Source organism: Porites lutea, chromosome 12, assembly GCF_958299795.1.
Source record: "Porites lutea chromosome 12, jaPorLute2.1, whole genome shotgun sequence".
Taxonomy (NCBI): Eukaryota; Metazoa; Cnidaria; class Anthozoa; order Scleractinia; family Poritidae; genus Porites; species Porites lutea.
The window spans coordinates 21,445,068-21,517,156 of record NC_133212.1 but is presented as its reverse complement, the minus strand read 5'-3'; the positions used below and the strand labels follow the sequence as shown (position 1 = coordinate 21,517,156).

The 72,089-nt window shown below is 37.4% G+C and overlaps 2 protein-coding genes and 1 pseudogene across 2 annotated transcripts in view; 2 read left to right on the top strand and 1 right to left on the bottom strand.

Moving 5' to 3' along the window:
• LOC140921597 (low-density lipoprotein receptor-like) overlaps positions 1–24,376 on the top strand; it is a 24,726-nt gene extending 350 nt beyond the window's left edge. Inside the window, exons 2-19 of the mRNA XM_073371599.1 lie at positions 4,559–4,662; positions 5,122–5,235; positions 6,821–6,943; positions 8,025–8,141; positions 9,868–9,999; positions 10,707–10,952; positions 11,594–11,707; positions 11,932–12,063; positions 13,582–13,707; positions 14,132–14,257; positions 14,838–15,228; positions 15,764–16,170; positions 16,463–16,612; positions 18,150–18,237; positions 18,781–18,902; positions 19,325–19,418; positions 19,764–19,899; positions 20,760–24,376. Of these exons, the coding sequence (XP_073227700.1) occupies positions 4,587–4,662; positions 5,122–5,235; positions 6,821–6,943; positions 8,025–8,141; positions 9,868–9,999; positions 10,707–10,952; positions 11,594–11,707; positions 11,932–12,063; positions 13,582–13,707; positions 14,132–14,257; positions 14,838–15,228; positions 15,764–16,170; positions 16,463–16,612; positions 18,150–18,237; positions 18,781–18,902; positions 19,325–19,418; positions 19,764–19,899; positions 20,760–20,798 (2,733 nt within the window). The 5' untranslated portion in view covers positions 4,559–4,586 and the 3' untranslated portion in view covers positions 20,799–24,376. The remainder of the gene's footprint in view (positions 1–4,558; positions 4,663–5,121; positions 5,236–6,820; positions 6,944–8,024; positions 8,142–9,867; positions 10,000–10,706; positions 10,953–11,593; positions 11,708–11,931; positions 12,064–13,581; positions 13,708–14,131; positions 14,258–14,837; positions 15,229–15,763; positions 16,171–16,462; positions 16,613–18,149; positions 18,238–18,780; positions 18,903–19,324; positions 19,419–19,763; positions 19,900–20,759) is intronic.
• Positions 24,377–26,697: 2,321 nt separating this feature from the next.
• On the top strand, positions 26,698–36,259 carry LOC140953870 (N(6)-adenine-specific methyltransferase METTL4-like). Its single transcript, XM_073403247.1, has 8 exons — positions 26,698–26,876; positions 27,445–27,516; positions 28,851–28,965; positions 30,511–30,672; positions 32,023–32,098; positions 33,313–34,106; positions 34,995–35,086; positions 36,004–36,259. The coding sequence occupies exons 1-8, from the start codon at positions 26,712–26,714 to the stop codon at positions 36,121–36,123; spliced, it is 1,596 nt and encodes a 531-aa protein (XP_073259348.1). The 5' UTR covers positions 26,698–26,711; the 3' UTR covers positions 36,124–36,259.
• Positions 36,260–64,789: 28,530 nt separating this feature from the next.
• On the bottom strand, positions 64,790–71,524 carry LOC140953869 (uncharacterized; annotated as a pseudogene).
• Between the last annotated feature and the right edge of the window lie 565 nt (positions 71,525–72,089).

Genomic DNA, 72,089 nt, shown 5'->3' with positions numbered 1-72,089 from the left:
ATATCTCCCACCTCAAATGTCATTTACGGAATGCTATTCCGGTAAAATGATTGCGTCATACGTAATACCGGCCCGGGGCTGGCGTGTGGAAGAGTTATTGCACACTCAGAAGAACGCCATTACGTTTCAGGTCTTTTAAATAAGTTCAATCGAATCATCTGAAAGAGCCTGATCAAAATTTCGGCAGTAAAACTGCGAATTTGCCATATTTCGGAGGTTGAACCACGACTTGTCAAGCGATAGAGTCGTATTTTATGGTTTACATAGTATTTCGAATATTCCGGTAAAGCACGTGACAGCTCACTGATTAGCCACGTTCCAATTCTAGCAAGCAGACTCATCGCGGTGTCTTGCTGTAAATTTGTTATAAAGGTACGTATCTTGTTCAATTAACACTTACTTAAACCTGGATCATGTATAAAGTTATCTTTGACTTGATCTTTTTTCTATAAATAGCTCCTAGCCGCTTTACTTTTCATTCATCTCGGAATATGTCTTCTGTCATTCAGTTGATTTAGAACCCGCGTGGAATAAAACGCTTAAACCTTAAACATTTCCGTAGAAAATGTTTATGTTTTATTCGGTAAATATCTCTCAAACCAATCCGCCCAAGGCATTTAATTCTACTTTGTTGTAAGGAGTATGAAACAGATGAAAGCTGACTGAAAGTTGATGTCTTCCTGGGACCTATTTAAGCCCTAGATTGGTATTGTACAATTATAAAAAGCATAACCTTAAATGTCAAGACATTGAAATATTTTGAGGTAGGATACTTGAGTAGTCTACGTTAAGTTGTATTTAAATATCTCAAGCTTCTTTAAAACTTTTCTTTCGATTTATGGGGCTCAATTATTAAACAGTTTCAGACAACACAAATTTCATCGCATGTGATCATAATGAACTGCGGAAAATTTCCCAGATCCGATTGGTGTTTTATTACTATTTTGCTATTGACGGTTTAAATCTTCTACAGAAATGTGCCAGAGATTGAACGTTGGAAGTTGAACAAAAAATACCAAAAACTGCCGGACTGATATGAAATGACAGCTTCCTCAGGCTAGGGGTAATTTAATTTCAGCTTTGGCCATGAATCAATGGAATCTGAAAGGGAACATCCTCTTAATCTTGCTTCACTTTTTGTCAACACCGATGTTGATAATGCTTTTTAATTACTACGTGTGCTGTGATGTGATTAGTCTTGCACTGCAGTTCATAAATTATGCTTTGTAAATCTGTTTAATATTTTATTAAGGTCAACTGACGGGTAGCATGATTTACTACCTTGGGCCTTCCACTACAGCAGATTCACCTTGTTATAATTGTGTTCCCAGTTAGCTGCAAAGCTAAAGACATTTACACTAAAAAAAAATTTTTCATTCGTGCTGAGAAAGTTGTCAGCACTGATAGGGTACCACTAAAAATGTTGATGTTTTCAAGTAACTAAAAGAAATGTCAACAAATTGTCCCCGGAGAGGTTTAAGTCAAAGTCGTGTTATGGTAAAATTCCAGCTAGCAGCATGGTCAATTTGAAACAGTGACATAAGATAGGTTAATCAGCGACAAAGATGTGGCAGTGACAAAGATGGTGTAGACATGAGTGATGAATGTCACTGTAAGAGCTAGTGGGCACAAAGTTCCCTTCCCTGGCTCTTACGAGCATGATGCCCTGAGTTACTTTCATAGGAATCAAAACGAAAACAGGATCAGAACAAATTCCTACCTATTCAATTGCCTGCCTACTGATTAACAATTATTCCACGAGTGCTTGTTGGATATGAGATGGTACAAAGCCAATGAGGGGCCTAGTGCCAATTTGGCTTTACTCATCTCATATCCAACATAATTAGAGCGAGTGGAAAAATAATATTATTTCATTTATTGTTTCATTTAAAACGCCCACAAAATATCAAGAACTCTTCCCGACTTCATTTGTAAAAACAACCAATTTTCAGCTTGTTTTAATTTTGAGCAGTCACATGCAGTTACCATTTATGGAGAGCACGGTATAATGGCTCATATACCATGATGGCTAAGCCAATCAGAGCTCTAGAATCGAACTAGCCAATGATTGAGTTTTTAATAATACCCATATACATAACAACCTGAAATTTTAGTGACTGCCCCAGAGTACACTAGTAAAGCACCAACAGGGATACCAGGCCTCTTCCCCTTCAGGGCCCGCGGAGCGGATTTTCAAGTGGGGGGCATGGGGGCGCTAATGCAAATGCGTAAGTGTGAGCAAACTATGGGGGTCAGCGGGCATGCTCTCCTGGGAAAATTTCAAATTTAAGTCTTCTGAACTGGCTATAAATGGATCTAAAACTGCCAATTGTAATATAAATTTGTAAATATTACATCAGATCTTAAAACAACAAGTTACAACCTGGCCCCACGTTAGACCAAAATTTAAATGAATAGACTTTGAAGCTAAATCCAACACATGATATGGATGAGTATCACTTGCACATTTTTAAGTCGGATTCTCTGAAGGTGCCAAAGTTGCCTTTCCAATTTTCATTATATAAGAGCTACAGACTCACTGGTAACAGCTGCAAGACAAAGTTTGTCTGTTCTCTGTTTGTGGATGTTCAGTATTGTCAGATTTCTAAACCTTGTTTGTGTTGTAAGTGACAGATCTGAGTAACCAAAGTAAAAAAAAAAATATTTTGCCATGCGAGAAAGTGGGGAAGCCCCACCCCCTGCACGTACAGTCCCTGCACTATGTGAAACGAAGGGCATTAAAATTCAGACTGAGGGAATATATATTCACCCACTATATAAGTGGCCCTCTTCTCCTTTATCCAGTTGTAAAAAACACATGAACGGCAGTAATTGCATCATGTAGTTGATGTCTTTAGATATAGTGGTCTTTAAGGTTTGTTAGAAACATATTAATGTATAATGCATTTTACCAAAAAATGCCCTTATCTTGACCTTTTTGTGTCAAAACAAGTTCCACCCTCAATTATGCTCCCCCACTTTTTCTGGCTCTTTATTTCACCAGAACCCTTAAGAAAATTGAGGACTTAACCTCTCTTTTATAGATAAAAACTTTCTGCACCCTTTTTGACAGTAGGGGAATCTACTTTGGCATATTTGTTTGCAAAATGGAAAAACTCCAATTTCTGGACCGTAGTGTAGTAACAGATAAATAAATAACAGGCTATGCTTTTGATTGCTTTAAAAGGTTATATGCATGAAATAATATTGACTACGCTTTAGCGTGTCAGTTCAATACCTGTCAACCTTTTGTTTTAAAAAAATTATTTTGGAAAAGTCAAAATGTTCTTGTAGGTCTCCTGAATATTTTAACTTTTTACTACTTATATGTTTTTCTTTCTCAGAGTCTTTATAGAGCAGAACTGACATGATTTCTAATATCAAACAGGATGTTCTCTATGTTACCAAAAATTTCTCACACAATCCATGGATTATATTGTGACGAATGGAAAGTTATTATATTTTTATAACCAAAATACCGTATTTCTGGAAAAATTAGTGGTGATGTAATGACAGAATTTGCAAGAGCTAGGCCAGTCAGTGGGGCAAAATTATAATAAGTTAAGCATGCATGGTTTATCAGAACTTTTCATGATAAACCTTTTTTTACTCTGTTGTAGTTGTTTCTCAAATAATTCCATAAGACTTTAAATCTCCTCTGAGATAAAAATCTTTAATTCCTACGTCACTTAGAACTTCCAGGAGAATGACCTCGGTAATTTTGTCTCGTATGTTTGCACTTCAGCAGTTACTTTGAAAACCAACTTCCTTAGCATAACGTGAATGTGTTTTGAAATGAACTATCACATCAAAGAATGTCGCTGATTCATCGTTTTTTGTAATAGATATGACATCATCTATAAACATGGATGCTGTTGTCGGTCGAGAAAACGCAGCAATTTACTGGTTTAGCTTGCATTTGACCTGGTTTTGTACAATGTTCCATTGTCGATTTACAAGGCCTTTGCATTTTTAAATGGTTCATATTTTTTATTTTGTTTTTCACGATGTAGTTGTTTGTTTTCAAGCACGTGTTTTGCATCAAAACAACTGATAGTGAATGAAATACATTTCTTGGTGCGTTTCAAGAAATTCAATTTTGGTGGCCTAGCTATGACTTGGCTAAAAAAGACAAAAATTGAATAGCATCGTATGTAAAAAGATTTATGGTATGAAATTCAGGAAGCTATAAAAATTGCATGAGCTTCAATCAAGTTCCGCTGGTAGATCTCCAAAGTTTGTTATGCAGCTTACATTTGTTTACATCTTGCACGTTTTCACGCTTTTCACACATTTCGGTCCCCGAGGAATTGACGAAAACATACCGGAAATACCAAACGAAACCGTCATCTTAATATTTCGGTATTTGATTGGTCAGGTTCAGGTCACATGATTAAGATTTCACCTTATTTGGCATTTAGCCATCACGTTTGGCAATTTTCCCGCGCAACCGAGGTCGATCTTGCATAAACAACAAAAATATAGAGTAATTCGTGTATGGTATCTCTGCTACGGAAATAGCAGCTAAATGTGGTTTATCTCTTCTTTTCACTCTTAGAACACGTTTTCCTCAAGAGGTCTTGGATATGGCAAGATTCAGAAGGAGTTTTATTGGGATTTTGCTCTGTTTATCGGCTTCTTTTGGATATTTTAAAACAATAGGTAAGGATGTTTCGCCTACGCGGGGCGCTTGTTTTGTCGAGTTGTGATTTTGTTAGTTGGGCAAAGAAGGGGTTTTAACAATCTCGATTTCTTTTTTTTCCACATATTCACTGCACTTTTCTTTATTTTGTTGACTTTAATTCACTGTTTTGTTGGAGAGGTTTTGAGAACTGGGGAAATAAATTTAAAGGAGAGAGTTTGATATCAAAGCGTACCATATTCAAAACACATTGCCCGGAACACATCCTTAGTAATCTTGTCTTCATAGTATCTCAAAATCGCCCTGATGAACGTCTAAAACTACCAAAGAAACAAAATTAGTTTTCATAGTTCACTGTACCTAGATTTTAGCAAATCAAGAATATTCGTTGCAGTCAATTCACTGGCATGGTGTACAGCTCTTAAATCTTGTTGTTCTAAATATGAAGCTTAAATAATCGACATTACGTTTGATTTCAGGTTTTCAGTGCTACAAAGATCAGTTTCCTTGTGGCAATATTACTTGCATCCCCGCAAATTGGCGTTGTGACGGTGATGCTGATTGCGCGGATGGTTCGGACGAACAAAACTGTCGTAAGTAGTATTTCCATTCCTTACTACTATGATGCGCGTACTGGTAACCCGTTTGTTTTGTGGTGCAACACATTGCGTTAAGCGTTCGTGTTTTATTTAATATTTCTTCTTCCCATTAACTGCGTGCCCTTTATTATTCGAAGTACCACTCGTATGTTCAGCATATATGTACAACACAGTAAATTTTATGACTTTTCGAAGCAAGCAAAAGAACGCAATTTATGTTGTACGGGACCATTCGCGAAACGACCGTCGTGTTCGTGAATAGCCCCGTCGTGGAAAAACCTAAATGACTGAAAATCGCTCTAAACAAATCTTTATTGGCAAAGAATATGGATCTAAGTGTTTTGGGATGGACCAAGGAAATAAAATTTAGACTTTGAGCTTTCGTGCTCACACAGAACGAGATAAAACTCGAACAGTACGGATTTTCAAACAACATCAATGTCGGGTCTGTGATTTTGTTTGCCGTGGAATTCATAGGATTTTTTATTATGATCTCACTCGAAGTTTTCTGATTATTTTTAAAGAATTTGTGATGAATCTCGGATAGTGAAATTCGCCTGTAATTAAAGTAGGGAATTTTAAGTAATTTTTAGTTTTCTAAAACTAGCTTGTTTTTGTTCGTCATATTCGCCTGGTTATTTGCATACGAGACGTAAGCTTTAGGCGGAACATCACGCATTTCTTGCTGTTCATTGGCTGGGAGACTAAAAACACTGGTAATACTACGGCTATTTGTTTATTTTGGCTTCATCCAATGGGATCTATTTTCTCACGCGTAGTGTGGTTTTGTGCAAAACCCGGGACAAAAGCTTCACCGTCGTAGTCGCCTAGCTTCCCGACTCAAATTTGCTTTGCGCGACGCATGTTTTCGCTTGATAATAGTTGTCAGGGAGACTAAAAGCGGTTGGAAATTGTTATAATAATAATGGAAAGATAAGTGCGAATTCTCCAAAGTCCTTTATTTAAGACATTTTTAAGTTAGGAAACGCGAGTTATTCGGAGTCTCACTAGACCAAAAGACGTTGTCTGGGAAATATCGACAGAAAGATCTGCCCTGGTTGTCAACTCCAGGCTGAAAAATTACAGTGAAGTTCATGTAAATTTGACAACATTTCAGTCTTCCCCTAATGCGAATTGGAGTTTAAAGTAGCTTGATAATTATTTTTGTGCTTACCAGCAAAGTTGTGATTCTTTAATCACCAACTATATTGTTAAACCTGATTTTTACGCAAGTGTCGCCATGATGTTACTCCTGTCTCAGGAAAGCGGGTACTGCATAGCTTAGAATTTAGTTTCTTTTTTGCAAGTAAAAACAAACCCATACAGGCACAGACTTAAACATTATTGTTCTTTGATAAAACTGTTGTTACTCTTATAAGCCCCTTATGTTCTCACATGTTACGACAAGTATTTTTGTGGGTTATTCTTCTTTAATTTTTGGTGGATTCCATGTAAAGCTATCTGGGGTGAAAATTGAGGAAAAAGTACTCAACAATAGTAAAATTGAATATTTGACTTTTTTGGACCTTGTGTCACCAAAGGTGTAGAGGTGATCTCAGTGTGTTATCGTATTTTTCAGCGGAGAAAAGTTGTGATCCACGCAATTTCTTCAGATGCCAAGTTTCTGGTCGCTGTATCCCAAAGAGATGGGTCTGTGATTCAGATGATGATTGTGGTGACAACTCTGATGAGCATAATTGTTGTAAGTAAATAAAGTGAACTACTTTGACTTTCAGTCTTAATAGTGCTTTAAGTCAAGACAGGCAAAAGATTTGGACTTTTTATTCCTAACTGTTCATAATTTATATTCATCAAAACTTTCATTCTTGGTCAACTGGGCCAGTTTTATTGGCATTAAGAAGAAGAGGAACCATAACTCCAAACACAGGAACATTTCGATTAAGTTTTTATGCTTACAGTAGAAGCTCTAGTAAGCAGACACACTCATGGGAGATGTAAGGGTTACATGGCCACTTGTGGGAACTTGCCCAACTACAAATAAACATTGGAAATGCAAAAAACTGTTTGTTAGTGTTGTTCTGATAATGGTGCAATTCAGTAACATGGATTAAATAGGCCACCTTCACGATGACGTCATTGAAGTACAATTACCAGAATCCATCTTGTTTATGCATTCTTATTCAAATTTGCCAGTCTCGTTGAGGTGTAACAAACAGTAGCCCTAATTTGCACAAGAAAAGAACAAACTGAAGAATTCTGGTAGTTGCAGTAATAAAAATAACGTCATCATGCAAGTTATTGTCCTGTTCAAGTGGTGTTTTGAAGTGTAACCAGACAAATCTGAAATCTGCAACTGCTAATTGCATTGATCAACTTTCAAATAATAAATTAATTGATGGAATCTTGGAGGTTACTCTTGACCTGGCATGACTGTGACTATAGCTCTGAATACTGGACATGGTAGGTAACTTTTTTACAGTGCAACTTCTTGAACTGGGGCGCTTTGAAGAAGATTATCCAATCACAACTTTTTGAAAACAAAAGATTCTCAAGTTTTTTGCAAATGAACCAATAACATTCCTGACTTTGAGAGCTGCTTCTTGAGAGGTCAGTTAAGTTCACACGGTTTTAAAGTTTTCAACAGTTGCATAGTTGAACCTTGAATTTTATTGATCCGTTTGCAAAAAAACTTGAGAATCTTTTGTTTTAAAAAAAGGGTCATGATTGGATAATCTTCTTACAAGTGCCCCGGTTCGAGTAGTCACACTGTAATTGTTCACATACATGTACAAATGTAAGTTTTTATTTCGTTTAATTTGTAGTTCAAAGAGAATGTACGTCAGCTGAATTTACTTGCAGTAATAGACAATGTCTTCCATTAAAATGGAAGTGTGATCGAGACAAAGACTGCCGTGATGGTGGTGATGAGGAAGGATGTGGTAAGGGTGTCGTGATAAACTTTTCACCAGGCATATGAGAGGATGACTGAAACCTATTTCTAACAAAAAAAAAATAAAATAAAATAAAAATGAAAACAGTGTCTGAAGCTAAAATGTTCATCTGATTTTATAAATTCAGAAAATGGTCAGTTAAAGACTCTCTTTTGAAAATAAAATGCATAGAAACTTAAACACAGGTTGGAGCTACCAAAATATCATATTTTGTGAACTTATTTATGTGCCTTAACCATCAGGAGACTTGATTATGAACATGTGATTTTATGCAAGTTTAAGCCATCCTCATTCTTAAAACAGTTAATAATATATAAAATGTCCCTTGTAAAAAGGACGATGCTTGGAAATCCAAGTTTTCTAAAAAAAAAAGCTGTCATAATAGCATTTGCGGAAATATTCATATTTTACAGGACTGTCACTAAATTTTAGGGAGGGAAATGGGAAAATTAACCAGAGATGTAGAGCGATTTTCACATGACGCTGAAATGAAAACTTGCGAACAAAACAGAAACAACAAATGAACAGTTATACAGTGATTTGACTGGTTTATCGAACTGACACAAGCTCATGTGGCTTTTGGTTGCTTAAGCGAACACTCGGGTGAAAAAACTTCATGCCCGAGAAGTTTCTAAAAATCTATCTATACCGTGCTTTGACATCATACTGCAACAAGATTGGCCAATTGAACAATGCAGCGTGCAAAGAAAGTGATGTCCGATAGCCCGGGGCTAGTGGATTTTGCTATTGGGCTAGTGAATTTAGTTGTTAACTTGCCCGACAGGCAAGGGATGTTTTTTGAGCAATTCAAATAACAGAAGAACTATGAAATCAATCCTGCTCGTCATAAAGTGTCTGGGGCTAGTTGAAATGACGTCTGGGCTAGTAAATGCTAGCTTCAGCTTGCCTGAATGATGAGCTGTAAAAATGATTTTCTTTGCACCCTGACAATGCCTTCTCTAAATTAGGGTTTTTGTTGGCAAGAAAACAAAGAGTCCATGTTTTGACATTTTCATCCATTGGCTGATAAAACAAGTAATGGACACTTACAAAAGTCATTTTTCAAAACTTGCGAAGATCGCTCTTTCATGTGTTTGCGTTGTGTTAAATTAGCATATTTCTGCCACTAAAGGAGCAAGGCAAGTTAAAGACAGCTCTTATTTTCTTATTTAAGACTCTAGCTAAAAAAGCTACTATTGGAAGACGGATTTCCAGGCATAATCGTCACATAATTATGCGACATGTTTCTGTTTACCTTAATGTTGCAATCGGTATATTTTTTACATAAACTTAATTTACAAATAATGCAAGCATGCTTCGCATGTAACTACCCAATTACAAATGTAATTTTTCTACCTTTGAAAAAAGATTGAATCTTTTTTTTGCATAATAGATTGAAACAAATTATTATTTGTATGAAAACTGACTTTTTGTTTTATGTTGTCTGAGTTGCAAGGTGTAAATAAGTGATCTTCTTTCTCAACAACTGTTGCTTTTTATCATGATTAAGTTTTTGCTCAGGTAACATTAAAAAAACTTCATCTTGTAGTTAAATAACAATAATCTCTTTTTGATTTTTATTAGATAAAGCATAAAATCTTTAAATTTTAAACTTTAAATTGTTCCCCAATTACCTCTCTATGTCTGGTGTTTTTCCTTGCATTAATGTTTTGTTTTCATTTTTATTCTATTTCAACTATTCTCTGAACAAAAGGAACAATTTCTCCAGGTAATATCACTTGCAATCCAGACCAGTTTACATGTGCAAATGGCAAATGCATTTCTCGAGCATGGCACTGTGATCATGAAGATGATTGTGGTGATAGATCAGATGAACGGAATTGCCGTAAGTTTGCTTGCCTAAAAATATTTATTTAGCCCAGTGCTCAGTGTGCGCAACATAGTATGTCTATGAAAAATTAAGATTTCCTAGTACCCCAAGAGCACAGCCCTGAGTTAACAACACGATCCAACTGAAACATCTGGGCCCAGTTGTTCAGAGTCTGATAAGTGCTAACCTGGGGTCAAATTTTAATGCATTTAAATGCAATTTAAAGTAGTTAACAAGTAAGAGTGCCTCAAGTACCTGAAGTCAGCGGTCTTTGGCATGCGCATGCCCAGTAGCTGGCTACATTGATCCAGCGATTCACTGACGTGTTTCAGCTTTCCTTCGTGCCAGGTTCTGTCAGCCATTTTCTTCCGGGTTTCTTTTTCTCTTGTTCAGACACTTTTTCTCGCATAATTTCTCCAATTCTTTCTAAAGCACCTGATGAACAAATTGTGAACAAACCGAATTTGCTTTTTTAAACTTTTATATCTGAACTTGAAAGTCCCCCCCTCCCCCTCATCCGTGGCTTAGCTTAATCCAGCTTTGAACCACCCATCCCAGACTGTATAAATGCATTTTTAGCCACAGCAGTTTCCAAGATATTCTTGTTCATAATAATGCAGTGTGTTGGTTATTCATTTGTGTGAACCATTTCAAAAATTCTTGGCTTGCAAGGTAAGTGATTCAAGTTGGCTCTAACCTTCTTTCTTAATATTTTTCAATAGCTAATGAGACATGTACCCCAGATCAATTTACGTGCAGAAACAAAAAATGCATTAACAAGAATTGGACATGTGATGGTGACAATGACTGTCGTGACCTCTCCGATGAAGACAATTGTCCCACTAGAAGTCCTGCTTGTAAAAGTTCAGAGAAACTGTGTGACGATGGTCGCCAGTGTATCCATACCGGCTGGGTTTGTGACGGTGAAGCTGATTGTAATGATGGTTCTGATGAGAAAGGCTGCAACAGTAAGTACATCTTGTCTGTTTATAGTAGTGATGTGTTGATCTTCGATTATGATCGACCATTGATCACAATCTTTACGCATTGTGATAACCAATTATGGAAAATTTTGAATTTCGTCATGTCACTGGAAAAAAGAAAATTTCTTGTTGACAAATAAACAGAGTAAAAACTTGTGTGTCATTAAGGTTTTGAACACTAGTGGGGCAACTGGGTTTGACACCCAGGCAAAGAATTGGAAAGGCCCTTTGGGTCTTGCCAAGGTCTGGGGGCATGCTCTGCTGAAAAATATTTGAAATTCTACATTCGCAGAGATGTTTTCCTCATTCTGAAGTTTCAGACAATCTCTTTCAACTGCCAAAAAAAGATAACTTTTCTAGACAATTTAATCATGATTTGATACCTGCTCTAAGATAAAAATAGATGGACACCTTATAAAGAGATTTTCTGATTATAATCATATGATGAATATTTAGGCAGGTCAATCCCATTCTTTTTGATGATCAACTATGACATCTTAGCAGACATCCAATGCTAGTATGCAGCATAGAACAGCAAGGGCTTCGTCCCTGGTAAATATGGGGTGGAAAGTCTTTAGGAAATGTTCACCTTAAAACATGTGGTTGGTCCTTTTTTTTTTTAACAGATGTCAATTGCAGTGCCAATCTTTTCACCTGTAACAATGGAAGATGTATAGATTATAGCAAGATTTGCGATGGCAATGATGATTGCAATGATAGATCAGATGAGTTGAAATGCCGTAAGTGACGCGATATGTACCTATTGTTCAGTGTATATGTAAGGCGATGGTCACTGCAATTCTCCTTAACTGTACAGCACCATTAAATTGTTATGAAAGCTTGAGATTCACACAAAATGTTATTCCTTTTTCAGTTTACAGTTTATCTCGTCTTGACAAAGGAAAATTTAACCGTAATGTTAGCCTCAAAATCACATATCATTTTAATTTTCTGTATTATGCAGCTGATAAACCAGGTCCACCGTGCAAGGAAGGTGAATTCCAATGTGGTGGCTCTAACCAGTGTATTCCTGAGAGTAAAGTTTGTGATGAACACAAAGATTGCACAAATGGTGAAGATGAACCCACTTCTTGTGGTGAGTGTTGCTTAGATGCCCTGGGGGTGGGTTTGTTTCGCTAGGAACTAAAACCTTTTGCTTGAGGCATGTATAGCTGCATTTCAAACCTATTCTGGCTTAGGCACCAAAATTCCCTATCCTATCCTATCCCATAAACCAGAAACTCCAGTTCTTCACACAAGTTTTCAATTTCATTCCGTGGGATGCCTGTGGCAGTCCCACGGTAAAAATCGGGTTTGGTTGTACCCAAAATTGCAAAGCCAGCCAATAGGATTGCATAAAATCTTTATCGATTATCTCTTCTTCCAAGCCGACCAATCAGATTGTACAAAATCTGTATCGATTTTTAATTGATTTGCTTCCTCTGAAGAATGTTGAAATCAGAACGTTTCGTGCCAAATTTGTTGCGCTCGAGTTTTCCCACTCGTGGTTTAGGATGGCTTATTAACCAGCGAAATCCTTCAGGATACTGGCAAGTCACGAAAGGCGACCTAAGCCAAATTATTTCTTTCCTTCATGATTCTTTTTTGTTTAGGTCTAGCTTTTTCATAAGGTTTTAGAAGCGTCTGGTAGCGAGCCGTGATTTCCAATAGATTTTTTATTCTGAGTTTGCCAGTTTTTAAAGAGCACAGCTAGAGATCAGTTTTTTCTTTTCGTATTGAAAACACCTTGATGATGGGAGGTTAAATCGCGTAAATTTCAACTTGTACCCTTGACGACTGGCGTTGAAATAGCGAAAATATTGTCCTTGTCGATCGACGACTCGCTTTCAGCATGGATTGGACTTCTGGATGGGACATGGATCAGGACATGAGTAAACTCATTTTACCTTGGAATCAGGGATAATCATTGGAACTATGTTAACTTTGAGACCTTGGAAACACATTGCAATTAATTTTTAACTGTATCAAGAGCATCTTGGAATATTAAACTTTCATCCTGGAGTCTATCGAACTTTGTAACCCTGGGTTCGACCCTGGATAAAGCAAGCAGATGTTTTGTTTTGTTTTGTTCCATTAACCTAGATAGAACGCCATTATGCTTCCACAGACCAACGCATCCCACGGAAACGACTTTAGGCGTCTTGTTTACCATAAAAGTGATACCAAGCTCTAAGTAGATCTAATAAAACAATAATATTGTCGATAATCCAATTGTAATGAAAGGAAAGATGGCTATAACTGAGGAGAAAAAGAACCATGACTATTCATGAGGTCTTTATAAACAAAATGTTTAACATTCACCCTGAGAATAACAGATACTATGACTCAAAATGGCTGGCAAAATTGTTTTGGAATGGCAACTCGGTAAATTCTTTTTGAACTGATAGCTTCAGCCATTCGAGCAGCTGATAGTTTTTTTTGAAAGGTATAGCCCAAGGTTGTTCAAATGGCGGACAGTTTTGTCCAATGGATGCCTATTCCAATCAAACAGTTGATGAACAGAACACGAACAGCTATCCTTTCAAATTAACAGCAAACTGTCAGGAACAATTTCACATGAGGGGTCACACTTGTCTCTGTTTTTGTTTTTTAGGTAAAAATGAATGCTTGAGTTACAATGGCCACTGTCAACAGATTTGTAATGACACCAAGACATCATACTTCTGCTCCTGTCGCCCAGGATATGAGGTAGACAAAGAAGACTCAAGAGGATGCCAAGGTAATTGAACCCTTATCGTAGTACACTGCCAAGCAGCATAGCCTAAAATGTGTAATCAGTGACTTTAAGTGGAAGTTTGTGCCTTTTTGCAAGTTAGGCAGGAAAGGCTGGGGTATCAACCCTTGGTGAGGTTGTCATAATTACCTCCCCCCCCCCCCTCAGTTCTAAAAAACTCTTGAATTCTAGCTGTCCTTTCGGCAAGTATCTCTATGTTTTGCTCTCCCAGGGCAACCACTTGCTTGTCTTAGCATGTGATTTAGTTGGAGGATGACTTGCCCAAGCTTACTTGCCATTGGGCAAGTAAGATTCAACAGTTACTTGCCAAGCAAGAAAAACTACTTGTCGACAGGACAGGAATTTTTTTAAGCCTTTCCTATCCTTCTGCTTTTCCTACATTTAAAGTAAAAAATGTTTGTCTCCACAGATGTTGATGAGTGCAAAATACCTGGAATATGTAGTCAAGTTTGTTACAACACTAAAGGGAGTTTTAAATGCATTTGTCGACTTGGCTATAACTTGGAACCAGACCGCCGCAGTTGCAAAGCCATTGGTAAGTACACAGCTATTATCTTTTTATTAGGGAGCCAAACTCAACTTTATGTGAGAAGAAACATTTTTTGCCGGCAAAATTATGATGACAAATTTTTGAAAGGTCTCATTGAAGGCTTTCAGCAATTAAGAGTGCTTTCCATTTGTCAGAACTGACTGGCCAGTCCATTCCCGTCAAAATGATAATTTCACTTTTAATAACAACTATCCTGCCAGATCAGGCAAATCCTAAATAGTATGCATGAAGGAGAACATTTTTCAGCAAAAACCCTGTGGAAATGGCCGATTTCATTTGCCTTCTGACTGGTCCAGCGGGCCAGTTCTGACAAATAGAAAGCGCCCTAAGATAACTACATTAAGTGACTTCCACATAAGAAACTATCATTCCAAAACACCAACATCGGTGTGTCAGTCTTTGATTTCCAATTATGGAGTTCTGGCTGGTTTGTGGGAAGAAATAATTTCTTAGATTGTCCTGCATCAGGATCACATTACAGAGCCAATTCGGCGAATTATGTTTCACTTTGTTTCGTGTATGTTTCCATTTGTAGCAGTTTCAAAAATGTTTTTGTTTTCCTCAGGCGGTGATGGGTTTCTCATCTTTGCAAACCGTCATGACATTCGACACCTGGCATTTGACTCGTCATACTATGTAGAATTGGTACCGGACCAAAAGGGTGCAGTAGCTCTGGATTTTGACTTCAACAGTGGGTATATATTCTGGACTGATGTCATTGAGGAAGAGATAAGACGAGCAAAAATGGAAGAAAACCCAAGAGTGGAGGTCGTTGCTAACATCAGTGTAGATACCCCAGATGGGATTGCTGTTGATTGGATTAACAAAAAGTTGTACTGGACAGATACCGGCAATGATATGATTGAGGTGGCTGATTTTGATGGTACCAACCGGCTTCAATTAATTAAAACTGGACTGCAGGAACCAAGGGCTATTGTTGTGCATCCCTTCATTGGGTATGTTGAAGAATACTCCCTTATAAACTTGAAAAGAAATATTGAAATTCACATTTCATCGTAAATCCTCTATTAGGTCCCCTGCGCTTTCGAGGGGGGCCTTGGGGGGGGGGGCTTAAAAGAGAGGTGGGGCTTATTTAATAAGGCGAAACGTATCACCGGTAGCAAAAATTACTTTAGTGACAGTGTAAGTGACAGACTTAGGTGTTGTACATTCACTGTCAACAGTATTTAAGTCACTTGTGGGAGCCTCCACAGAGAACTAGAGTGTGAAGTTGAAAAAATTAAGCACATGAAGCTGGAGGTCATGCGGCCGAAGACCAAAGACAATATGAACTTCCAGCCTCTCGCCCTGAATAAACCATAACTGATCAGTCTACGTAAATTGTTTGTGAAGAATAAGGATGATGGGGGGGGGGGGGCATAATAGAGAGGAGGGGCTTATTAACTTTCCTCCTCTGAAAAGAGGGGCTTATTAGAGTTGGGTGGCTTAATAGAGGATTTACGGTAATGAAATTTTTTCCCTTTGTCTTAGTTACATGTACTGGTCAGACTGGGGTGCAACGCCCAAAATAGAACGATGTGGACTGAACGGTGATCTACAGACAAGAGAGGTGATCATCAATACAAGCATTTTGTGGCCAAATGCACTGACCATAGACTACACTATCGACAGAATCTGGTGGGCAGATGCCAAGATGCACACCATAGAGTCTGCAAATTTCCTGGGGAGAGATCGTCGTGTTATCTTAAGAGAGTCCATCAATCATCCATTTGCCGTAACGTTATTTCAGAACTACATGTATTGGACTGACTGGGAGCATGGTCATGGCTCAATTAACAGGGCTAACAAGTTCAATGGCAAGGAGCGAGTGGTTATGCAAGAAAGCTTGTACGACCCCATGGACATTCATGTTTTTCACAAGCAGCGTCAACCTATAGGTCAGTTCATAACAATTGCCATTTTTTCACCAAAACTTGTTTAAAAATTCAAGTTACATATTATAACCTGCTTTTTGTGACACTAACGCTAGCATCAAAGCATTATTTGTGGTACCAATAAATTGCAATACAGCTGTATGTCTCTCACCATTTACCAGGTGAAATTTCAGTTTCTTCTGAAATTTTGATTTTTTTTCTTGGGATTGAAAGGCTTTACAGCGTGATCTAAAATTGTCTGGGACAGCACTGCTTAATACTGAACCTGATTAACTCTTTTTGTTTTGAATAACAGGAGCAAATCCATGCCGTGTGGCAGAGCATTATGGAGGTTGCAGTCACATCTGTCTCTTGGCACCAAAACCCTTTTACCCAGATCAGTTTTCTTGTCATTGCCCTCCAGGCATCAATCTCCTTTATGATTCCAAGACCTGCAACACAACAGGTATTTACTGGTACTTTTTGGCACTCAGCCAGGACATTAAGGCTGGCTTTGTTTATATTCATTCTTTGTCTTCACGATGAAGCTTCTCTCCGTGTGTACTTTAGTTTTCTCGTTTTCTCGTGTCAAAGGTGAAGGTAGCAAGTAGTGAATTAACTAATATGTATCTGCCGATCTTAATTTTAAGCTTTATCCTCTAACAAATTGCAGTGGACGAGTTCCATGTTTGACATACAACTAGCTGCTTATTCTAGCCTTGCTCTATTCTTGAAACTACCGTGTAAGACCAATTCATATTGTTAGTCTAATCAACAGAAAATTTCAATTTCTTGCAGTGTAAAATTTTTAGTTTGTGTGATGTTTGTGATTAACAGTTGCTGTGTACTTACCACCGCTACTTGGTTGTCTCTTGTGCTGTGCTTGTAGCTGCTCGCTAATATTGGGTGCAAAAAAGGCCTTGTAGTTTCACAAAGTAAGCTTAAAAATCCTTATCACACCTTCTCGCCAAGTTTCATAGCAGGGCTTTGGCATTCCCCAGACAGTAATGTTCTTTCAAAGGCTGAGCAGAGTTGCATATTAATCAGTGCTTTCGCACCTGTGCAATATACAGTGTAATAACTAATTTTGTTTGCATTTTAGCATGTCTAAGATAGAAAAGCGACAAAACTGAAAGGCTGTAAAATATGTTTGTTTAAAAAGGAGTCAGTAATTATTTCTTAATATTCTACTTGAGCACCGAAGTATTTAAATGCATATGCCGAGTTGCCATGTTTTTAGTAAGGTACATGTGTGAAACCTAAATGTGATATTTAAGACTTGTATGTGCTGGAAAAATTAGTCTGGCAGGATGTTTGAATTTTTTGTTTGTGTCATGCAAATTAGAGAATTAGTTTTCATTTGCTGAAGCCCAGCTGTCTGCATCCTGCTGTGGGTGTTGTATCCAGGAAGTTAAGCTTAGCTTTCAATCCTAGACCATATTATGGGCAGAGTTTTTGTCACTTGAACTTAGAATAGGTGGACAAAATCCTCTGGTGTCATCATTAAAATTAAACCTCTTAGTCAGAACTTGTGTATCTACATTTTCGGAGGATTTTGCTAAAAGAACTTGATTGTTTTGCCTTTTTTTTTCACTTTGGCCTCTTCCAGAGTGAAAGGTTCAAGAGTTGTTCAACTAACTTACTATAAACCTGTGAGTTGTAACAGAACGATTACTGTTTAATTTTTTTTCTCTGAATTTCATGTCTAATAATTATGGTTGACTTGCGACAATGTAAAAAAAAAAACTAAAATTTTCCATTGTTAAAGGAGCACTTGTTTAACAAAGCACACCTGTTTGACTCCTACTTGTCTCCAGGAAGTTCTCTCTTATGTTTCACATTAATTTTAGTAGAATTTTTATATGTCCTCGAGGATTGAAATTTCTTACATGTATATTTAATATTGCTTGTATCTGCATAAGTGATGTGCTGGATTTTCAAGAAAGAAATTATAACAAGTTACCATCAATTGATGTGGATGTGTTTCTGTGCTTCCTTCATAGATGCCTTTAAATGCAAGGATCATTTTTGCTTAAATGGTGGAACTTGTAAACCTGGCAAAGAAAATGGAGGAGAACTTCCATCTTGCATGTGAGTTGAAATGTTAATCCCTTGAAATTTCACAGAGTTCTAATAATGTGGTTAAAACTGTCCCTCTTTTGTAGAAATACCTGTACTCAACTGTGACATGTACTTAGCTGAAATCAACATGGTTGTTGGTAGGATGTTGGGGACTGTTTATTCAAAGGGTTTCATGAACAATTTTCTGAAATGTGGCGAGTTTGAAAGTTACGGGTTAAAAGAAACGATGGCATCTCTTCTTCTACGCCTGGTTCCTGAAAGACCGATTAGTGCAAATACAGGATTAAAATTTTGTTCCATTTTTGTATTTTACCTTCCTATGTATTGCTTAGAGTAACATTTTGTGCTATCATTACTGCATCTCGGAGGAAAGGCTCAACAATATTTTTTAAGCTCAAGTTTTATCTTCTTAGATAAGAAAGCCTTACCCTGTACATAAAATTTAGCTTAATTCTGGGTTAAAATTAACCATCTTTTGAGGAACTGAGCCCTGTTTGCCATACTGTTTTAGCTCAACTGTATTAAAAAAAATCCAATGTATACATGTTGCAGATGTCCTCCAGGCTTTAAAGGACGTCGTTGCAGAATAACACCACATCCTTTCAAAACAACCACCACTCCATCAGTTCAGAAAACGCCTCCGGTGTTGGCCAGACAAAAGGAGGATGATGTTGGCGAGTTAAACATAGAATTACTATAGTATTGTAATGTTCTACAGTAAAATCACGAGAATTATGCACATTTTTTGACAACCTTTCTCTCAAAATAGCACTGTGTCATTTTAACTGTAGAAGTACAAACAATTTCCAAACCTCTTTGGGCTGGTCATAACTGATAATCAAGATGGCTGAGAAGAGTTCAAGAAATATTACTTGTTAATTGCAGGGGAGGGGAGGTTTTGGTTTGAGAAGTTGAGGGTTGCAAAAATTTTAAGTCTACTGTACAGCGATTGGACAAACCCTTTTATAGCGGGGGTTTAAGGGGGGATAATGATGGAATAAAGTATAAATGAGATTGAGTGGTTGACGACGGAATTGATTTTCTTTCCTTTACATACTGATAGATCTTACTGAGTTCTCTCTCTTTGTTTCCTTAGGCATAACAATAGGTGTTTCCATAGCTGTTGTGATTCTCATTATAGCTATTGGTGTTGTCGTTGGATGGCTAGTGTATAGAAGGATACAAAGAAAGTGAGTATTTTGGATATGAAGTCAATCTGCAGTTGTCAGAAATGTATTTAACTCCTTAATGATGTACTGTTAGGGTTAAATTCTGACAAGCGACATGACCTTCAAACAGCAACATGAGACATGAAATGGCAACAAAACTGCAACAGTGGCTAGGGAAATCACAATTACAATAGTAAATACCGACAGCCACATGGCCTTGTCTTCAATTGAAGAAAGGAAGGCTTTTACAATTCAGATTAGTTTCATATATACCCCCCCTCCAATCTTCTCCCCCCCCCCCCCTTAAAGAGGACCTCCTTAATCTGTTGGTGACTTTCTAAAAGCTGTGATGCATTTGTTTTGCAGCAATCGCAAATCAATGAACTTTGATAACCCTGTGTACAAGAAGACAACAGAGTCAAATTCAAGTAGCTCACTGGATAGAATAAGTATACATTTTGGTGGATACTCAAATGGTAAAAGTCACAAACAGTCATTACTGGTAAGTACTATAATAATAATATCAATATAGTAATATAAATAATAATTTTTGCTCCCTGTTAGTGATCTGTGTATCATTGATAAATTATCTTGAAGCAACTCTTCATTGGATTGATCATGCACATTAAAGTAATAATCAGCTGTCACAGAAGTTGAATAAATTAGGGGTGAAAAATTAATAATTATTATTAAAGATAACATGTAACACATAGAGGATATTACATGGCCACGCAGAGATGCGAAATTTGTCTTCGAGTGATGAAAAATATTTCATGAGTGAGCTTCAAGTGACCATGTAATATTCTTTTTATTATATAAACGCCAATGAAATGCCAAACCATTTTACTTAAATAGTTTTTTGGTCTGAAAGGAGCAGTTTATTATGAAGCCATAGCAATGGTGATATGTTCACACGTGAAGATGACGTGTTATTTTCACATGTGAAGATATCAAGTTTTTGCGTGAAAGCTATATTTTCATTGGTGTTTATATAATAAATAGCATTCTCTTGCTGGCTGTTACAGCAAGGCAGTTGTGGAGGTTTTGGAAAATGTTACCCCAGTTGTAGTAAAATAAACCATTTAACAGTATTGTTTGAAATTTTGCTTTGAAAGTGAGAAATCCACTTACATGGCTAAAACCGTGGTGAGGTGGAGTGTAGTAATTTAAGCTTCGAAAGGTCGATGAAAAATTGGGTTTTTTGATTTGGGTAATTTGGTTATGATATGATGCTTTCTTTAAAAAATATTTTCAACTGTTTGGTAGTAGTATAACAGTAGAATAAAAAGTCGCATAATAATTATTTGACTTATTGCTTGCTTTTCATTTCACTGAAAAATTCTTTGTGTTGTTTTTTTTTAGGCTGCTTTCAGAAATGAAGTTGAAGTGAGCAATTGCTAGCATTTTTAACTCATACCCTAACAGAAGAGGTACCATCTTACAAGAAACAACCTTTTTGCATATATTTTACTGTTTTGACAAAGACTGGTAAATCCATTTTTCTACCTGCAGAAGAGATCACTCCATCACTCGCAACTGTTTGTATCTTTGTAGCAGAAGTTGCAAACATAACCACTGCTCTACCACCATAGAGTCCACATTTGATCTAGTTGCATTTTCTCCTTTCTGTTCTTCATGCATTTCTTTGGCCTTCTCAGGGGAACTTGTTTGAAAATCAAGATGTAGCTCATCTTTCCTTTTCCTGGCTCACATTATAAAATCATTAGGGAAAATCACATGCTCAGGTAATTATTTTAAAGCTTTGAGTAATGAGATTGTCGAAATCAATATTTTTATGCTAGTTTTTAAATACTCTGATTGCAATTGAATTTGCCTTTCCTATGAAGTACAGAGGTTGCATTTTAAATAAGAGAGTGCTAGGATCTTTACTGCAGTGTAGCCTATCAACAAGCCTGATGTGATTTGAACTTCCACAGAGATGGGGTTTGATAAAACTTTTTCATGTGTGAATTACAACACTGGTAAATTACACTTGTAAAAATTTTATCAAAATGACCCTTGTTCCTTTCTGGTTGTTGAACTTTAAAATAACTCCACTTGTGACTAACAAAGTAATGGACCTCTTCTGTCAGGGTATATATGTCACATAGGTTATCAAATTTTAAGGAAATATATAAATATACTATTGCTAATAAGTAGCTATAAAGAAGACCATCCTGGTGATGTTGTGCTTCAAATACAGATGTACAGCTAGTAATTGTTATTTAATTGTAGATCTACAGTTCTCTCTGTTACTTGTTTGTATGGAACTTGGAAGCTTGCAGTGTCGGGTTCTCTCAAAGTGTGGCAAGCTCATTTGCAAATAATCGAAGTGTAAATGAGGTGGAATTGAAATAATGTTTTCTCTTTCTAACTGAGTGCTGTTTCATGCATTCGATATTGGATGAGTTTTTATTCTCTCATCTCTCTTTTTTTATTTGGTGAGCCTTTCAAGCAAGCTTTACAATGTTCTTAAGACACATCTTTTAAGTATTCCATTATCATTGCATTTTAAGAATGGATGTCAAACAGACAAACAATAGGAAAGAACTATTCAGCTGAACCAATCTCCAGATAAAAGTGTGCTAGTATCAAAAATCTTCCTTCCTTTATTTTTTTGTCCAGTCTACAATTTTGTGCGGTCTAGTCTTGATTTCATTTTTTCGACATCACAGTTTGAAACAATGTCAAGGTCTCTGTCACATTTTTCAGAATATTTGTGAAATTATTGTACTCACAGTTAAAACAAAAGCTGTATTCTATCAGTTTTGACTGGTATTTACCGTCAAGCCAGGTCAAGCATACCCCGCAATATGCCATTAATGAATTCATCATTCGAAAGTTTGAATCCTTGGTGCATTGACGCATCCAGTATCAAATTCAAATATACATTCCTGCATGCGTGATGAGCAGTGAATTTTTACAATAACATCTCTGTATTCGTTCGGATTCAAATATCTTTCAGTGGTCAAAATTGCTTTGAAGACATTCACAACAAATTCAAGGAAACTGAGCCAGTAGAAATCTTATGACTTCCTCACCTGTGAATTAACTGCTTATTATGCATGCAGGGATCCAGAGATGAACCTAAAATATACAACTATCAACAGATTCAACTTTCGAATAATAACTTCATTGATGGAATCTTGCAGTTTGCGCTTGGCCTGCGTTGACTGTCATTTGCTGACTTTTGTGAATCGTGTGCTGTCTATTTCTATCCTATAGCAAGAAGTCTTTTCCAGTGATACTAAATAGCTTAGTGGAGGATAAACCTCGTTGTGAAAACTCTATCAACATGTTCTTGAACATTTTTTATCTAGCTTGATATTTTGCTCATCTTATCTGGATTTTGGTTAATTGATCCCTTAGGCCATACCCATAAAATGTTTAGTTTTCCATTGCCTTGCCTTTTTGTGTAGGCAAGTCTGTTGGCCGGGCGAAAAAAAAAAAAAACAAGGAAGAAGAAAATTAACCAAGGGAGGTTGTGTCCAGGAAAATCCTGGATACTAAGAAGGCAGGGTTTTACATGGTTTTTAGCCTGCCATGTTTTTCTAATCTTTCGATGCCAAAATTACATAGACAGTTTATCAATAAAGTTTTAGTTGGGTGATGGAAAACAAAACATCCTATGGTGATAACCTTAGAAAACCTTCCTTAAAAGTAATTTTACTTTGCACTTATGTTGCCAAATATTGCATTTTCTGCATGAAAAAATAATTTGCTGAGAAACAGGAAATGCTCAGCTGTACGAAGATTGTAGGAGTTTGTATGGTTTATGTATACACATTTAAAATTTTGTAAATAATGTCGTCTTGCCAACCAAGAGATTCTATAACTTCTTATCCTAACAGAATCATGATTATAATATGATATTTTGATGGTTGGTGACTAAAGAAGCAGAATATTATTAAATCTGTTGAGTTTAATGTTTACGGAAGGTTGTAATGTATTTATTAAATGTGTCTTAATATGGTTTATAAGCGAGCATATTTTTGTTTAATGTGCGGATATTTTTCAAAAAAACCAAAACACAACAAATTTCGGTCTTTTAAGTGCATAAATGAAAATTGTGCCAAACTGTAAATATGTAAATAAAAAATCTATAGAATATATGATTAAGTTAAAATTTGAATGCAATTGGATATTTTGGTAAGAAAATATTGTGATTGGTTAGCAATTCTCCTACGTTTCATAATTTTTTGGAGAATACTGTCTTGATGTTGCAATGTACAGTAAAGTATTATTGCGCTTGGAATTATGTGGTGTAGAGAATGTTTGAAAGCTGGAAAGTTCTGTAAGTTTTCGTATCGCAGCCTTTGACATGAAGATAAAGAGGTACCACTTCATTTTAATGCTTAATTACTTAATTCAGTTTTGTCTTTGTTGAAGGACATTCAATGGTTATGGTACTTTACAGATCTCCTCGAACTTACATTAGCGGTATCTAAGTTCTTAAATGTCTATAGTTTATTCTGTTCTTTGTTTAAACTTAAGTTTTGCTCTTCGAAGTACATGTCTTGTTCTTCGTTATTTTTGTAGGTTTTTCTGTGGAATGCTTAAGTATTCAGTTAATCTTTTGTTCGTTGGTCATACCTAACGCTGTTCTTATTGTTCTTATACTTACAGTTACTTATTATTTGCTAAGAATTAACAAAGTGCTATAGAAAGGTGATCTTTCCATATGGTTATGGAGAAATTTAAAAACTATTGTCCACTTGATACTTAGGATTGTGCGCTGATCTATTTGTGTACTTCCGAAGAATTACTCGAATTTAGACGAGTTGGGAATTTTGTATTGTGAACCCCTTCTTCGCCCACTAAAAATGTAAACGCAGCACATGCTTTGTTACCCGTAGAAGTTAAAAATGCAGAAAATAAGTTACCGTTACGGAAACCTCGATTGTATAGTAGTTGTAAATAGAGATCTTTGTACTTAAAAGAATCCAATAAAAGAAAATGGTATTTATGCGAATGATAAACTGACTCGAACAAGTTCATTCCCAGATGAGACGTAACACCTCGAAAAAAAAATCTTGTCAAGTTTTAATTAGTATAATTAGTAAAAGCAGTGTGATCACTATTCCACCCGATGTTTAAAACAGTAAGTCCAACACCGCATCTCGAAATTTCCATCCCCTTGAATTCCCAGCCTAAACCCCGGGGGCTACTCAATAACGTTTTAAACGGGGAGGCTCGAGCCCGAGGTCCAAGCCCTTACCCTCCTGTCCCATGATGCACCTTATTTACCCCCCCCAAAATCTTGCACAACCTTTGATTTTTTCATTTCTCCTGGGTATTACAGCCGACCCAAGAGAAATTGAAAAAAATGCTTACGTAAAATTTCGGGGAACATACACGGGGCATTATGGGAGATGTGTAAGTGGCGTATACCATTTTTAACAGGAGGGTACCCCCTTTCGAATACCCTCTTTTGACGAATTGTACCCCTTTTAAATACCTAGTCCACAACTTTGCATCCCTTGTAACTGCCGTAAATTCACCGTCTTTTTATTATGAATAAAGTTCCTGCCCACGACGTTTTCTAGTCTCTTTCACATCTCTGAAATGCGTCTGTTAGCCTTTCGGTCCTTTTAACGAAATAACAGATTTCCATACTCTTTCATATACTTCAACTACCGAACCCCTACTCTTTCATATACCTTAAGCCAGGAAAATACAAGAAAGTAGACAAGAAATTGGACAAAAAAAATCAGACAAGAAATCGGACACCAAAACGGAATTCAAATCGGACGAGACAGCAGACAACAAATCGGACTAAAAAAGGACCAAAAGTAGGATACGAAACCGAATAAAACTGAAAAAAAAAAACGAACAAGAAATCGGAAAAAAATCGAACAAAATTATCCTGACCTATCTAGGAAGATCGGAGGGCGTCTGCTCGCTGGGTAAACAAAAATCGGACATGAAATTGCACAAGAAATAAAACAAAAAATCGGACAAGAAATCCGACAAAAAAATAGGACATAAAATCGGACAAGAAATCGGACAAAAAAATCGGACATGAAATCCGACAAGAAATCGGGCAAAACAACGGACATGAGATCGGACAAAAAATCGAACAAACAATCGGAAAAGAAATCGGACACCACATCGGACATCAAATTGAACAAAGCCGAAACGGACAAAAAATCAGACAAGAAATCGGACATGAAATCGGATAAAACAAAAAAAAAACGAACAAGAAATCGGACAAAAAAAATGGGATAGGAAATCCGACAAAAAAATCGGACGTGAAATCGGACAAAAAATAGGACAAGAAATAGGACAAGAAATTGGACAAGAAATCGGACAAGAAATCGGACAGAAAAATTGGACACAAAGTCGGACAACAAATCGGATAAAAAAAAATCGGACAAACAGTAGGACAAGAACTCGGACAAAAAATCGGACATGAAAATTGGAAAAAAAAAAACGGACAAAAAATCAGACAAAACATCGGACATGAAATCGGATGAAACAAAAAAAAACGAAAAAGAAATCAGACAAAAAAATCTGACATGAAATCGGACAAAAAATCGGGCATGAAATCGGACAAGAAATCCGACAAAAAAATCGGACATAAACGGGACGAAATCGGACAAACAATCGAACAGGAAATCGGACATGAAATCGGATAAAACAAAAAAAAAAACCAACGAGAAATCGGATAAAAAAATGGGACAGGAAATCCGACAAAAAATCGGACATGAAATCGGACATAAAATCCAACAAAAATCGGACATGAAATCGAACAAGAAATAGGACAAGAAATCTACGTACATCAAATCGGACAAGAATTCGAACAAAATATCGGACAAGAAATCGAACAAAAAAATCGGACAAGAAATCGGATAAAAAATCGGACAAACAGTCAGACAAAAAATCGGACAAAAAAAAAAAAAACGAGCATGAGATCGGACAAGAAATCGGACCAAAAATCGGACATCGAATCGGACAAGAAATTGGACAACAAAAGGACAAAAAATCAGACAAACAATCGGGCATTAAATCGGATAAAACAGAAAAAAGTTGGACAAAAAATCAGACATAAAATCGGACAAAAAATCTCCGACATGAAATGGGACAAAAAAATCGGACATAAAATCGGACAAGAAATCGGACATGAAATCCGATAAGAAATCGGGCAGAACAACGGACATGAGATCGGAAAAGGTTTACACCCATCGTTCGTTCAAGCATTCATTGGAGAAGGACGTCTGCGGGGAGGCTAGTTCCCAGGGTACCATCCTTGAACGCCTGCAACATTTTTCTCAAAGGCAGAAATTCTCGCGTGTGAGTTTATAAAACGCTAAAATGGCTGTGATCGGCTGCTGTGAAAATGGACTTCTTGTCGATCACCAAAGAAGTATTTCTGAGTCAGTTTCGGAGTTGTCCTTGTGCTGCAAAGACAGTTTATTCGCTTTGTTTGAACCTTACTTTCGATCTTCAGTTACAAACAGTGGTACGCATAAACGAAAGGTAAGCGTGTAACACTAACTGAGTTAACTTGATTGATTCTTTATGGAACGGCAATCGCTAGATTAGATTCTCACATGATCTGTATGCTGCCTCAAGAGTGAACTTTTTTAGCTAGCTCTTCAGAGACTTTCAAAGGACTAGCTAGATAGGCACAGGCAGCCCAAATGCAAGATGTGTAAGCGGTTTTATTCCCATACAAATACGTGACTGCATGCTGATCAATTCTCATGCAAACAAATGAAATTTATATAGAAAGGCATGTAGCCTGAAAACGTACAACAGTTAGAAATACATGTCACTCAGAGGATGAGGAAAGTATGGTGATGCTTAAAATACGGCACTGAATACATACGATCTTGTTTTTCTCTTCTTAATCCAATGTATACCAAGATCGTATACTTACTATCACCCCATACCCTTCCTATATTTTTATTTTATCACCCCTTGTTGCATTGTTGTAACTCCACTAAAAACCCTTCACAGTATCTAATGGCTTTTTTTTGACCGGACGTGTCTTGTGCTCTAAGTCAATAATTAAATGTTTTTCTTCCCCTCTCTGTAAACCCAGCGAAAAAAATCCGTGAAAGGTTATCCAATTGAGGAGGAGAAGGACACAGAAGCTCTTCTTTACCACCAGAAGGTACTTAAACACATTATTTTCTTACCATTATTTTCCTAATTTATTTATTTATCATTTGGCATAATTTTTTTTTACTGGAACCAAACTTGTGAATTAATCCTAAAGGCAGTCAGTTTCACCTCAGTCAGTTATTGAACAACTGCATTGAGGTGCCTGAGATATCCAGGAGCTTCCACCATTGAGAGTAGAAGTCATTACGTCACATTGCCATGGTAGCAGAATTTCTGGATGACAACAAACCGAAAATGTCTCTTAAAAAGTGAATTTGCACTGTTTCAAACTTCATAATCCTATTCACTTTCATTTAATTTGTCAAATGTTGGCAGAATTTTCTGGAGTTAAATCTAAAAGGACGGTATCAAAGTTTAGAAAAAGAAAAAGAACATTTTTGTGTTTTGTTCGCCTTCTCCATAGAGCGGGCGCGTGAAATTAGGTTGTTGGATGTCGCAATAATTGTACTTACTACTACAATGGCTATAAAGAAATGTACCAAATATCATGATGTAAGTCCAAAGTTGTTGTTTTGCTAATATAAACTTATTCTTTTTTGCCGTTTTTGTTGCTGTCGCCATCGTTGTTGCTAAAGCTTCCTATTGTTGTGATCCAGAAATTTTACTACCATGGTAATAGGATGTCACACTTCTCCTCTCTCTTGGCAGCCACCTCCTAGAAAGAGACTGCTCCTATGGCTGGCAGATCCTGGTAACCCAGTCATGAGCCCCCGTGGGCAAGGGAAGAAAGCAGGCACTCACCACACTGAGCAAGTCAGTGGAAATATGGATAAACAGGGGGGAGGTGGGGAATGCTATAAACTGACTCAGCAGTGGCAGATCTAGGGGAGGGGTCCCCCTTATTTTTAGTCCAAATGAAAAAAAAAAATTTTTGCGACTGCCCCCCTCCCCCTTATCTTGGGGTCTGGATGACCGGGATCCCCCCTCCCCCCTTATCTGTAGGTGTGGATCCGCCACTGCTCAGTCACCACGATTGTGAGACACCAAGGCTGAATAAATGCTCACTAAAAAATAAAAAATGCCCGAACACACCAATGCCAGAACGTTAAAAATGAACTCAAGCAAGAAGAATAACATTCTGGAAACTGCAATAAAATGGCCAAAGATGCCAAAACATCAGAATGCTAAAAGCACTCTAGAACATGCTACAGTGCACACAACTGCAAGAGCAGGTGGGATACTGGTGCATGCACATCTCATAACACTGCTGGCCAGTAGAATAAGGCTTATAAAGCTCCTTGTTGTTAACTCTGTTAAATTGCATCTAAATGCGTTTTATTAATCACTGTTAATTTTATCAAATCTTTGTTTTCATACATTAAGGTGAAAGGGACAATTCTTAAAGTCCTGGAGAATCTTGTGAGGACTGGGGTAGAAAAAAGATATTTTCTTTCCAGTTGTGAGGACTTTGAAGTAGATTCATGTACAGTAGTGCCAGGTAAAATTTCCAATTTTTTTTATTTTACTAAATCATGGCATAGTGCTCCAACCAACACACAATTCATTTATGAATGTGCCGTTTGTTGTAGAAACAAATCTTAACTAATGGCAACCTCTCTACAAACATTTTTACCTTGTGAACAAGTCTCTCATAATGGGCTGTTGACAATCAACCTGGATCGGACCGGATCGGGTAAACCCCCAGAACACTATCCCTAACTTCTTATTATTTGGTGGAATATAGGGGTTGATCCGATCCAGTCCAATCCAGGTTTTGTTGATGCCTCTCAGCATGATACAAACAAACACACAGAGAAGCTTGCATTGAGCCCACAGCAAACAATTAGCAGAAGCTTGCACAGAATTTTTTCTGCCCAGGAGCCTGTTTCGTGAAAATTCCAGTTACTTTTCAGGCCCAGAAAGCTGTTTTTTGTTTGTTGTGTTTGCATTCAAGAGCAAAGTTTCAATAGTTTTGAGAATAATATAGTGAAACTGTCAGTTGATGAAGCAAAAGTGACTGGTTTGTGACAGGTTTTGATTTTAAAATTTGCCTTTGGACTTGAAAAGTTTCCGGGCTTTTTGAGAAACAGGCCCCTGGAAGCAGATCTATAAGGGGAGGACCCAGAGCCTAGGTCACCACCTTACAAATTGACGCCCTTAGAGCGGCCTAAGGGTGGCACAGGGTCTAGATAAGTGGGTATCCAACCTACTTGAAGATCTGAAGCAGCCATTGCTACAACAGCTGCTTCTGCAATAGAGGCATGCAACAACTTAATTAAGGGCATTCAATCTCTTTACAATGGCTATTTATAATGCAAATGATGGTCAAACTGATGTACGCTCTTAACCTCATTCCCAGGCTTCTTCACTCCTCAGCCCCCCTCTCTCTCCAGGGGCCGTGTAGGACCCTGGGAATGAAGTTCCTACTCACTGCAATATGCCCTGGTGAACAGTTTTGCTCTAAACATTTGTTTCCTGTTTAGATTATATATTGAAACAAATTTCTGTTGCATTTTTTTCAGTTGTAAATGCCCTTATTTCAAATTTAACCTTGTGAATGTGTTTTTTTTGGAAACTAGAGTTCAGTTAATGAGGCAAGCCAGTTGTCCTTATTGTTTTTAACAGCTGCATCTTTTTCTGTCGTTAATGTCTATCATGATGTACCAGGATAGCAAAATTGAATGTCCAGGAGATTAAAAACCACCCAGCCTTTTAAACACTAAAACTTCTCTATGAGGGAATGGCAGGTACAAGACACACTGCAGACTAGTCACAAGTTCAGGTCACTGCAGTATTGATAAATAAGGACATAACCGGTTTCCCCTTAAGCCAAAACTCTATTTTGGATTGGATTAGGGCTAGGAGACACTTTCAGTGTTGTTTATTTACTGTAGCACAGTACTGTGACCTGCACTCTAACCTGTACTTGTTACCTGTGTTTTGTACCTGCCGATCAAAAACAATAAATGCACAGGCAACAGACATGTCCAGACCAGACTTAAAAGCTGTAAATGTTTTATCTTTTTTTTTTTAATTTCTACAGATAAAAATCTTCCCAGTGAACACAACTTATTCGGTCATTTGATATCCCATTTAAAAGAAGAGCCAGCATTACTTAACATCTGTGGACAGCCATACATTATACCTCCTCAGTGTACTTTCTTGATGTCTGATTCAAGCAACTTACAACCTCTTATTGATCATGGTTAGTATTTTTGGATACTACCTGTTGTCATATAACACTCTATTTATTTTAATTTTAATCACTTCCACCATGTGGTGCGAACCACACAACAGAGTGGGCCTCCAATTTAAGTGTGTCCTTAAAGGTAACCCACCCAACCTAGGAGAAGTTGGCCACACCACCAGGGTCTACGTCCCCTACTCTTTTCGAACAGTGTTGTGGGTTTTTTTACTTCCCATAAGATCCAGATAAGTGAAAGTGCTGTGAGACGGGACCTATGGTTTTTTGGCCTTATCCAAGAAGACTAGAAAGTCTAACCATTTGCAGGTGTCATTACGAAGACAGCACATTCTCCTCAGTTATTTAACCCTTTAAGACCCAATATCCATTTACAAATTGTCCAAACTGGTCTCCATAGATTTCCTTAACCCTTTAAGCCCCAATATCCACATACAAATTCTCCAAACTGATCTCCATACATTTCCTTTAAGAATTAGTTGAGAGAATTTGATGGCAGATCAAAGCATTTTCTCTTTAGTGATCATTTCATAAATTCTCATAACCTAATCTCTTGATAAGGTATGGATATTGTTGGGAGAAAATTGATGTTGGTCACCATTGGGACTTAAAGGGTTAAGGAATAGGTTGAGAGAATTTGATAGAAGATCATAGCATTTTCCCTGAGGTGATCATGATCATTTGATTACATCTCATAACCTTTTCTTCTTGATTATTTATTGGTATTGCAAAGAGAAAAATAATGTTGGTCACTCTTAAAAAAATAAAAAATAAAATAGCCTTTATTTAAAGAGGGTAGCACTTAATAGCCAAAGGCTAATAAACTTGTGACCCTCATTTTAACGTCTCCTGATGGAGACGGGACCGCCATTTTACGTGGTCATCTGAGCCACGCGAAGGTCCAGCCGCCCGCAGGGCAAAGGAAGTACCTTCATTTCTCAGTTATTTTAAGACCCTAAGTATTGGTCCGGCCCCGGGAATCGAACCCGCGACCTCCCGCTCTGCAGTCAAGCGCTCTACCGACTGAGCTAATCCTGCCGCGGTTGGGACTTAAAAAGGTTAAAGACCCCGAATTGTGATCCAGCCAGGATTTGAACCCAGACATCCTGCTCAGCAGTCTTGAGCTCCCCTGAGCACTCCCAACTATAAAGCTAACCAGGTCTAAGCCTTGTCAACTCTTTTTGTTTGAAAACAGAGTTTGTTTTCTCCAGTTTCAAAAAAATCTGCCTCCTTTTTTTCAGAATAGTGACTGGAAATGGTACTATCTTTTTCTTTTACCAATGGATGCCAGCAGTAAGATTTTACATTTGTTAACTCATAATTTATTTTAATTATTTTCTTTTATTTTCACAGCCCAACAAAATGGACTTTATAATCTAGTAGTGCTAGATCCTCCTTGGTATAACAAGTCTGCAAGACGAGGCTCAAAGTATGACGATAACTTCTAGTTTTTCTCCACTTAAGTAAATGTATACCAAAATCCTACTTAATATCACCCCGTACCCTATAAGGGGTGGCGAATGGTACCTCGAAAAACGTGGGTCTCAGAAAATTTTGGCAGGATCTCAAAATCTTGGAAGCGTTTTTCATAAGTCTCGAAGTCTCTTTTTTTCATGGTTTGTTTTTACTTTTTTTCAGTCTCGGAACTTTTCACCAAAGAGTCTCGGGCACTGATTTCTAACTAGGATTTCGATATCTCAGCAAGTCTCGGATTTTACCATTCGCCACCCCTCCTATAATTTATTACCCCTTGTTAAAAAGGTATATGGCACACTTCTTCGATAACCCTTTTATTGCTGACAGTGACCAAAGAATAAAATCACAAACAAAATCAAATTTTTGTTTTGTTTTGTCAAATCTTGTAAAGTAAACAGTACTATGTGAAAGTTCTGCCCAATAAGTTTTATTTGAATGGTAACACCATAAGATTTCATCTACAGATTTATTGGTTAGAATAATAAAATAAATAATCTTGGTATGATGTGGTCCAGGTGTAAAAGGTTTGAGAAAGGATTCATTTAAAAAGCCAAAGGATAGGGGAAGATAGAAAGCAAAGAAATTATGCCAAGTACTCCTTGCCTCTTCCTGTCCTTTGCCGCACCATTTTTCCCTTAAAGTTTTTACAGCCTCGCTATGTGGATATACTGTAAAGGCTGATTTTGACTAGCGACAGAGTCAGATTCAGAGTTGTAAGCAGAGTTGTAAGACCGCTTATCCCCTAGTGAAAATAAAAAATCGGAATCGTAGGTGGAGTCGTAAGCATGGCGGGATCAGAGTTAGAATAACGGCAGGATAAACCAATAACAATGCACATTCCCACGCTTTGTGATTGGTTTAGTTCTTCGGCTTCTGCTTCTGACTCTGACAATCTGGTTTTCACTAGATCATAAGCTGAATGTAAGCGACGGAGTCATAAGCAAAATCAGAACACTGTTTTCACTAGATGATAAGCACTAGCCACACTTCTGATTATGACTCCGACCCTGATTCTGACTTCGTCACTAGTGAAAACCAGCCTGAAGAGTGGCACACAGAAGCTGCCTCTGTCAAGGGAAGATGTAACCGGCATTTTAAGGCTCCAGTTTTAACATCCCTTGATTCAGAACTGTTCAAGTGTTTCACTTTGTTTATCTTCTGTTAAAGGTATTCCTTCATGTCCCTATGGCAGATCAAGTCTCTACCAGTCCCCCAGCTTCTTGCTCCTGGAGCACTGGTGGGGATCTGGGTAACAAACAAACAAAAGTATCTCAGGTTCACCAAGTCAGAGCTTTTTCCTCATTGGTCAGTTGAGTTAGTGGCAGAGTGGTACTGGGTTAAGGTCACAAGAAGAGGAGAACTGGTAACTGATTTGGATTCACCACATAAGAAACCTTACGAGCCTTTATTGATTGGCAGATTTAAACCAGAAGGGGATAATGGTTTGAGGGAATATTGTTCGAATTTGATTATGGATGACAAGTTTGATGAAGACAAGAAGAGGTGTAGCTTAGAACAAAGGGAATTCTGGAATACTTCATCACCACAAATGAAAAGGAAAAGACTTGCAAGCAATGAAAGTGACACTAATTTTTACATCCAAGATTTCAACAAAATTACTACAGCAGCTGATGGTACTGAAAGTAAAAATGTGCATGACATGTTGCAAACTGTGACTTGGCAAAAATCACATGAACACAGACCAATGCTTTGTGGATTAAAACACCTGTCGTATAAATTAGAAAGGTCAAGTGATGATGATGAATTTTTAGACTTACAAGTAAATGAAGCAGTTTGTAATACTGGTACAGATATCAACCTAAAAAGAAATGTAAAAGATACTGGCCACTCCTTAGATTCAGTAGAGTCATCAAAGAGAGGATGGGAAAGATTATTACCATATGAACAAGTGATCTGTAGTGTGCCCTGCAGGATCCACTCCAGGAAACCACCTCTGAATGGTAAGTCTAGATGACAGATCTTCAGAAACTTTCATTTAATAAATGAATGAATGAGTACAATTTGTCCTGCAAAATTGTGAAAAACCGCATTCTGCCCGAGGTATGTAAGCTTACTAAAAAAAACAATGCCGGATAGTACTGTTTACCTCAGATGTGATGTATAAAAAGTATAATCTAGTCACCAGATTAATTTTGTTGGCTCGATTTTGTAAAGTAAAGTTGTCAAACAGAAAATTTGGCTTGATTTTTTATTTTTGCCCCCCTTTTAGAAAGGGAATGCAACCTTTTAATATTACAATGTACTGTAAATTGGCTAATCTACTGTGATCAAGAGCCATTGTGGCTCTTGACTCGTCAAGATGATTGGTATCGTTTGGGTGTACATATAAGGCTATTAACTTGATGTCGGATTTGTTTCACTCTTGGACTGTTTGTAAATTATTTTTCTTTAAAATCATTTAGCCTTTCCCTCAAAAGACACATGAATGTGTTTGATTTAAATTTCTTATAAATTTATTAGTGGGAGCTTCACTTTTAGCCCTGGCTAAATCTATATATTAGTACAGTTTCGGTGTCAGTTTTGCATGTATTTCATCAGGGACAAGTCTATTTAATCAAAAAGTGAATTTTGATGTTCTGTATTTCATGTGAGACTGCGTATAATGTCTTGCGTCACACCAATGCTTAATTTAGTGGACTGGGTCAATTTGTTATTGGGGGGATTGACGTGGAGGGTACTGTAAAGAAAGTCCACAGATTTTAGATCTCCAGAGGTGAGCATCTCTGTACTATTAAATAGTACAGAGCTGCTTACCTCTACAGAGCACATTTGGCTCATTTTTCCCTAAACTTTATTTGACTATACTAACACTGATACCCCTTCTGCAGAAATTCTCTCCTGTTATATACCACCCTCTTCTCGATGCCTTGAGATGTTTGCACGAAACTTAACACCACACTGGACAAGCTGGGGAAATGAGGTAAGAAGTTATTAGATTGTTATTGGAGGTCAATTCAAGATTGTACGGAGGTAGCGTTGCCGAGCGGTTAGAGCAATGGACTTGACTTGTATTTCCAAGGCTAGAGTTTGAGTCCCACTCTGACCACCAACTGGATTTGTTCTCAGTAGTCCCACGTTCAAAACCTCGGCCACGTCTGTAAATTAGCTAACTCGTCTGGTTTACCTCCTACCAGTTGCGATTTTAAGAGGAAATTATTATTATCAAAACAAGAATGAATGCTCTATTTTTTGTTTACAGAAAGACATAATTTTTAATGTGGTTGTATTACAAGTAGGAATAGGGCCATTTATACGAGGGAAATAAGATGCGTCTTACATAGGATGCGTCCTAAATAAGACACAAACTATCCCGTATAAACAGCACATTTCTTTGGAAATTTAGCTAAGACGCATCTTATTTAAGAACAGCCCTTAACACCTGCTCTTCGATAAGAGGCCTCTTAGCTGAGGTGCGTCTTAATGTGCTATTTATACAGGACAGTTTGCGTCTTATTTTAGGACGCGTCTTATTTTCCCTTGTATAAATGGCCCTAATGTGTCCAAAGAAAGGAAAGCGCTTCAGTTTGTAAAAACATGCAAATAATGTTCCAAAACAAGTTGCACATTACTAATTGTTGCCTTTTTTACGACTTTTACCACAATGCACACCCACAGCATCCTGCAAATGCTTTTACTCTCTAAGTCTAAGACAGGGTGCTAGTCCATCAAAGTGGAGCAAAAAGTATTGTGTTAGGAAACAACACATCAGTCATGCTTCAACCCGGACATACAGATCTGAAGTTTGACTTGCTATCCATTACTAGTAGACACAACAACAGGCTGCGTAGCTTCACAACTGTGTTGGAGACTGAGGTAACTCTATTTTCTGTTTACTAGGTGTTGAAGTTTCAGAGTATGGAGTATTTTACACAGCTGTCAGCAAAAGAAACAGATCCAAACCTAAGACCGAGCAACCTATCTTCAATCACCTCTATTAACAATTTTTTGTGTTCGTGATCACATAGCCTGCGCATGAGTTCGTCAACAAAGTTGGGGTGAGAGCAAAAAAGAGGCAAGAAGGGAGTGAGGGAGGGGAGAAAAGGAAATTTTTCCTCATTTTCCCCTCCATCCCGTCCCTGAAACACTTGCTAGGCAGGCTAATGATCACGTCACTTGTGTTACGTACATCAGTAACCGTCAAAATATAGAATAAATGACTTAGTGTTGTGAAGTTTGTGTAGAGCGGTGGTGTTCGGTTTAATTTGGTGCAGCTTGTGTACTGTGCAGGTGAAGTTTAATGTGCTGGTACTTTTCACTAAATGACGATACAAAAGATAGGAAACGGTCGGTATTGGTAGCCTGCATCTAGGATTTTTGTTAAGTCATTAGCCCATGATTGTGGGTGAAGATTTTTTCTTCTATTACTTCTTTATTTCTTTCTGTTTTTGTTACACGCTTATTCTTGGTCCAGGATTTAACCATACCAGTTTAATTTTGATCGTGGTCATTTATGATTTCTGCAAAGAGGTTAACCAATGATTTTGGGTAACAATTCTTATTTTCTCCTTTGTTGTTCCCTTTTTATTTATTTATTTAAAGTTTATTTTCCTGTATAATAACTAACTACATGGTAACCCCTCCAAAAACACAAAACTTAGTGACAATCTCAAAGATGCATTTTATTATCTTTAGAGGCTCCTTTTCTATCTACAATGAAAACAAACAATAATTCTAGCAAACAATATTTCTCAGCCTATTTTGGCCAAAAAGAAAGTATGGAAAAAATTCCAATTTTTGAAAAAAACCATGGACTATCCACTTTGCAAAAATTCGAATTTTTCCACTTTTTTCAAAAAAAAAATTTGTTAAACAAACCCTTCTCTTCTATTAACAGTATCAGTAAACAATATTTCTCGGCTTATTTTGGCCAAAAACCAAGTATGGAAAAAATTCAAGTTTTTACCAAAACCATGGAAAAATGTCAATTTTTCGACTTTTTGAACTTCTTGTTTTTATAGGTTAGAAAATCGTTTTTTCGTTCTACAATATCATAAAAGACATTTTCCTGGCCTGTATTGCCTTAAAAAAAGGTTGGAAAAATGGCCATTTTTGAACCAAAACCATGGGTTAACCCCTTTGGAAAAATGTCACTTTTTGGTCGTTTTGATTTTCTTGTTTTTCTTCCTAGAAAGGCGTTTTTTCAAAAACATGGGTTTACCCCTTTGGAAAAATGTCAATTTTTCGACTTTTTTGAACTTCTTGTTTTTATAGCCTAGAAAGGCGTTTTTTCGTTCTTCGAATATCGTAAAAGACATTTCCTTGGCCTATATTGCCTAAAAAAAAAATTAGGAAAAATGGCCATTTTTGGTCCAAAACCATGGGTTAACCCCTTTGAAAAAATGTCAATTTTTCGACTTTTTGAACTTCCTGTTTTTAAAGCCTAGAAAGGCGTTTTTTCGTTCTAGAATATTGTAAAAAACATTTTCCTCGCCTATAAAGCCTAAAAAAAAAAGTGGAAAAATGGCCACTTTTGGACCAAAACCATGGGTTAATCCCTTTGGAAAAATGTCAATTTTCCGACGTTTTAACTTCTTGTTTTTATAGCCTAGAAAGGCGTTTTTTCGTTGTAGAATATCGTAAATACATCTTCCAGGCCTATATTGCCTAACAAAAAAACTCGGAAAAATGGCCATCTTTCGTCCAAAACAATGGGTGTTACCCCTTTGGAAAAATGTCAATTTTTTCGACTTTTTAAACTTCTTGTTTTTCTAGCCTAGAAAACCGTTTTTTCTTTCTAGAATATAGTAAAAGACATTTTTCTGGCCTATATTGCCTTAAAAAAAAAAAAAGTTAGAAAAATGGCCATTTTTAAACCAAAACCATGGGTTAACCCCTTTGGAAAAATGTCAATTTTTCGTCTTTTCGAACTTCTTGTTTTTATAGGCTACAAAGGCGTTTCTCATTCCAGAATATCGTAAAACACATTTACTTGGCCTATATTGCCTAAAAAAAAAGTTGGAAAAATGGCCATTTTTGGACCAAAACCATGGGTTAACCCCTTTGGAAAAATGTCAATTTTTCGTCTTTTGTCAATTTTTTCTTGTTTTAAACTTCTTGTTTTTATAGGCTAGAAAGGCGTTTCTTCGTTCTAGAACATTGTGAAACACATTTTCTCGGCCTATATTGCCTAACAAAAAAAGATTGGAAAAATGGCCATTTTTGGACCAAAATCATGGGTTAACCCCTTTGGAAAAATGTCAATTTTTCGTCTTTTTGAACTTCTTGTTTTTATAGGCTAGAAAGGCGTTTTTTCGTTCTAGAATATCGTAAAACACATTTTCTTGGCCTATATTGCCTAAAAAAGAAAGCTGGAAAAATGGCCATTTTTGGACCAAAACCATGGGTTAACCCCTTTGGGAAAATGTCAATTTGTCGTCTTTTTTAACTTCCTGTTTTTATAGGCTAGAAAGGCGTTTTTTCGTTCTAGAATATCGTTAAACACTTTTTCTTGGCCTATATTGCCTAAAAAAAAAACTTAGAAAAATGGCCATTTTTGGACCAAAACCATGGGTTAACCCCTTTGGGAAAATGCCAATTTTTCGTCTTTTTGAACTTCCTCTTTTTATAGGCTAGAAAGGCGTTTTTTCGTTCTAGAATATGGTAAAACACATTTTCTTGGCCTATATTGCCTAAAAAAAAAAGCTGGAAAAATGGCCATTTTTGGACCAAAACCATGGGTTAACCCCTTTGGGAAAATGTCAATTTTTCGTCTTTTTGAACTTCCTGTTTTTATAGGCTAGAAAGGCGTTTTTTCGTTCTAGAATATCGTTAAACACATTTTCTTGGCCTATATTGCCTAAAAAAAAAAGTTCGAAAAATGGCCATTTTTCGACCAAAACCATGGGTTAACCCCTTTGGAAAAATGTCCATTTTTCGTCTTTTTGAACTTCCTCTTTTTATAGGCTAGAAAGGCGTTTTTCCCTTCTAGAAGGACGTAAAACACATTTTCTTGGCCTATATTGCCTAAAAAAAAAACTTGGAAAAATGGCCATTTTTGGACCAAAACCATGGGTTAACCCCTTTGTGAAAATGTCAATTTTTCGTCTTTTTGAACTTCTTTTTTTTATAGGCTAGAAAGGCGTTTTTTCGTTCTAGAATATTGTAAAACACATTTTCTTGGCCTATATTGCCTAAAAAAAAAAGTTGGAAAAATGGCCATTTTTGGACCAAAACCATGGGTTAACCCCTTTGGAAAAATGTCAATTTTTCGTCTTTTTGAACTTCTTGTTTTTATAGGCTAGAACGGCGTTTTTTCGTTCTAGAAAATTATAACACACATTTTTTTGGCCTATATTGCCTAAAAAGAAAGTTGGAAAAATGGCCATTTTTGGACCAAAACCATGGGTTAACCCCTTTGGAAAAATGTCAATTTTTCGACTTTTTGAACTTCTTGTTTTTATAGGCTAGAAAGGCGTTTTTCCGTTCTAGAATATTGTAAAACACATTTTCTTGGCCTATCTTGCCTAAAAAAAAAATTTGGAAAAACGGCCATTTTTGGACCAAAACCATGGGTTAACCCCTTTGGAAAAATGTCAATTTTTCGTCTTTTTGAACTTCTTGATTTTATAGGCTAGAAAGGCGTTTTTTCGTTCTAGAATATCGTAAAACACATTTTCTTGGCCTATATTGCCTAAAAAAAAAAGTTGGAAAAATGGCCATTTTTGGACCAAAACCATGGGTTAACCCCTTTGGGAAAATGTCAATTTTTCGTCTTTTTGAACTTCTTTTTTTTATAGGCTAGAAAGGCGTTTTTCCGTTCTAGAATATTGTAAAACACATTTTCTTGGCCTATCTTGCCTAAAAAAAAAATTTGGAAAAACGGCCATTTTTGGACCAAAACCATGGGTTAACCCCTTTGGAAAAATGTCAATTTTTCGTCTTTTTGAACTTCTTGTTTTTATAGGCTAGAAAGGCGTTTTTTCGTTCTAGAATATCGTAAAACACATTTTCTTGGCCTATATTGCCTAAAAAAAAAAGTTGGAAAAATGGCCATTTTTGGACCAAAACCATGGGTTAAGCCCTTTGGGAAAATGTCAATTTTTCGTCTTTTTCAACTTCTTGTTTTTGTAGGCTAGAAAGGCGTTTTTTCGCTCAAGAATATGGTAAAACACATTTTCTTGGGCTATATTGCCTAAAAAAAAAAAGTTGGAAAAATGGCCATTTTTGGACCAAAATTATTGGTCAACCCCTTTGGGAAAATCTCAATTTTTAGTCTTTCTGAACTTACTTTTTTTATAGGCTAGAAAGGCGTTTTACCCCCTTAGAATATCCTAAAACACATTTTCTTGGCCTATATTGCTAAAACAAAAAAGTTGGAAAATGGCCATTTTTGGACCAAAACCATGGGTTAACCCCTTTGGAAAAATGTCCATTTTTCGTCTTTTTGAACTTCTTGATTTTATAGGCTAGAAAGGCGTTTTTTCGTTCTAGAATATCGTAAAACACATTTTCTTGGCCTATATTGCCTAAAAAAAAAAGCTGGAAAAATGGCCATTTTTGGACCAAAACCTTGGGTTAACCCCTTTGGAAAAATGTCAATTTTTCGTCTTTTTGAACTTCTTGTTTTTATAGGCTAGAAAGGCGTTTTTCCCTTCTAGAATATCGTAAAACACATTTTCTTGGCCTATATTGCCTAAAAAAAAAAGTTGGAAAAATGGCCATTTTTGGACCAAAACCATGGGTTAACCCCTTTGGAAAAATGTCAATTTTTCGTCTTTTTGAACTTCTTGTTTTTATAGGCTAGAAAGGCGTTTTTCCCTTCTAGAATATCGTAAAAAACATTTTCTTGGCCTATATTGCCTAAAAAAAAAAGGTGGAAAAATGGCCATTTTTGGACCAAAACCATGGGTTAACCCGTTTGGGAAAATGTCAATTTTTCGTCTTTTTGAACTTACTTTTTTTATAGGCTAGAAAGGCGTTTTACCCCCTTAGAATATCCTAAAACACATTTTCTTGGCCTATATTGCTAAAACAAAAAAGTTGGAAAATGGCCATTTTTGGACCAAAACCATGGGTTAACCCCTTTGGAAAAATGTCCATTTTTCGTCTTTTTGAACTTCTTGATTTTATAGGCTAGAAAGGCGTTTTTTCGTTCTAGAATATCGTAAAACACATTTTCTTGGCCTATATTGCCTAAAAAAAAAAGCTGGAAAAATGGCCATTTTTGGACCAAAACCTTGGGTTAACCCCTTTGGAAAAATGTCAATTTTTCGACTTTTTGAACTTCTTGTTTTTATAGGCTAGAAAGGCGTTTTTCCCTTCTAGAATATCGTAAAACACATTTTCTTGGCCTATATTGCCTAAAAAAAAAAGTTGGAAAAATGGCCATTTTTGGACCAAAACCATGGGTTAACCCCTTTGGAAAAATGTCAATTTTTCGTCTTTTTGAACTTCTTGTTTTTATAGGCTAGAAAGGCGTTTTTCCCTTCTAGAATATCGTAAAAAACATTTTCTTGGCCTATATTGCCTAAAAAAAAAAGGTGGAAAAATGGCCATTTTTGGACCAAAACCATGGGTTAACCCGTTTGGGAAAATGTCAATTTTTCGTCTTTTTGAACTTCTTGTTTTTATAGGCTAGAAAGGCGTTTTTTCGTTCTAGAATATTGTAAAACACATTTTCTTGGCCTATATTGCCTAAAAAAAAGAAGTTGGAAAAATGGCCATTTTTGAACCAAAACCATGGGTTAACCCCTTTGGAAAAAGGTCATTTTCTCGTCTTTTTGAACTTCTTGTTTTTATAGGCTAGAAAGGCGTTTTTTCGTTCTAGAATATTGTAAAACACATTTTCTTAGCCTATATTGCCTAAAAAAAAAAGTTGGAAAAATGGCCATTTTTGGACCAAAACCATGGGTTAACCCCTTTGGAAAAATGTCAATTTTTCGTCTTTCTGAACTTCTTGTTTTTATAGGCTAGAAAGGCGTTTTTTCGTTCTAGAATATTGTAAAACACATTTTCTTGGCCTATATTGCCTAAAAAAAAAAGTTGGAAAAATGGCCATTTTTGGACCAAAACCATGGGTTAACCCCTTTGGAAAAATGTCAATTTTTCGTCTTTTTGAACTTCTTGTTTTTATAGGCTAGAACGGCGTTTTTTCGTTCGAGAAAATTATAACACACATTTTTTTGGCCTATATTGCCTAAAAAGAAAGTTGGAAAAATGGCCATTTTTGGACCAAAACCATGGGTTAACCCGTTTGGAAAAATGTCAATTTTTCGACTTTTTGAACTTCTTGTTTTTATAGGCTAGAAAGGCGTTTTTCCGTTCTAGAATATTGTAAAACACATTTTCTTGGCCTATATTGCCTAAAAAAAAAATTTGGAAAAACGGCCATTTTTGGACCAAAACCATGGGTTAACCCCTTTGGAAAAATGTCCATTTTTCGTCTTTTTGAACTTCTTGATTTTATAGGCTAGAAAGGCGTTTTTTCGTTCTAGAATATCGTAAAACACATTTTCTTGGCCTATATTGCCTAAAAAAAAAAGTTGGAAAAATGGCCATTTTTGGACCAAAACCATGGGTTAACCCCTTTGGGAAAATGTCAATTTTTCGTCTTTTTCAACTTCTTGTTTTTATAGGCTAGAAAGGCGTTTTTTCGTTCTAGAATATTGTAAAACACATTTTCTTGGCCTATATTGCCTAAAAAAAAGAAGTTGGAAAAATGGCCATTTTTGAACCAAAACCATGGGTTAACCCCTTTGGAAAAAGGTCATTTTCTCGTCTTTTTGAACTTCTTGTTTTTATAGGCTAGAAAGGCGTTTTTTCGTTCTAGAATATCGTGAAACACATTTTCTTAGCCTATATTGCCTAAAAAAAAAAGTTGGAAAAATGGCCATTTTTGGACCAAAACCATGGGTTAACCCCTTTGGAAAAATGTCAATTTTTCGTCTTTCTGAACTTCTTGTTTTTATAGGCTAGAAAGGCGTTTTTTCGTTCTAGAATATTGTAAAACATATTTTCTTGGCCTATATTGCCTAAAAAAAAAAGTTGGAAAAATGGCCATTTTTGGACCAAAACCATGGGTTAACCCCTTTGGAAAAATGTCAATTTTTCGTCTTTTTGAACTTCTTGTTTTTATAGGCTAGAACGGCGTTTTTTCGTTCGAGAAAATTATAACACACATTTTTTTGGCCTATATTGCCGAAAAAGAAAGTTGGAAAAATGGCCATTTTTGGACCAAAACCATGGGTTAACCCCTTTGGAAAAATGTCAATTTTTCGACTTTTTGAACTTCTTGTTTTTATAGGCTAGAAAGGCGTTTTTCCGTTCTAGAATATTGTAAAACACATTTTCTTGGCCTATATTGCCTAAAAAAAAAATTTGGAAAAACGGCCATTTTTGGACCAAAACCATGGGTTAACCCCTTTGGAAAAATGTCAATTTTTCGTCTTTTTGAACTTCTTGTTTTTATAGGCTAGAAAGGCGTTTTTTCGTTCTAGAATATCGTAAAACACATTTTCTTGGCCTATATTGCCTAAAAAAAAAAAGTTGGAAAAATGGCCATTTTTGGACCAAAACCATGGGTTAACCCCTTTGGGAAAATGTCAATTTTTCGTCTTTTTCAACTTCTTGTTTTTGTAGGCTAGAAAGGCGTTTTTTCGCTCAAGAATATGGTAAAACACATTTTCTTGGGCTATATTGCGTAAAAAAAAAAGTTGGAAAAATGGCCATTTTTTGACCAAAATTATTGGTCAACCCCTTTGGGAAAATCTCAATTTTTAGTCTTTCTGAACTTCCTTTTTTTATAGGCTAGAAAGGCGTTTTACTCCTTTAGAATATCCTAAAACACATTTTCTTGGCCTATATTGCTAAAAAAAAAAAGTTGGAAAATGGCCATTTTTGGACCAAAACCATGGGTTAACCCCTTTGGAAAAATGTCCATTTTTCGTCTTTTTGAACTTCTTGATTTTATAGGCTAGAAAGGCGTTTTTTCGTTCTAGAATATCGTAAAAACACATTTTCTTGGCCTATATTGCCTAAAAAAAAAAGTTGGAAAAATGGCCATTTTTGGACCGAAACCATGGATTAATCCCTTTGGAAAAATGTCAATTTTTCGACTTTTTGAACTTCTTGTTATATAACCTAGAAAGGCGTTTTTTCGTTGTAGAATATCGTAAATACATCTTCCTGGCCTATATTGCCTAGAAAAATTGCAAAAAATTCGAATTGTGCCATTTTTTTGAAAAGAAATTTTTATGTTAAAGAAAGCCTTCTTTTCTATCTAGAGTATTAGGAGATAATATTTCTCGGCCTATTTTGCCAAAAAACAAACTATGGAAAAAAATCTAATTTTTGACCAAAACCATGGACTAACCCCTTTGCAAAAAGTCGAATTTTTTACACTTTTTTGAAAAGAAATTTTTCTGTTAAAGAAAGCCTTCTTTTTTATCTAGAATATCAGCAAACAATATTTCCCGGCCTATTTTGCCCAAAAACAAACTATGGAAAAAATTCCAATTTTTGACCAAAACCATGGACTAACCCCTTTGAAAAAATTGGAATTTTTCCACTTTTTTGAAAAGAAATTTTTATGTTAAAAAAAGCCTTCTTTTCTTTCTAGAGTATGAGCAGATAATATTTCTTGGCCTTTTTTGCCCAAACACAAACTATGGAAAAAATTCTAATTTTTGACCAAACCTATGGACTAACCCCTTTGCAAAAATTCGAATTTTTTCCACTTTTTTGAAAAGACATTTTTACGTTAAAGGAACCCTTCTTTTCTATCTAGCGTATTAGCAAACAACTTTTTTTAACTTTTTTTCCAAAAAAAAACAAAGTATGGAAAAAATTCCAATTTTTGAAAATACCATGGACTAACCCCTTTGCAAAAATTCGAATTTTGTCACTTTTTTCAAAAAAAATTTTGTGTTAAACAAAGCCTTCTCTTCTATTTAGAGTATCAGTAAACAATATTTCTCGGCCTATTCTTCCCAAAAACCAAGTATGGAAAAAATACTAATTTTTGACCAAAACCATGGAGTAACCCCTTTGCAATAATTCGAATTTGTTCCACTTTTTTGAAAAGAAATTTTTATGTTAAAGAAAGCCTTCTTTTCTATTTAGAATATCAGCAAACAATATTTTGTAGGCTTATTTTGCCCAAAAACAAAGTATGGAAAAAAATCCAATTTTTGACCAAAACCATGGACTAACCCCTTCACAAAAACTCGAATTTTGCCATTTTTTTTGAAAAGAAATTTTTATGTTAAAGAAAGCCTTCTTTTCTTTCTAGAGTATTAGCAAACAATATTTCTCGGCCTATTTTTCCCATAAACAAAGTATGGAAAAAATTCCAATTTTTGAAAAAAACTATGCACTGACCCCTTTGCAAAAATTCGAATTTTGCCACTTTTTTCAAAAAAAACTTTTATGTTAAAGAATACCTTCTTTTCTATCTAGAATATCAGCGAACACTATTTCTCAGCCTATTTTGCAAAAAAACAAACTATGGAAAAAATTCCAATTTTTGACCAAAACCATGGACTAACCCCTTTGCAAAAATTCAAATTTTGCCACTTTTTGAAAACAAATTTTTACGTTAAAGAAAACCTTCTTTTCTATCTAGAATATCAGCAAACAATATTTCTCGGACTATTTTGACAAAAAACAAACTATGGAAAAAATACCAATTTTTGACTAAAACCATGGACTAACCCCTTTGGAAAAATTCGAGTTTTTACACTATTTTAAAAACACATTTTTATTACATGGAAAACCTTTCTTTTTCTATCTACAATATCAGTGAACAATATTTCTAGGCTTTTTTTTGCCCAAAAAGAAAGTAGGGAAAATTTTCAAATTTTTTACCAAAACCATGGCTTCTGGAAAAATTGGAATTTGTTCACTATCTAAACAATACATTTTTATAGTCTAAAAACCCTTATTTTGTATCTAAAATAACAACAAAAATATTTCTGGAGGTGTATGTTGTGTAAAGTCCATGAATCTCCATATCAAGCATGTGAAACCAGACCATGCACCTTTCACACATGTTGTGTCTGCTGCAAGCATTTCCCAGGTGTCTGCTTCAACCTTGGTAAGCTCTTCATGTCTCAGGTGCTAATATCCTCAGCCACGCGATATCTTGCTGAGAGACTTTGAGCCCACTGCAAACGTCCGAGAAAAATCTTGTTTTATGCAGGACATCTCTACTCTGAATGATTCTCCTGACAAAGAATGGATCTCAACAGTCGGGTATCCTAAGGAAGAAGAAAAGCAGTTGCTGTTTCAGCTTTCAAGTGAGTCAAAGAAAGAGGTGACTCCACTGAGCCAGGTCATGTTTGCTAAGCAACAACCAGGCTACTTCTTGGTGCTCCCTTTCCAACCAGCCAAACGACACCCAAAATGAAAATGCTAACCCCATTTGTCAGTTCTTTTCCAAGAATTAGCCCACCCATGCATCTGTGCAGGACTCTGTTTAAATTAGCTATGCTAAACCACATGCTGCTGTATAAATAAATAAATAAATAACACATTTTCGTTAAATTGAGGTATCTGGCTTAAATTGTTTAATAAGACAACACTCAAGGTCTGAAAATACTGCAACTAATAATATTTCACATACACACAATTGTTTATTAGTGACAAAGCAAAGGATCAAAATAGCTGGATATTAGTCAAGTTTTTTTGGCATTTTTTATGACGAAAAAAAAGTTAAGGTCAAAAAAGAACATGGGCAATATCCATACTAAATGGCTAAAAATGAGAACTAATTTTTCTCATTCTTGCGGGACTAACGCAGCAAATCCTGAACAGGCAAGGTGGACCTGAAAATGGGTTGAATACCTACCAAGAGCTTTACCTGAAGGAAAATATGCATCTCATGACATGTGCAGAATCCACTACCATTGAGCTTGTCTGCAGAATGGACAACAACTGCACACCAAAAGACATCCTGTAAGGAAAGTTTCCAGTGGCTCAACATTACTCTGTTGGCAGTTTACTGTTTCAAGGGGGTATAGAAGAGGTACATGAAGCTAGCAAGGATCAATGCAGCCAGCTGGGAAGCATTTGCGGGTGACAGCAACATGGTACTCCAACATGGCACCAGGCCAGTTCTTGTTATATTCAAGCTCTATTTAGTTCATCGATCTCCATATTCAACTCAAGCATCTGAAACCAGGCCATCCAGAATCCACACATGTTGTGTAACTTGCAAGTGTTTCCCAGCTGTTTGCATCAACCTTGGTAAGCTCCACATGTCTCCTTCAAATATCCTTATCCAAGCAGACTGTCTTGCTGACAGACCCTGATCCCACTGCAAACCTTCCAACAAAATGTATTTTTATGTTGAAAGTCTCTTCTGCGTGGCTGCTTGGAGATCAAAATTTCCCTTCTTGGTGTTCAAAACCATTGTAATATCCTCTATGTTTCTCATTATGCATTATTATGCATTAGTGGCAAAGCATAAGGTCTAGATGGCTCGATAATGGCAAAATTTTTTTACACATTTTTTGAGACTGAAACAAGTCAAGGTCAATAACGATACAAATAAGAACAAGGCCAATATCCAGCTGCGTTAACCAAACAAGCTTGTCAATAAAGGATTTAGCAAATAGCATTCATTCTTGCAGGACCAACACAGGAAATCCTGAGAGGGCAAGATGAACCTGGAAATACATTGAATATACATGTATACATGTATACATGTATACATGTATCCCATGCAGGTGCAGACTCCACTACCATTCATCTACCACTGTGCCTAAGCTTGTCTGCAGAATGGACGACAACTTCACACCAAAAGACATCCGTAAGGAAAGCTTCCAGTGTGCTCAACATCTGTTGGTAGTCCACTGTTTCTGAGGGTATCTAGACGAGGTACATGAAGCTAGCCAAGGTCAAGGCAGACAGCTAGGAGGCATTTGTGGGTGACAGCAAGATGGTACTCCAGTGCAGCACCTGGCCAGTTCTTGTGGTACTCAGGCTCCATAAAGTCCATTGATCTCCATATCAAGCATCTGAAACCAGAACATCCAGATTCCACACATATTGTGTCACTTGCAAGTGCTTCCCAGCTGTTTACATTAACCATGGTAAGCTTCAAATGTCTCCTGCAAATATCCTTGTCCAAGCAGTGTCCTGCTGAGAGACGCTGATCCCACTGCAAACCTTCCAACAAAATATCTTTTTATGTTGGAAGTCTCTTCTTACAAGGATTTTCCTAATGAAGAATGGAACCTAATGGTGAAGTTACCTATGAAACAGGGAAGAGAAACAGTTCTTAACTCAGTCATCAAGTGATGCAAAGAATGAGGTGGATCCACAAAGCCAGGTCATGCTCTGAGCTAAACATTCTTATTAAATACTTGGTACACAACACTTCACCAACTGACTTTGAACCAGCTGAAACAACACCCGGATTAGAAGTTACTAACCCTATTAGTCAGTGCTATACAATATAATTGAAATACCGGTAGCCCATCCAAACGTGTAAAACACATGTTGGTCGAGTATGAGGCGTCAATACCAGCTGTTTCCAAGGTTACAAGGTTACTTCAAGAATTCTTACAAATATATCCAGAACGTTTAAGCTGTTACAAGTTCTAAGTGAGCCTGGCAAAGGAGTTTTGAAAACCCGTGTGGGAGACTGTTGAGCATTTGACTCCATAAAACCACATATTTCAAATTCCACTGGTCAAGAATTTTGCACTGATCATGTCATGTCATTTTGCACTGATCACAGAACTTCCATTGGGCAACCCACGGGAATTAGGCTTTAGGCTTGGTGAAACGCACGTGGGTAGGGAATTTGAAATCTTGGGCCCAGTTGTTTGAACACTGGTTAGCACTCACCCAGGGATAAATAATATTTTAACCCGGGTTTCTTTTTTTTTTATCAAAAGCACTCTCTCGGATAATTTCCTCTGTTCTTTTTAGACTATCCAGTCATCAAATGGTAGGCAAAGAGAATTAAATTGAATTTACTTTTTAATCCCTCAAATCAGAGTTCAAATTTGGTACTAACCCTGGGTTATCTTTATCAAGCTTTGAAACAATCCAGCCCTGAACATCCCCAGGGTGGGAAATTTGACTTGGTCCCCATCTTGAAAAGTGGAGGACCTGGGAATGAGTGATAAGGGGTCCACCATGTTAGAAAATAACCAGTAGTCATCTGGTTGAGTTTCCCACATAAATTTTGATTTGTTCATTTCTATGTGAAGAATGGTAGAAAGAAAGTTAGGAGTATCTTGTTGCCCGTTAAGCAACAAAATGTTGTTTTAACACCCATCAGTGATCTATCCTTGAAGTTCTATGACAAAAAGTATTTTGTTCCCCAGCACTGAGAAGCAATACTTGCACAAAGCCTAATTTGGAAATACTCTTTCCACTTACAAGTTTTCACCAGATGCTGCCCTACCACAAGTTCTTGACATAACAAAAGATTAAAGAATCATACTGTACGTAAAGACATGAAATAGTCCTGGAATTCTATGATAGATTTGCAAGTATACTCCAATATGTATGTCCAATTAAATGAAATTCTGGACCACAGTTACAAACACCAGCCCTTATATTAGACATTAACCCTTCTTGACGATGATATGTCATGTTCTGGCATTGCACATTTTGTATAGCGGTAAACAGTGTGTTTTCCACTGTATTTTCCGGAGTATAGAATGTGTGTTACTGGTAAATCGCCAGCCACGCTAAATATCCAGCTAGAATATGTCTTCTACACTTGGGGAAATACACAAAGTTTGTGGGTACCATTATTTTGTCACCAAGGAACTACTCTCTGGAGATGCTCAGTGCTACAATAAAGGCTGTTGTGAGATAAATCGTAGAGAGAGATAGAGATAAATCGTGAGTGCCTGTTAGTTCACCCCACAGGTGAGAAATTGACATTTGAAAACCTCCCGTGGGTTGCCCCCATCCCTGGGCAAACCATTGATAGGTGCATAAAAGTATCATGCGATGCTTACCGCAAGTTAGTCACGGTAAACCTGAGGTCAACTAACTGGTCCTCTAACCTCACTTTGAACAACGTGTGGTTCCAAATATTATCCATACGTCACCCACGGAAGGGATTTTTCCTTAGACTCCCCCACCTCTCTGGAAATTTCAGTCAAGCTTCATACATTTACTTAAATGTTTGGGCCTTTGAGAACGCCTCACCCCCCCCCCCCCGGAATTTCCAATCCCTTCTGTGGGGGGAGTATGGATATTTTCTGGAACTACACAATGCAATTTCTACCTCAAGTTATAAACAAACTATCCTGTTCCAGTCAGTCTGATAGTCAGGACGTTACAAATCAATATTTTTGATACTCGATTAAAATCGATTACAATTTATCTTTTAATATCGAAAATCGATCAGTTGACTTTTTGTGATTGTCGATTTTATCGATTTCTGTAATTAAACAATCAATTTTATCAATTTTGATTGGAAAATATTGCAAACATAAAAAACATAACCACTCAATGAGTCAACAGAGGTACCGCTCATTAGTTCAGCTTCAAATGGAAAAAAAATGAGTGACTCTAGCCAAATTTGTGATCATCGATTTTTATTGATTACTATAACTAATCAATCTACAAATATCAAGTATTATTGAGTACTATCGATTAATCGATTACGTTTTCGATGATCGATTTCGATCGATTTGCAACGTCCTGAAAAAGTGGGTAGTGGTGCACGTTAAGAAAAAGCGTGCAAAAGTATAGAGAGGACTGGGGCTGATCGCCTGGAACTGGCTCCAAACAAACCCAACCCGCGGTTAAGAAATTTATCCTTCGGATTATTACAATTGTACCTTCAAAGGTTAAGCTTATGGGTTTACGATCAAACGCGAAATAAAAAAAATTGAAATCAAAACACATTTCCAGATAGGTTTTAAGTGTTTCGCATCCAAATACATCGAGGAAACAACGACGACAACTTAATCAACTTGTGCTTCTACTGCGGCGACCTTTCATTGAGATATTTAAGACTGCACACCCGTTATAAGGGAATTTCAAACGACAAAGGCGAAAGCGCAGATTGTCGCGATAGTTAACACATTAACATGAGAATTTAAAAAAGAGAAACTTTAAAGTACAAGCTAACTCTTTGCTTGGTAACCGGTCAAGTCGCCCGAAAGTCATCTCGCCCGAAGTCATATCGCCCGAAACCAGAGTTATGTCGCCCGAAATAAATAGTCATGTCGCCCGAAATACATAGTCATGTCGCCCGCAATTTTTATTTTTCTAACCTATATATAGATATAGGATCTAGCTAATTTTTACGCTAGGGATATTGCTTACTACAAATATTACTTAAGTAATACTAGGCATGTGATTGTTTTTTAAGGGGCGGGCGTCATTTGGACGACCCACACGTCCCCGCGTGTAATAAGTATTTCTTTTTATCACGAACATACCTTAAGTTGGCATTTGAATTTGTTTTCAAGGGGCGGGTGTCACTTGGACAACCCACACGTCCTCGCGTGCTGTAGTCAAGATGGCGGCCTTTTCCAACGTTCTAATCGTAGTGATGTGGACCTTCTTTCAAAACAGAATACTTCAACATATAAAAACAACAGTAAGAATCATACTGTAACTGATATTACTAGTTTTTTTAATTTCGTGTTTTATTTTAGGTTTACTATCTCCATGAAAACGACAGCGAAACGAACAACCTGAGTTTCATAGTTTCACGTTTCACTCTGACTAGCAATTTTATAATCTTTTTGAGCATTATGAAATTTCGGGCGACATCACTATAAATTTCGGGCGACATGACTCTGGTTTCGGGCGACATGACTTCGGGCGAGATGACTTTCGGGCGACTTGACCGTAAAGCCACTGAAACCTGAAACCTGCTCTGAATCGCTCGTTGTGTAGGCTCCGGTAGGTACTTCATATATGGTAAATTAAGGTGACTCGACCCAGTTTTTTGGGGGGGGTACCATCCTACTTTGAAGCTCTCTGGTATCCCCACCTTTACTTTTATCGTAAGTCTAACACATAGAATGGATAACATATAGATCAATCTACAATATAACATAAAATTTTTGGCGATCGGAGTAAATGTCACGTGGTTATGATGCCGGAAGTCAGCAAGCGTGGTCATTGCACGCGTGCTGAACAAGAATGCTGTATCATGACAGACTAGAAACAATAGACAACTCCCAAAGCACAAACTCAGCCAAAACGCTAAAAATCTTCAATGTTTACTCAAGTTTGGGCTTATAGAAGGTAATGTCACAGTTTTTCAATGACCATGAAATTCAGAGTCCAGGTAGTCAGTAAATCAATTGTGGCCCTGAAAAAATTTGAAGCAAAAAAAACTACGAATTTTTAAGAAAATGCTTTTTTCGTGAGAAGGACTCTTAAACGCTGACAAACGTCAACAAATAGCGAAAACTATAATTTCTATATGTTTGCTTTGCTCGAAATCGCGCGCATTTACAAGGCCATAAAGCGTTTTGCTGACTTGCAAGGACCCATCTGTTATAACGATGCCCAAAATACAGAGATGAATCTCATAGTTTATTAGATATAATCCGTGTAAAGTTTGCTTATCATTTTCGCATAAATTATGACCTAAATTTGGAAACCACTGAATTTCTCGAATTGGGTCTTTGCGATTTTGGTGAAACTCTGTTCAGCGCAAGGCACTAATGCGCACTATGTGTAGCCGAGAGATTTTCACGAAAAAATGCTGGCAAGGCAGATTTTCGACTCAGACCTCAAAGGGGCGTGGCATTATAACCACGTGACATTTACTCCGATCGCCAAAAATTTCATGTTATATTGTAGATTGATCTATATGTTATCCATTCTATGTGTTAGACTTACGATAAAAGTAAAGGTGGGGATACCAGAGAGCTTCAAAGTAAGATGGTACCCCTCCAAAAAAACTGGGTCGAGTCACCTTAAAAAGCCACTGTTCGGTAAATGAGCCCGCCTAGCCCCCCTGCTCTTACGCAGTGTCAGAAACAAGATGAACAGCGAACTAAACAGAGACAATTAGCATCACCTTGGAATGGCCTGTTTACATGGAGCCAGTGGGGAACACCAGAGGAAGGTGAGGTAACCCACTAAGATGGGGTAACCCGCCTTTCCATATAATCTCTCATTTTAAATTGATCACGTTTACATGATAGGTGGGGTGACCATATGGGAGATTATATGGACAGCATGTAAAGAGGGTACGTCTGTTTTCCTTTTATCCACGACTTCTTCCTTCCTTCTTTCAGTAGCAGTGAAGTAATGTGGAGGAGCAGGAGAAGAAGAAGGATGGATACAATACGCTAGATACTGTAAAAGACGTTTCAAGCGCGGTTTCCAGTTTTGCGCAAATAGCAGATGGAGATACCCATTTGATTGGTTCAAATTGTATCCACTGGAATAGCTCAGAGTTCAACGGGAACAGTAAATAGAATCACCCCTTAACGAAGACCGAGTTTTCTTTTAGAGACCGATCCTGTACTCAGGTTACAAATGTCTAAGGTCACAGAGCTCTTGAGACAGTTTGTCATCTCAAAATCACTAGTATGGGTTCCCTTGGTTAGCACTGTTATTAATAATTGCGGATGTACTTTGAGGAAGACATCTTCTAACCATCTGCACACTTCTAGTGTGTCACCATGGCAAACAAACTAGAAAACTGTATCTTCTAGCCACGCCTGTGGCAAACCTGGAACTAGCATGTTCCAGGCTCCAAAATAGTAGCGCAGTCGTGCGGTTAGCCTCCATATAAACACGCATTATTTTTTCGGTTTTTCTCAGGAGATCGAAGGCAAGCGCCAAGCGAGCGAGGAGCGTCTTCCCCCGTAGCACGTGTCTGGCGCTCCTTGCTCGCCTGAAAAACGCGAAAATATACATCGCTTGTTAGTAAAGAGAGAAAGGGGGCTCCTATTTTTTGCTCCTTTTTTTTCCCACCACCGCCCCCTTTTCCCAGATTGTGCGCGTCTTATTTTCATTTGGCTGAGAGACTAGCATAGGCTAACCTGGACAACGTTAGAAACGAAAAAAATTGATGAGGTTTAATTTTGATTCAGAAGTGTTCCTTCCGCTTAAAAGAAAAAAATCTGGAATAGGTTAGCTGCGACATCAGCTCGTGTATCTTATAATTAAAACTGCTGACAGGTAGTATTAACAAACACCCAAGTAATTAAAACCTGCCAAAAAGCTTTCAAAAAGACAATAAGAAATTGAAGAGGTGAAAAAGTGTGCCTGATTTTTTTTCATCCCTCTACAAATAGAAATTTTCTTTTCTCAAATCTTTGTTAGTTCCTTTGTCCTAATGCCTCAGATATGCTTTATATATGCGTTGAAACAAGAGCTGAAAAAATGAAGTAATTTATACGCTGACATCCATTTGATAGGAAACTTACCATAAGACGTAAAACATTCGATCTGGGAATTCTTGAACTTCGAGGTTATCAGTTTCAGAATCTTGGCTCACAGCCGCCTGTTACCTTTAATATCACAGTGGACCCTTTGAGCTCACCGATTAGTTTAAAAGCCACATTTAACACTACATTTTCAGTTCTTGTTTTTTCCTTTATTTGAGGCTATTAGGGTTTTTAAAAAGTCTTTAAAGATCAAGTTATCACGTGATCTGTTTCGAACCGTCCAAGACGACATGACCAAGTTTAATCTGAGATAAAATCTTTATAGTTTGATAACGCAAAAAGACACGGGAGATCTGTAGTAATCTCGCCAATGATCATAAAAATAGCTGCAGTACACATGTTTCTGTAAACTGAATGAACTCCGGAAGACATCAAAACATGTCCTTCTGTAGCACTGATTTCTTGCATTCTTTTGGAAAAACCTTTTTGACCACAATCAGCTGCCCAAATGCCGCCTAGCTTTTACCGGCGAAAAAGGTGCTTAATTGTTATAAATTCTGTTTCGTGTATGTTTGTTTTTCTTTCGGCTACAAAATTGAAGGCTGCAATGTAATAAACTGAGCCTAGTTTACAAACAGAGATCTCCAACTGAAAAGCCAGGCTGCCCGTCATCGTTGAGTCAGGTAGTTCGGATGTTTTACGCTGCATCTTCTTAAAGCAAACTGTGTAGTCATGGCGTTTCGTTTCCTTTGACTGAAATTCTCATGGATTTCTGCTATATTTTCATGAGCTTCTTGGAAGCCAGGCTTAGAAGATAATTTACATATTGTCCAAAAAAGGACATAACATTCTTGCTCGAAAGATCATTTGTTTGCTTCTTCAAGCTGAATATTAGAGGTTAGTGACTCAACACTAACATGTTCCAAATCTAACTTGGTTGACAAAACCCCACAGTCACTAGATGACGTTGAGCCAGATGGGCTTGGTGAACACTTGGATGAGTCCTCATTACCCAGAACACCGCAATCAGAGCAAATATCAGGCTCGTTAGAGTCCATTTTTTTAAGTACAGTGCTTAAAAATGTAATGTACTTCATAGAAAGTTTAAGAATGTCGTGTTTTGAGAGTTTTTTGTCCGGTGGGTATGTAGGAAGAAGTTTTCTGAGCTCCCCAAAGGCCATGTTGACATGGTGTTGTCGCCATCGTTCCCGACTGTTTGTAAAATTCCTTCGACTTTGGAACGGATTGTCGAACTCAAAATGGATTGGTCTCCGCCTGATAGCCGTCCCGTAATATCCTACTGGTATGGAAGCACGACTGTGATAATATGGAGAAATATCAGACCGACGGGATCGCGTGTGAGTTACTAAAGACGTACTTACTTTCCAAGACATTTGCATCCGACCGCGAGGGATTCGTAAAGGAAATGAACGATGTCGTATCAATAACTGCTCATCAAAAACTTCAGTTTGCTATATCTTCCCTCCAACGGACGTATCACTCCAGAGATACGTGTAATGAGTAGTTTGGCCTTGAATGAATAGGTTATAAGTATCCTTCCTTGCGTGCGATAAAAACAATGTCACACTGACACGATACACGAGTTTCCCCGGGCTTAGTTTACTGGAAATAGCAAGCCCTTAAGATAAGTTTTTGCTATATGTCAAACAGATATCTTGCCTTGTTTTGATAAATATCGAAATATCGTCATTTTCCGCCAATCCCATGTCAAGAAACAACCGTCATTATCAGCTAGATCTAAAACCTTTGAGATTGGAATTAATTACACACCCCCTCGCATGCGGTATTCGGAAACGTTTTTTTTTTTCTTCTTCTTGCTCCAACGTGACACATACATCATACAGCTGTAAGAAGGTAACACGAGCAGTTGTTATAAGGCAGTGCTTTGCATTCCCGGTTTGAGTCTAAAAAAGCAAAAAAGGTACAGTTGTGGACGCGAAAGTTTCAAGTCAGTTTTAAGGCGGATCGCGTTAGGCATGACGAAAATGTACAGATTGCGGCCATGTAGATGAAAGGTCTTACTATAAATTTACAAGTTACTTCATTTGTTTATTTACTTAACAAGCCAATAGGAATAATAAAGTCTATTTGAGGAAACCGCTTGACCGAGGCCTCTCTCCAAACAAACTACTTTACATATTTCGAGTGTAAAAGTAGACTAGCTTACTTGAACCCAGGTCATACAAACAATCGTAAGTCAGCCACAATGATGTTCTGCACTTCCCAGCTTTGAAATACCATCAGATAAAATGTTCCAATTAGCTTACTGTCTTTTATAATCCGGGCTAATTACAGTTAAGTTAGTTATTTGCTTATGAAAACTATTTAGAAAAGTTAAGACCTCCAGCCCCGTTAAGTTAAGCCCCAAGGTGAAGACACATTTATACACGTACGATTTTCCTTGTCGTATTCCGGTTTTGTTTTTCAGTAAAGAGGAAGATCTCGTGAGCAGACATCATCTATCCAGCTTCATTTTTAACGGAGCAGTTCTCTGGGACAGCCTGATATGAGAGTCAATTGAAACGATTGGCACGTCTGAATTTCTGATTTTTTTAAAAGTATTGTGTACGTGGCATTCATGAAAAACAGGTCTTAGTAAGGTTAGTTGTATATTGTTAAGGGTAAAGAATTATTCTATTCTATTCTAACTTTTTAGCTTAGATGCGTTGACGAAATCTCAAAGCGAGACCGAGCGTTATTGAGCCAGATCAGGAGCATCTTCTTGTGATACAGTCCTGTGCATAGGCAAGGCCAGAGGTACTCATATATTCGGGTGTTTTTGGCTCTTTTTCCTGTAGGCGAAATCAGTGTAGGAGTAACCATTCGAATGAATTGAATGAGTACTAACTGAGCAGCGACTTCCGTATCAAGATGGCTCTGTATAACTTTATCGGTTTGTTTGTCGGGATAAAATTCTAGAAAGTGACCATGAAATGAAAACTAATGACCAGTTTTTCCTGTTGAACACTTCCCTCTTATGTAACAGAGACTTCCACCTTTTGAGTTTGTGGATGAAATCCTATTACTGTGTGTGACTATTCAATAAAAGTTACTGAGCATTTCTATCCTGTGATCGTTGATATTGTTTATTATCCTGCACAAGATCACGGGTAAACTTGCGACTCTGTAGATAATATCACGTGACTGTTACACTACTTTAATTTACCAATTCTGCACTTAGCAGCAGCCGGTGGTGGTAGGGGACCTCAATCTGCACCCCACCCAACCACCCACCCAACCACCCCACCCCTCCTCCAACCCCTATTCATATTTCAGAGAAAGAGTGAAAAGGGTCTCTTCAGCTTCACAACTGGCCGTTTTCGAATTTTTAAAATTTATACTTGGCGTCGAGGCTGAGGGGAATGAAACAAATGAAAACTCATTGCGATTCGGCCATGAATAGTTCATATCTTTTGTTTTAATCCCCTCAGCCTCAAGCCCAGTATGAATAGGTTATTTCCGAGTTCCAAAATCTTTCACATTCTAAACGAGTCTAAGAGTTAAACGCTTCTTGAGAAAATGAGTTCATTTGCACCAGAATAGAAAATCGTTTTCATGTCCAAAGTCTCGCTCTTAGACTCGCCTTTAAACATAGGCGTGGTGTGGAGCAACTCGTGTTACCCACCCAATAAATTGGGAAAAAGTTGGCTTATGTTCTGTCGTCGCTGAAACGTTTGATCCTAAGCTTGCTGAAATCCACAATAGCGTGTCCATTCACGTAAAAGCACTGATCAGGAGTAATTTCATGTGGTATAATTTGTTCTGCTGTTAAGGACGGAAGTAGTTGAAATTCAAATGCGATTTTTCTTAAAAAAAACATAATCTACTGAGTACTTCCTTCTTAATTTCTGTGAGTTCCAACCAATGGCCAAAAGGGATAAAGAAAAGCTATAGGAATTGGTTCCGCGTCGCTCACGTCAATTCTCGAGGACGCGCTGTTCCAAGCTAAGCGTCCCTAACCTGCGCCCGGGCCGCGGTTTTAATATCCGGTTCATAAGTTCGAAGTATATAGTGTTTATAGTCTCTAACTAAACTAAAGAACAGGCACTCCTAAAGTTAAGCCACAAAAATTTCCAATACCGGTTTTTAAAAACAATAACCGGTATGTTCCTTAACTATGGCTTCAGATGTAAAAATTAAAAAACTCGGCATTTGTGGCCCGTTCGTTCATGCGCGTCCATACTCATATGGGGAGTTTTCCACAGCTGACAAATGCTATATTTTGTTACTAATTAGTGATAACCTTTTAAAACAAGCTCATTAGATTCTTGAACCCCTAATTCCACTGCATCATTTTACAGGTCGTTTTAGCTTATGTTTACCTCATACCGTATTGAGGTATTACTACTTATCTCCGTCGCATCTCTGTGAAGTTGCGGTATTTCCTTCGATATGTCGCCCACTAGTCCGCGCGTTCCGATCCGCATCGCGCAGCACCAAACTCAACGCTTAAGTCTTCAAAAACAGCCGTATTTTATTTCTTGCGAGGGTTAATCCATTCAAAAAGATAAAAACCCGTCACGATATGTTTTGCGAACAAATTATAAAAAAAGTCTCTAATGCAATGCACTGTGCTGTCCTATACTTTGTATATGAGTAGACCTTGTCACGGGTTTCGACGCCATCTTGACGAGTAGGCAAACGCGTGAGAAATTACAGTGTTTGTATGAGAATCTAATGTCGAATAATTTCCGTAAAACGGCTGTTCTGAAAAAAAATATCAATTGTAAACTAAAGCTGCAAAGGAAAGGATTGTCCTAAAAAATTTTGGGGTGTACCTGTGCTTAAATTTCTCCAGAGGCTTGCTTTAGATTTTCCATATATTTGTCTGTAATTTTCCCGGGACTTTCTTACAGACAAATGTATAGAAAATTTTAAAAAGTGGTTCTAGGTCTTCTAGAGCATGTAACGCCTCTAATTTTTTCAGGAGAATCCTCTGGAGTGAAGCTTTAGTTTACAAATCATATTTTTTTTCAGAACAGCCGTTCTACTGAAATTATGCGACATTAGATTCTCATAAAAACGCTGTAATTTCTCACACGTTTGCCTACTCGTCAAGATGGCGTCGAAAACCGTGACAAGGTCTATACTGACAATTGGATTTCGTTTAAAAATGCAAATGTATGGATTCCAGAAATTCTGCATAGTGAAGACAACAGTTCCCACTTTGGGATATCCGCATCAACATCAGCACTCTGAGTGTCCTGAGAATGTCTGAGTGACAGCAGAAAAGGGAGCTTCCTTGTAGCTTTCATTTGAATGGTCACACTTTAGGATGCATCCACAGGCTCTAGAATGCTAGAACTACCGTGTGCAGTATAATAGACAGTACAAACAGAAAATACCGCTCAATAGCTTTCATCTAGATGGCCACACTTAAGGATTTCATCTACAGACCTAAAAGTAAGAACCACCTTATACAACATAATGAACAGTACCACAGGGGAGTACTGCTCAGTAGCTTTAATTTTAATGGTCACACTTAAGAACTTCGACAAACTCAAAGGTAAGAACACTTTGCATAACAAAGTAAACAGCACCACAGCAAAGTACTGCTTAGAAGCTTTAATTTTAAGATTCATTCACAGATTCAAATGTGGAAAAAGCATCTTCCGCAATAAAGGACCGGAGGAATGTATCGAACTGTAACAGTTTCTTGAACTGTCCGATTCCTCATACATGATCTGGGTTCGAATGCTTACATAGGGGCAACTGCATTCTCCGAGTGTCTCTAACTATTTCTCAGACTAAAGAGCTCAAACTGAACCACAAGTTTTACTGGCACATAGTATTTAAAAAAGTGGTCCCCGCGGTAAAGAATTAATACCTGCTTCGCGATAAAGGCGCGGGAGGGGTGGGTAGGGAATGAGGTGTTTTTGACCCTCCTACAAAATGTCAGTTTGCATTTCCTGTTTGGTTACCTTAACTTTTCATCTAATAGTATTAATCTGAAAATCTGAGGGTGGGATAACCGTTTTGAGCAGATATTAGGTTTTCATCCCCTGCAGACACGAATCAAAGGTGAACACAAAGTTAAATGAAGGAGAAGTTATTTCATGTCTGGCTCTCCTTTTCATGTTCTTTGGTTATTCAGTCTCGCCAAAAGAGGAGAAAACTGAAAAAGCCAAAACAACACTTATTCTTGTAGGTCTTGTAGTAAGCCACCAAAAATAATCAGTGACATGGGCTTTTTACATCCGAAGAATTTATCTGATGTGTGTATATACATAAGCTTCATAATTCGAAGGATAGATTTGATTAAGAGGTCATGGTTCTAAAAAAAGAATACCGAACTCGTGAAAACTGGTGTTGATCTGCTATGCACACAATAGAATGGAAACACTCCGGATTGCAAATCCGGATTTTGAGATCATCTTTGAGCTGACTATACTATGTTGGCAGTTCCACGCGAAGACTTGAAAAAAGAGAGGCAACTTAACTATTTGGAACATAACGCTTTTCTGGTTTACTAAACAAAACTGCAATGTGGCTTAACCTTTGATTTTATGGATAAATTAAGCTTCATAAAAGAGAGGTCGACCATTGAAGCAAATCAATGTAAACTCTGCAGATTAATTCCTGTGAATACCGCTAGTGTAGTAAAGCGGCACGTTTGTATATATTTCAGATCTAAAATAGCTGGACACACTGTCAGGCCGTGTTAAACTAAATCAGTAACTGAACGTCTTTGAACTGAACAACAGATATAAAAGTAGGTTGTTGGCATGCTTTTCCCAAACCTTCTGGGTTCAAAGAACGCGCAAAAAAAATTGTCGATCAAACGTTTCGCTCGTGTTCTTAATCGAAAAACTTCTTTACCGCGCCATGCTTTCGGTTGCAAGCGTTTTTTGATCGAGCGCAAAGCTGTAGAGAAAGCTGGCAGGAGCGAAGCACCGACGCGCGTCGATGGAAAGAAGAAAGAATACACTGCCTTGCCCTTAAATTCGTGCGCAACTCGCTTAAGTTATACAGACCATAATGTAGATCACGTAGATTCATCCGCAGCGCATGCGTATTAAAGGATACTTTGCCAGACAAAAATATGTTGCTACAAGTCTCTGCACGGCATGAGAAGTTAATAAGCACTTGACATGGCCTTATATTTCCGACTGTTTAGGTGATCAGGTCAGTAATATCGGCTTTTGGTGGATCAATCAATTAATTGACTAAAATTTAACTGTGAGATGGGCGGGTACCACTTTAGGACAGTTGTTCACACAGTGCGCGCGCAGACTTGTTGAACCGGCGCCACAACCTCTACGAACCACGTTTTGTCAACCAGGGCACAAACATGAGACAGGGGTGAGAGAGGATTGGGGAGAGCGAGGAACCTACCTTAACTTCCCTCTTCTCCAGTTCCTTCCCTACCAATTTCGTTCCCAGGGCATTTTCCCGGCCCTACCATTTCTTAAGGGAAAAAGCCCTGGGAACGAAGTTGCGTCGCAACCCCTCTGCTTGTCTCCACAAGATTGTTTCTCAAGGATAGCTGTACCACAGTGGTGATTTGATAGCGCGCATAATCACAGCGTATTATCGCACAATAAGCGGATTTAATTTTTCTGAACCAATCAACGGAAGAGGAGAAGCGTTGTACGTTTTCATTTGCGCTGACGTAAGGTCTGACACAATTTTTAGCTTTAAAAAAAGCTTGTCAACGAAACGAGTTCAATAGTCTAGGGCGGTACAATCTTGTTTACTTGATTACACATACGGTCGCTCCTAAACAAACTTTCTCGACTTTTCTTAGATAAACTCCACCGCAGAACATAACAAAATTCAGTACACCGTAATCTTGATCTTTCGAAAACAAAATGTTTATGGTAAAATATTGTTTTAGAAAATCCTTGAAAAAAGCGTTGTAAAATAAATCGAAAATGAAAAAGTTGTAAAATGAATAAAAAAAAAAAAAGAAATCTCTACTTTGGAAACAGAAGATGTCAAGAACAGACCAGCCTGAAGAGTTATTTTAGAACCTTATCACAACGGTTGGAATCACTCCCGGTGGGGGGGGGGGGGGAGTCTGTCATATATGGGCCGTATAGGTATGTGCCGCTGTGAAGGGTATGGTTTTCAAGCAGTTTACTCTAGGATAGGGTATATAAATCAAAGAGTTTGGGTCTAGAGTAGGGTATCATTTTCCAGGAAACTGATCAATTGGTTGAAGGTTTTAGTCTAGACTAGGGAAGCCGGCCTGATTGCCCCTCAAAAAAATATAAAAAAAACAAATCGGTTTTGTTTTGGCTGGACTGTTCTAGTGACCGCAGTAGTTTCTGGAAAACAGCTAATCTAGTATAGGGGGGATTTGGGGAGTTTAGTCTAGATTAGGGTGGCAAAATTCACTTGAACTAGCTCTGGTATAGGCTAAGGGTTCTAGGGTCCGAGCGGCACATCCCCACCCAAAAATTCTTTAAGTACTCCCCCGGAATCACTCAATAAGCAGCGAAACTGTAGCTTTCAATATCGGTCTTTTTGAAGCAGCATGGAAATGTAATTAGTTTTAAGGTCATAAAAACTTATAGGTCAGGAAACCTCTTTTGGTATCATCGAAGCTGTCGAAAAGTTGCGAAGATAAATCCATAACTGCTAAACAAGACAAGAGAAATAAATTTCATCCAAGAGGTTAGAACAATAACTGAAGTTTCTGTGGCGTGCGTCGCTCAGTAAAATGCCTGATATCATTATTTAATACTTAACGGTTACAATGTCGAAAACATCAACCTCTTTGTCGCCGATTGGGTTGAAATTACAGACAAAAGTAAACACGGGAAGGGAAAATCCTTTAACAACCAAATAATAATGTCAAAATGTTAAGAAGCTTAAAATTTATGGCCACGTATTAAAGAATAAGGTGGTATTTAAGATCTAAGTAAGGCTTCTTTTCCACGACTTATGACACGTTATGGGTACGTAAGACAATTGCATCTTGATTTGTAAGCAGTTTATGTTGGAAATCTACGGGGGATAAATAAAAGTTAAAATCCCTGAAATATTTCGCTTCTATGTAAGCACATTCGCGGCAGATTTTTATCGCAAACAAACTGAGCTTTCGTCTTCCTTTTTCAAAAATAGTAAAAACAGACGGTCTAAGCTATGTTTGCGTATTGTTTCATGCCTTCGTTAACAGCACCTAGATTACATTTTGTATAATTAATCAGCACAGAATCAGCGAGGTTTAGTCTTTAGTTTGCTGTTGAAGTTCAAATTGCTCTACTGTTAAAGTTAGACCGCACGCGTGGGCATCAATTATCTGGTATTAATTGCTATTATCATAATACCTTAAAAACTTTAATTGGATTAAAAGAATGAGATGGTATGGCTGATAAGGGATGTAAAAGGAAAAGTTTCGAACAAATTAGTATTGAAAGTTCAAGGGCGATGGACAAAACTCGCAAGAAGGAACTACCAAAGGCCATAACACTCAATCCTCACCAGTTACACAATTTGATCATTGAGCGCTCAACTCCATTTGCTATTGCTTTTTTTTCGAGAACAGAATTCTCGACCTCCGACATTGAAAACCGCGTTCTCCCGGCAAAAACGTTGGGTGTTGAAAGAAGCATGTTTGCTACGAGTAAACGCGAACAATGGCGACAACAAAACGTGAACATGGCGTTCTTAGAATTGAGGAAAATCCTTCCCACGTATCCGCCGGACAAAAAGCTCTCCAAGGTCGATATTTTGCGACGTAGCATCAAGTACATACGGTTTCTGGACAGCGTTTTAAAAGAGATGGACAAATTAGAGGAAAATAAAGAAGACAGGTTTACCGGTGAAGTTATGAATTTAACGGCATCTAGTGGAAACGAGGCGTCGTTCTCAGCAAGTTTTTCTTGTTGTCATATCAAGGAATAAATCGGATGGAGAAAACTGGGTAACTCTTTATTCCCTGTAATGTTTCAACGACTCCAAGGAACAGTGCAATGTAAAAGAAACGATATACAAGGTTCAAAAGCTAGAACCCTACAAAGCTTAGTGACTTACTGCCCCAGTCAGCAATAACGTCGTCCACAAACTGGTGTGAGACAAGTTTACTATTAGCGTTGAAACTGACCTGATTACGAAGCAAGGATAGGCATACGGTGGAACCTCGATATAAAAACGTTTTAGGTATACAACGAACGATATTTTTCACCCTAGTAATAGCAAAATGTATGAAAAAGAACCTCGATATAACGACAACTCGCTACAGCGTACAGTTACTTGGCCCTTCATTATATCTGTTATATGGAGGTTCCTCTGTTATCGTTCAGTGAGCATTTAGGTATTTAGAAATCAGTTATAGGTCTGCGTTTCAGCAACATGTTTGAATTTTTGTCTGACAGAAGAAGAGAACGAAAATTAAACGTCCGAATAAAACGTCCGAGATTTTCTGAAAGTTATGTATGACGTATCCACCGTCCAAGGAACCCTTAGGGGCTCACACGGAAAGCAGGTTTTCCAACTAGAGCAGTTCACTCACTGAATAATTGCCATCATTAATGTTATAACTAAAAGGCCTAAGAATCTCTTGTTCCCATATCCGGACACACTGGAACTGCACTGAGCAACACGTGTCTGACTTTGGGTACTTCGCTGTCTGTTAAAATCTAAGATTGAGAGAAATTGTAAAGTTACCTTGCGCAAGAAGACTTTACAAAGGTGATGCTCTCGATTTTCTTTGCCATAAGATTAACCAGCTTAACAAAGAAATTGCTTATCCAAATAGAATCCAATAAGAAACAGCGATGGAAAACATCTTAATGAAATCTTTTGGTCATATTATCATAGGGATTGTTTCCGCAACAGCGCGCTTTCTCATTGGTTAATTCACAGTCACGTGAAAAACGATATTTCCCGCGAAAAGTCTCTGAGCGCGCAAGATTGCAGAATGTATGACATCAGAGGGAGTGCTAATGTTACCGCGAATGTTGACCGCTCGCTAAAATTTCTTTGTGGTTTGTGGGCAAGTTAACAAATCACTTAATTACTGGAAACTAAATGTAGTTCATTTTGTTTCGATTCCCTGGCGACCAGTCCTTAAATGTTTAACATCGGTTAAGACTGAAGAAAGTAAAACGTTACTTAGGTATACGTACCGTTTGAGGAGCCTACCACAAGTAACCATTCATCCGCTCTGTGAGTGCCGGTAAATGACGTCACCACACCGTACCCATTGCACGTTAGTTCTCTACAAAAAGTGGAAAATGTAGGTCGGTATCTATAATGATCAATACAAAACTATCTTTTGTCAAAATTGTAGAGACCTGTGCATATTTCAGATTGAATGTCTTCCTCTAGGAAATATGTAATAAACTCAAATAGCTTGGTTGTTCAGATGTTTTCAAAAAAACACAAACGTTTCGGGTCAGCACCGTTCAGCCGAAAGGACTGAATATCAAGTTCAGTTTCATTAGAACTGGGACATTACATACATCTTGCGCGCGCCATTACACGCGCGCGTGCTTCGATCATTTTATGTCTATGATATTGAGTAGCACTGTACAACGGTTTTTTTTTTTCACACTGAAAAACGGTCATATACCCGAAACGTTCGCGTTCTTTTTAACATTTGAAACTTTATATACATTTATATTTCTTTACCGAGTATCTCCTTATCATCTGTTCTTTCTGTTTAACATTCATTTATTGGCTGTTAAGTTGCTGACTTACTTTAGAAGCCCCACTGTATCTCCTCCTAGTGAATCATTTCCATATCCTCCTTTTCAGTCTATGTAGGAGTGGGTACTTTTTCGTTCAATTGCTTGCACTTGGTTCACGTTTCCTCTTACGGAACTTTCATTCAAATAAGAACCAACCTACAAATAAAATCCAACTCTTCGTCACCAACACTTCGGTTCGGGTTTTCAAAGACAAGAAGATTCTTTCTTGGTTTTAAAGCGGAAAAGTTTTGTCGTAAAGTTTTCTTAAAATTGACACACTACTGGTGGACAAACTGCCTTGAATGGCTACCAGATAATATAACTTTCTCTCTAAATATTTCCAGGTAGTCCATGAAAAGCCACCAAAAGATTAATCAGTATTACATGTCATTTCGCCTAAACCAATTTAAATTGTTCTTAAGAGAGACATAATCATCTTTCTACACTTTCTTAACAACACAGATAGGTTAAGCTAAAATTATCCTTTATTTTAGATGTCTGTCAAAAACAAAACACTGAAAGACGTTGTTTTGTGTGCTGACATAAAAAATAAAAAGTTTACGATGCGACTGAGATAAACGAGGAACGAAAATTGAGAAGGAGAAAGTTCTCCCAAGAAAAGTGTTATAACGGGTACCAAGACTTAAAAAGAAATGTATTAACTGATAAAAAATCAGGGTTTCAGCTCCTCTGCCTCATTAATTGCAGCGCGAATAGCTACCTTCTTACTTAACTTGTTCCTTCCCCTCCATCCCTCCCCTTTTTTCCATTTCTCAGGCAGCTTTGTCTTTTGTCTTTATCAGTTTTTTTCTTTACCTTTTTTTAATACCTTATTACAACGCATTATTGTTACTCCGCCTTCGCCGGTCAATTAAAATGAATATTAAGTGTATTAAGTTTAGCAGAGAAAGCCCACGTTGTTTAAGCCTCGTGGTTTCTTTGGGCTTTCTTGCCATTTCTTGCGAATCATTGTAATTTTTACTGTATAATTATAAGGTGGGGAAATAAAAATATATTTTTTAAAAAAGAAAAGACGGGAATTTTGCGAGAGTACTTACCAATATTAGTTTAGTGATGAAAATGTCAGGGGGTATATTAAGAAACCAGTTAACTGGTACGTAAGTTCCAAGTACGAGAACAACTGGTCTGTTTGACTGTCTGCGGCTGACGATATTCACCATGGCGTAACGGATTCTTGGCGCAGTATTGTTAAACCCGCCCAAGCCCATAGCCAATACGTGGACCTCGTACTGAGTGGAACTGTGAGCTGGTGTACAACTGTAGACTGCCTGGCGCTCTCGTTTGTTATACCGTGGTTTAGCAAGGGCTGTAGCAGAATTCACCTCGATTTTACATCCATATGCATCAGCTAAAGAAATGAAAAAGTTACATTTTTCCTGACGAGAAGCATATATAATTTTTCTAAAATTAACTCCTTCTCTTTCAGAAGAAGAACGCGTGTTTTATACAGGCAGTTGTATTTTGCATTTGAGTCCGTGTTTTTTCTTTTGTTTTAACGAATTTCGGTTTCAAGGGTACATAGCCTTAGAATACATCAGGGAAAAGCAAGTCGAGCAACATACTTGAGAACCCCCCAAAGTTGGTTTTAAGTTGTCATAATGAAATGCTAAGTCTGTCTAAATAAAGCTAAAAAGCGTCTCTACTCAAATAATTGTATAGCAGTGCAGTTTTCATTGACACCTCTTTCCTACTGTAAAACGTGATTACATCAGTTCTATGACCGATCAGTTATGTAAGTCTTCCGCCGATGTCTGTCCTACAATCAGTGACATGCAAAAGTAGTTAACACACATTTCTAAAACAAGCGCTTTTATCAAAAATTTCATTCATTTAACATATAATTTTTTTTATTGCCGTAAATCCCCCACTCCTGAATCAATGTTGTTTGTAGTTGAAGAAAGACTTGAGGGTTTAAATTACAATATTGATTTAGGAAAGAAGGAGAATTCAAACACCTGAAAGCTCGGAAACGACCCTCCGAGTTCTAGTTCAGACGCTCTAACCACTGAGCTACTGGAACTCTAATGGCGAGCAGGGTCGGAATTTCAATACAAGTACACCAGACATTTAGGATTGGATCGGAGAGTTGCTCGAAATACAGCCGTCCACCAGCGTACAAATCCAAGACTGTATATTTATATAAAAGAAAAAGGAGAATGTTCAAACACAAGAAAGCTCAGAAAAATTTTCCATTTTATGTTTGATTTAAATTATTTGTTTCAGACATTTGATTGGCCCCACTAGTATTAGTGCTATTAATGCTGCCGAGGGTATAAATCACGGAAATTTATTTATTTATTTTTGTTTTTGTAATCATCAGGAAAAACTTACGCAAGCAAGTTTCATAGACGTAGCCTCGACCAGTGCAGACGCAATATCCGTCAATACAATCGGCCTTTACGTTTGTGTTTTGGCCAGGGCAATAGTATGGTAGATTCTGCGATTCGAAACACTTCTTCCGCGGAAGTAGTGCAGCTGCTGCAGGAGTTAGTGGGATGCTGAGATTTCCATTCCCTGAACCTGCTCAAGAGAAATGCCATTAATGATGTGGTATAATCTAAAATTAAGAGAAACTGCAATGCTTTCTTGAATAAGAACACTTAATTTCCAAAGATGATGCTTGCAATTATTCATTGCGATCAGATTAATCAGGTTAAGCAGGAAAATGGAGTTATCCAAATAGGCTCCAATAAAAAACAGTGACAAAAAACATTATGTTATTGGTCTGGAAGAATATTATATCTTTAAGGTTATACGAAAAAATGTAATTTGTGGAAATCGGAAATGAATTAGCATAAATTACTATTTAGCCGGCACGTATCAGAGGTCTGGGGATGGGTGTGGGGCTCGTATTGTATTTTCGAATGGAGTACGTATTTCTTTCGCAGCCGTTACGAGGTTGTGATATTCTACGGCTAGCTGCTGTTAGATCGTGCATTTGGTTATCGTTTAGTTGTTAATGTCATCATGTGACATAACGTTTGGCCTATGTAGTCAGTTCCTTTCGTGTGGTAGCCTGTTATTTATTTGCGTGAGGTACTTTTTAACAATTATTCCTCCAGCCCGAATGGGCTATTAACTCAGAGGGCCATTAGGGCGAGATTAATAATTGTTTTAGTAAAATCCAAAAAAAAATATTGAGACAAAACAACTTTAGCTAGCAAAACGTGATTGAGACGCCATTGTCTTGGTTTTCAAAGCCGGCGCTTTTCGCTTCTAGTGGGCTATAACTATAGCCTAGTAGTAGCTCAGCCAATCAGAACGCAGCATTGATAACAGACCACTCGTTGGATTTTACTAATAAATTATATACCCAACTGTCAATTCGCCCAGATATCATCCTTTCTTGTGGTAAAATAGGTATACCTACCGTTTGAGGAGCCTATCACTAGTGACCATTCTTCCGCTCTGCAAGTACCTGTAAATGACGTCACCACACCAAACCTGTTGTGTACTTGTCTACAATAAAGGAACAGTGTAAGTAGGTATCAACAATCGTTATTTTTTCGAATCCCCCATAATATACTCTGTCGGCACCCCCAAATTTGCATCAATTTTGTTTTCAAATGCTCTTGTGAATATTCAATTCTCCCTGGCCACAATACGACAGTTTCTGCAAATTGGGAGAAGAGAGGAACAAACAGAGTGTTTTATGAGGGATTGGAATAAACAATTTATAAAACTAACTTGTGTCAAAATTATAAAGAAGTAAACGCATTTCAGAATTGATATCGTTTCTTAAAAAAAAAATGTGGAATAAGCGCAAACAACTTTGCATTTAGTTACATACTTTAGAAGCAATGCTGTATCTCCTCCTCCTGCATCACTGCCATATCCGTGAGCGTAACTCTTTCGTTCAATTGCTTGCACTTGGCGTAGGTCTCCACTCACAGTGCTTTCAACCAAATAACTCAAATAAGAAAAGACCTGAAAAAAAAAACCAACTTTTTATCATCAGCAGCATCCCCGTCGTCGTCATTATCCCCATTATCGTTGTCTTTTTATTTTTGGGGGTTGTTTCAAAAAATTATTGTTGCGGAAAGCCTCCCTCACATCTGACATGCACGCTCTTGGTTAGAGAAATTGCCTTAAATGGCCTAGTACTAGATATTAATAAAATTTGTCCAAAATCAGTGATTTTCTGGTAATCCATGAAAGAGCATCTTGTGTGTCATTGCCTACCCATTACAGTAATTGCGCTTCTATCGCAGAGTTTTTGCACTTTCTTAATAACTCAAATATAGGTCATATAGGTACATTCCAAGAGATATAAATATTGATCACATGTTGTGTTGTATAACCTAAGGAGCAAAAAGTGTAACATGTGACTGAGATGAAACAGCGAGCCAGAGAAAAACGGGAATTCGTTAAAGAGTAGAATACATTCGAAAAACTATGTTGACCTTTTATTATTATAAAAGATTCCTTTTTAACAGTATTAGGGCTGCCTCCTATACATTCCACAAAAAATAAGAAGAAGAACGACTTGTCTGACCGGTGATGATGATATATGTCATTCTACCTCGTGTTGTGCGAGTGTATACGTACCAATATAACTTTACTTATGGTTAAACCACCGGGTAAATTGAGAATCCAGTTAACAGGTTCGTCACTTCCAAGTACCAGGATAATCGGTCTGGTTGAGTTTCCGCGGTTGACTATATTCACAACAGCGTTGTGGGCAGTTGATGTGCGTCTGTCAAAACTGACTTTGTGCATAGTCAATACGTGAACCTCGAACAGTGTGGAACTGTTTCCAGGCGTGCAGCTGTAGATAGGAGGGCGATGTTGGTTCTTATTCCGTGGTCTAGCAAGGGCTGTTTCAGAATTTATCTCGATTTTACATCCATATGCATCAGCTAAAGAAATTATAAATAGTTATAGTAATCGACATCAGAGGAATAAAAAGGAAAAACAAAAGTTCTAAGAACGTCTTTGCAGGGAGGCTAAATAAGTTGAGGAAAGAACTCAGGAGGTTTTGTGTTAAGTGATTAGGGTGCATAGCGTGCTGGTTGGAAACTACCTGTAGATTACCTTGAAAGTTTAAATTTTTTAGTGAGGAAACACAGCTAAACACACCCACCGTAGTATACAAACAGTTTTGTAATACTAGATTTATATGGTTAATTGTGTTGATTTGTCTTCACAATCGGAACTGACAAAACAATGTTCTACTTACGCAAACAAGTATTATAATCGTAGTCTTGACTATTGCAGACGCAGTAACCATCTTTGCAGACAGCCTTCATCGCATGTGTGCCAGAACAGTAATTGCCCAAACATTTCTGCCGCCATCCAGAGACGTAAGTAAAAAAGCAGGAACTTACGGAAGCGAGGAAAATAGCGAAGGCAAAGAAATTAGAGTTCATGATCCTTGGCTGTTTCCTGTGAAGATAAAAAAAATTCTCGGTTTGACAGGCCGGTCCAAAGTATACTTATTGAGAATTACGCTGCGTTAATTAGAAAAAAATATATACAAAATTTTCAGTATTTTATCACACCAGCTGAGGATGTCCAAGTTGTAGGATATGCTTTTCTGCCAAACGGTGAACAAACAATGAATCAAAATGCTGGTTATAATATCTTATCTTAAGCTCGTTCTGTAACAGTGTTTTTATCCCTTTGTTGCCAGAATTACCGTAAGGTTAGCCGAGATGTTGTTCCTTTTTTGTAATCACGTCCTGCTTTTCCAATTCCAAGACAACTCTTGAAAGAACTAACAACATTCTTAGTGTACTTAGGTTTTTCCGCTACCCTTGCGTAAAACAGTGTTTTCCCACTAAAAACAAAAGAAGTGCAAGTAAATTTTCAAGGTTACAATATTAAACGACACACACAGAATGACAATGCACGCTTTGCGGAATTTCCACGCATGATTCCGATCCGTGACGCCTTCAGGGCAACCCAATATCTAGCTAACTATAAGGCAATTTTTCACTGAGAGTTCTTTTCTAGAATAAAG

Coding starts and splice junctions, on each gene's coding strand:
- LOC140953870 (XM_073403247.1), top strand. CDS start 26,712: ATGGCTGTGATCGGCTGCTGTGAAAATGGACTTCTTGTCGATCACCAA. Junction 26,877..27,444: donor GTGGTACGCATAAACGAAAG/GTAAGCGTGTAA, acceptor CTGTAAACCCAG/CGAAAAAAATCCGTGAAAGG. Junction 34,107..34,994: donor CAGGAAACCACCTCTGAATG/GTAAGTCTAGAT, acceptor CCCCTTCTGCAG/AAATTCTCTCCTGTTATATA.